Source organism: Pinus tabuliformis, chromosome J (assembly GCF_031772625.1).
Source record: "Pinus tabuliformis cultivar Carrire ecotype Pingquan chromosome J, CPIR1, whole genome shotgun sequence".
Classification (NCBI taxonomy): Eukaryota; Viridiplantae; Streptophyta; class Pinopsida; order Pinales; family Pinaceae; genus Pinus; species Pinus tabuliformis.
This window is the reverse complement of record NC_142295.1, coordinates 894,580,402-894,652,490: the sequence shown is the minus strand read 5'-3', so window position 1 is coordinate 894,652,490 and position 72,089 is coordinate 894,580,402. Positions and strand designations below refer to the sequence as shown.

Here is a 72,089-nt window from a genome sequence, read left to right as displayed (position 1 = left end):
AGACTGTGGAAGTTTTATCAGAAAGTCGTTCATGATGGGAGGAGAAACACCTATACCATAGAGAAGGATGGGACTAAGCACACTTTGTTGCCATTGAAGAATGATGCTGATAAAGGAACACCTAGAAATAGTATTATGTTGATAAGTGAAAATTAATTGCTACAGGAGGTAGTGAAAAGCGAGGAGTTTCATTTTACTATCGTAGCAAGGCCAAAGGTACTCTTAACCTCCAAAAATTTATATGATCTACCTGAAGAAGTTATATTTTTGTTAGATTAATTTGCTGATATCATTGTGGATGAATTACTGAATGCCTTACCACCGATTAGAAGTATTAGCCATCACATCGATTTAATACCAGGGGCAAGTTTACCAAATAAGGCAGCATATAGACTAACTCCTCAAGGGAATGCAGAAGCTAGAAGGAAATTACAGGAGCTAATGGATAAGGGGTTGATTAGAGAAAGTCCCAGTACATGTGTTGTACCAACAATACTGAGTCCAAAGAAAGGAGGAGAATGGTGCATGTGCACAGATTCCAGAGCTATCAACAAGATCACAATCAGGTACAGATTTCCTTTGCCATGCATGGATGATTTAATGGACTGTTTAAGTGGATCAGATAATTTACTAAGATATATTTGAAGATCAGGTATCATCAGATAAGGATTCGGAAAGGCGATGAATGGAAAAATGCCTTCAAAAGAAATAGTGGACCGTATGAGTGGTTAGTGATTCCCTTTGGTCTCACTAATGCACCCAGCACATTCATGATGTTAATGAATGAAGTCTTGAAGGATTGTGCAAGTAAATTTGTCATTTTTTACCTTGATGATATTCTGGTTTTTAGCATAAGTAAAGAGGAGCATTTAGAACATCTTAATTTGGTCCTGAGAACTCTGCAGAAGGAGAAACTACTAATAAATTTGAAGAAGTGTAGTTTCATGAAGGAAGAGCTAGTGTATTTGGGGTTTGTACTTTCTAAAGCAGGCTTAAAGATGGATCCAGAGAAGGTCCAAGCAATTTTGAACTGGCCTACTCCCAGAAGCTTATTTTAGGTAAGAAGCTTCCATTGACTGGCAAGTTTTTACAGAAAATTTATAAGAGCGTTTAATCAAATTTGTGCACCAATCCTTGAGACAATCAAGGAGATCAATCAACCATTTCGATGGAAAAAGGCAACAGATAGAAACTTTAATTTCCTGAAGAAGGAGATAACAGAAGACCCAATTTTAGCATTGCCTAATTTTGAGAATGTCTTTCAAGTAGAAACAGATGCGAGTGGGGTAGCAGTTGGCACGGTTCTAAGTCAAGAGCAAAGGATAATAGCATATTTCACCAAGAAAATGAATGATGCAAAGAAGAAATATTCTTCTTATGACAAGGAGTTTTATGCTATTGTGCAGACTTTGAAAAAGTGGAGACAATACTTGTTGGCAAAAGAATTCATCTTATATTCAGAAAATGGTGCTTTACAGTTTATCAATAAGTAGCCAAAGCTGAATCAGAAGCATGCCAAGTGGGTAGAATTTCTGTAGCATTTTACTTTTGTAATAAAGCATAAGAGTGGTAAGTCTAATAAAGTAGTAGATGCATTGATCAAGGTAAGTTTTTTTATGTAAGAGTTCAAAGTGGGTGTTGTAGGGTTTGAGGAAATGATAGAAATGTATAAGGAAGATGAAGATTTTAGAGATATCTACACAAAAATTCATAATCCAATGAGCCATAACAGAAGTTAGTGGATGGACTACCTCATTCAAGGAGACCTATTATTTAAAAGCAACAAGTTACATATTCCCAAATGTTCCATGAGGGAAAACATTATAAAGGAGAAACATAGTAGAGGGTTATTTGGCCATTTTGGACAAGATAAAACCTTCACTCAGGTGAATGCCTTTTATTATTGGCCCAAAATGCAAACTGATATTAAAAAGTTCGTTGAGAAATGTAGGATATGTCAGCATGCCAAAGGAAGGAGTCAGAATACAAGACTGTATCAGCCATTTCCCATACCAGATCAACCGTGGGATATAGTCAACATGGATTTTGTTCTGTGATTACCAAAAACTCAAAGGGGAAATGATTTTATTTATGTTGTAGAAGATATATTTTCTAAAATGGCACATTTTATTTCTTATAAGAAAACTACTGATGCAACACACATAGCTAATTTATTCTTTTCAGAGATTGTAAGATTTCATGGTTTACTTGTAAGTATTGTATCAGATCAAGATACCAAGTTTGTATGGCATTTATAGAGGAAACCTTGGAAGAAACTAGGATCTAACCTCAGTTTTAGTTCAGCATACCATCCTCAAATAGATGGACAAATTGAAGTAGTGAATAGAATCTTGGGAAACATATTAAGGAGTTTACTATATCAGAATCCCAAACAGTGGGATTTGGCACTAGCACAAGCTGAGTTTGAATATAATGATACAGCACACTGAAGCACTGGAATGAGTCCATTTTAGATTATCTTTGGAATGCATCTGAGAGGTGTGTATGAGCTGAGAGATTTGGGAAAACAGGAAGTCGGGGGTGCAAGCACTGAAGAATTTGCAGAACAGATGCAAAGGTTACAAGAAGAAGTCAAAGGTAAATTGCAAGAAAGTAGAAACAAATACATGCAGAGGGTAGATCTAAAAAGAAGAGAGAAGGAATTCCAAGTGGGAGACTTAGTGATGGTGCATTTGAGGAAATAGAGATTTCCTACTAAAACTTACAACAAACTGAAAATGAAAAAGGTAAGACCTTGTAAAATTATAAGAAAATTTTCAACCAATGCATATGAGATTGAGTTTCCAAAAAGGATTGGAATATCCCCCATTTTTAATGTTGCAAATCTATATCCATACAGAGAGGCAGAGATAGAGTTGCAGGAAGAAGCTACAGGGGATAAAGTTCAGATCGTGAACTAGGAGGAACAGGTACCAAAGTCAGTAAAGGAAGAAGTTGAAGCTATTTTGGATCAAAGAGTATCTAAGAAAACCAGAGGATAGACTTATTTCCAATATCTAATCGAGTGGAAAGAATATCTAGTGGAAGATTCCAGTTGGTTGACAGTAGAAAAACTACAAAAGTATGGACTAAGTCCTGAAATCTTGAAGGGAAAATCTTTTCTTCCATGGGATTCTAGTGCAAGAGCATCAAGACTTAGCCAAAAATGTGAAAACTTGTTCACATGTTGTAGCTAAACAGGCTGAAATTCATGGACTAATTGGTCAAAACTAGTTTTTATTGAGTGGGTTGGATCTCTCAAGAAATTAGTTATAATTAATTATTGTAATAAGTTAGAGACTATCTTATTTTAGATTTAGAGATAGAGTTGTTAGCATAGGTGTGAAGAAGAGCTAGTAATTAGAAGATTTCTATTAGACCTATTAAAAATAGAGATTTATTGTTAGATATGGTGTTGTGGGGAAAAATACCTATGCAGGACGATCCTATCCACCTAAGGTGTGACAGTTCCTTAGCAACAAACAGAGACAGCTATTCTAGCATTCTTCCTTTATGAATTAAGAATGAAGAGAGATGGATGGACTAACTGGTGTCTTCCGTTTGTCCCTCGATCCGGTTTCTCTTCTCTTTGGGAGTTCACAGCTACTTGTCTTCTCGCTCGCCCAGCTTCAACAGGTCTCTGCAAGATTACAAGAGAAGAACACTACACAAAGACATAGATTCATAATCATAACTAGTTCAGGATTAGAAGTAAACTAAACATACTAATGCAATCATACATCAAAGATACATCAGTATATAGGAGAAACCAAGATAGCTTTATTGATGAATAACAAGGTTCAGGAAGAGATACAACCCAGAGGGCTCCAATCCAGCATCTCCTTCCCAGCAAAATGGAATTCCTATCTTCACCTCCCTTCAAAGCATTAAGCACCCAATGATTCCAATCTCAAACCAACAGTAATTCTTTGCAATAACAAAATTCCAGCCTCTAGATCTCATGGAGGAGAGATCCATATATAGATGTTTGGAGAGAGGATGAGTCAGCTTGAGATCTGACTAGTGTCCTCTCCCTCTGTCAGTTCTTGATTCCACTTGGAGGTTCTTGCTTCCACTTGGAGATTTGGAACCTCTTACTCATCATAGTCGAATTCCCTGAGGCAAGTGTCATTGAGGAAGATTTTGGAAGCTTCCTGGGTTTTGACACCTTGTGGAATGAACTTGCCACATGTCAACTCTCGCTCAGCGCAGGTAGCCAGTGTTGGCTTTGACATTCAGCGCAGGTAGCAGTGTTGGCTTTGACATTCAGCGCAGACAGCTAGTGGAGCCACTGAATTGATCCTGAATTGACTTGTTTTTGAGCAGTTTCTGGTGGAGAACTTCTGTGAATTGCTGTGGTTTGTTAGCCTTGTTCCTCTAGGGGTAGGAGCAACATGTTTAGGGACTTTGGATCCCTTAGATTATGTACATTTCATGCTCAATGCTGTAAGGCACAAAAATGTCTATAACAGTTGCCCCCTAAAGTATGAGGTCGTTTATCGGGTGAAATGCTTTATCCAGGAGGGTCCGAAGTTCATCCAATGCTGGGAGGAGACCTGTAATAAGATACAATACAATACATTATTTTTCATACTGCTTTCATGATCTAGCTGAGGCGGGTATTCCCATGCTCAACTTTATAAATTCATTTTTCTGTACATAGAACAGACAATTGTCTGATGGTAGACTGATAATTTTGATGAAATTATCATCCTTTGAGTAGGATGATTATCTGCTGCAATGATGTACATGTCAATGTCTTTATCTTTCCTGAATATATATCGCAGCCCGAATGGATGAAACTAGATCTGGGGTTTTCAAACTCGTTCGATCTTCACTCTAAGTACAAGTCGATCCATGTGAGAAATGTTCTAAAGTCGAACATGGAAAGACATCGCTTGATTACCGGTCAATGAGGTAAACCGTTAACAAGCGCGAGAGGAATCACCGATAATGATAATGACCCTCAAGGTACTACAGTACAATTCACGTGGTGTGAATAAAGGACTTGGCGTCGAACACCATGCAAAATCTTTCGGTCGAAGGTCATTGATGTATACCTGTCGCCGAAAGTGAGAAACTTGCCATTGAGGCATGCAAGCTTCAAAGTACTGAAGGGGTTGTTCCTAAATCAACTTCTTGGATAATGAGCTGATGTCAACAAGAAGCGATCTGTCAAAGGAGGGCCTTAATGTATCCCACATCAGTGACATGGAACGGAGCTAATGATTTTGATGGAGGTGAAAATGATATGTGACATATGATTCAGGGTGGCGGTCATGAAAGGATGAAGGATAATGTATGGCAGTGGATGGGACACGGTTGACTTTTCTGAACGACGTCTCTTGAACATATGGCGACACTGATGCGATGGATCGGTAGCATTACCCCAAATATGGATGGTATGGCGAGACCCTGGTGATGTGACCGGTGAATGAAACAGCCCAACCCAATTGTGGTACGGAGGAAAAGTGTCATGTTCAAGAGTGACTTGCTACCATCAAAGTTTTCTTGAGTTTCTCCCAATTTTTCCCCAGTCATTGCTGACCAGTACCTCTTTATTTTTGTCAAGCTTGAGGAGGATAACATATGCTTGTTCTATAACCTGCCCTTTGGGCAAACCCATCGCTATGTTTTAACGAGCCTAGCGATAGTGAAACTCGTTCTTGTCTAAAGACAAGTTTGTAGCTATTTAATGATTTTAACGAGTCTAACGACAAAGATAACTCGGTCCTTTTCATTTTTAGAGAGTCTGAAAAGGTACATAAAGTCAACTCCAAAAGTCCTTTTTCGTCATCTAATCCCTTTAGTCCGAAAAAGTATAAAACAATACAGAAGGGATGAGTTTTCGATAGTTTTAACGAGCCGAACAAAACAAGCGCTCGATCTTTTTGTGCAATAATCCCTCAAGTCCAAAAAAGATTAAAATCTAGACGAGGGATAGCACTTCCTGTCCCTTTAACGAGCTGGAAGGCCAAGGACTCGGCAATCTTTTCATATTTTACGAGTCAGTTGAAAAGAGCTTAAAGAAGACTCATCTTTTGAGGAACGAGTGATAAACAGGGTTAGCGGTTGATTCCAGGTACAGGTTGGAATTTTACAATCACGGCAGTGTCACAAGGATGGCTAGGTGAAATCACTCTTCGCAGCTGTTCCTCAAAATGGGTAAACAATCATATGGAGGTGAACGATCGGCCAAATGAAAAGTGGAAGTGATGGTGCAAACACGACCAAGGCTTTAATGGCTGATAAGGTTACATTCACAGTGGTTATTTACTGGGTAGTGGTTCATTTTTTATTTTAAAATGAGCTTAAATGCTGGTGGAAACACTTGCTCATTGCTTATGTTTATTTTTTAACGAGCATGAAGTCCGCGTTAAAACTGCTCGGATCTTGTGTTTATTTTTTAACGAGCATGAACTGTGTGCCAAAACTGCTCGAATATACCAGTCATATGATAAGAGTGTCTCATTGAGATTCTATTTTTTATGGAGCTTCATCTCACAAAGCTTTGCCCCGGATCCTTTCGTTATGCAAGTTCGGAAACGACTAATCCTACGAGTTTAAAGGGTTAGACCTACAGGTTTAAAGGGAGGACCTAAAAATTTAAAAAATAAATAGGCGCCCCTTGCTTGCACTCCAAAAGGTTTGCATGCCCCCAGGCATAAAGTAAGATTTCAAGGATACCTCTACTTCATTTCCATCAAAACATTCGTTTCACCGAGAAAGGCCTACCTCTTTCAGGTTACCCAAATATTGTCTCGTTAATCTTTCAAACAAAACACTTCTTCGGCAATGCCTACCGAAATAGACAAAGGTGAGTGACGTAGCCCGCCAACTCACATAACTTTGACAAAAGAATCTTATTCTAGAATAACCCTCTTCCTAGACGGACGGAGTACAGACTAGTCATATTCTCCCGCGGAAACCTACTCTATACCCAAAGTTTCCCTGCCGAAGCAGACCAGGACGCATGCCCCCTGGGTTCCAGCCGTATCCTCCCGGATTACTCGTGCTCATCAAGAGGACGGACCGTGGGTTGAGACACTTCTTGCGTGAAGAGACCATTTAGGGATGGCACATGACTATTTGCGATGTGTGATCCGAGAAACGAAAGTTGGTCCACGAGCTTGACCATTCTTCCTTCATGCGGAAAACACATTACTCTAAAGAGTGAGGAGACGAGGGCTCCGATGCAATATATATAGTCTCGTCCAAGGAGTAGGTTATAATCCAAGGGTCCTTGAATGACCATCACGTTCATTTGAACGGTCTTCCCTTTCAATTGTGATAGGCACATTGGGGAGGATCCCTAAAGGTCGACTGGTTCCTTTATCAAAGCCTGATAGATTTCTCATTTCAGGCAAAAGCACTGGCGAAGCAAGCGCTTTCCAAGCAATAGAGGAAAGGATACTCACAGATTCCCCCTCATCAATGATAGTGCCAGCCATTACCATTCTATATATTTGAACGATAATTCTGAATGGTATACTGGCTGGCAACCGGGGTCTGCCTAGTTGGTTCCAGTTGAACGAGACAACTAGGTTGCTTGGTGGTGGGACCGAATAGACGGCCGGATATCGCTCTGACGAACTTCCTTCCTGCGATAAAGGAATGGGGGCATTACCCCCTTGTTCATCGGAGTCAGTGTTGATGAAGAGAATTTGGACGGTGTCTTCTTTATTCTCCTCTGTGATGGTATCATTCGAAGATAGAGCCTCTGAAGGAAAAACCGGGTCAACTCCCGCCTCAACCTTTAGACTTTCGTCAGGTATGGATTCAGACGGTTCATATTCAATGATAGGTGCTTCGGCTGACGACCTGAGCGGGCCAGCCGGGTTCTCAACTAGCGAAGGACTTGGTAGGAGTTTTTGATATCCAGGAGGAAGTTGAGCTCGTAAAATCGGGCGATCTTCCAAAACTCTTTTGGCCTCGTCTAAGAAGGGACAACGGTGGATGGCATGGTTGCCTTCACACAGTTTTCATGGAAATCTAGCTTTCCCTCTCTGTCCTGGGGCTTCACTTCCACTAGTTGACGGTGAGCAATCAACATGGCTATTAGAGGTCGACGCTACCGAATTGTGCAAACGGGGAGACCAGTCCCTTAGTATCCAAGGGATGCAGGGACAATCTCTGTGGAAGTGGTCTCCCTTGCATATGACACATGGAGATTTAGGCCTAGTGAGTGCTGTGTGTGGATTTTTGTCAAATGATGCTTGTTTGCCCCCAGTCGCTTTTGGCTCCTTCTTCTTCTTCTCTTTCTTCTTCTTTTCCTTCTTCTCCTTAGGAACTTGGTTTTTTGTTTTACCAGTTCCGTCAAGCGAAGAGGAAGGAGAAGAGGAAGAATTATATGAAGTCGAAGGCTGGTGGGCAACTCTGGTCTGGTCTAACTGTTGACTCGACTGTTCAGGAATAGTGGTGTTCTGAACGACATTGGTTGAAAAGAGCCAAACCGGCAGGCCAATTGTCAATCCTGGAAGTGACAAAGTGGCCATGTGGGGCGCACCAACATCTCCCCAAGAGGAGAAGGGACTAGGATTTCCACAAAGGAGAATTCCTTGGTTGGTGGGCTCCATATTTTCAACCTAAAGATCAACGCAGGAATAAAGGGTGATTGTTCCGTTTAAAATAAATTTTTTAACGACGCTTTAGACACAACTTGGTTTTTCACTTTTAAAGAGTCGAGAAAAAGCTAAAGATGACTCTAGTCTCCTTCGATGTTTTAACGATCCCGAAGTGACAAATGCTCGGATGGACTTTTTCCGTTATAGAGTCTAAAAAAGGCCAAAAGGAACTGCTCTGGAGTTCTAGGCAGAGGGTGTGCCAAACTTTTCGCAAAACCGCAGAATACTTTTTAGGGTATGGGCGGTCAATCTTCCTGAATGTTGTGTTCAGTGCATTGCGATCAGTAGGGCGGCCGACACGGCTTCCTAAGGATAAAGGTTCTATTCCTATAGGGGTCTCCCAATATATACGCGACGGTACGTGGGAGCACAATCCGTACTGGCACTATCGTCCCTCAGGAGGAATCACCCACCTTCAACGAGATCGACAGTCACCAGGCTTTACGACGTCAGAACACGTCTCTAGCCTAGACCTCTATGTTGTGCGTTATGTTGCAAAGCGTTGTTAAGTTCATTCAGTTTATTTTAAGTTGATATTTTTAAAATTTTGCCTTTCTGGATCACCACGAGATGTATGATACAATTCCTAAATGCAGTCTAAAGATGATAAGCAAGATTTATATCTTTTCAACTTTGAAAATCCTAGCTACTAAGGGAAAAGAAAGACACCAACTTTTCTCAAAGAGCAATCAGCACACTCTAATGCACTTTTCCTAAATCAAGCATGCAAACTATCAAAATGAAAATGCACAATGCAGGTGTTTATTTTCTGCTTTCTTAGTATTGATGCCTACAAAGAAAGCTTTTTGTACAACTTTGAATTTGCTTTTAAATGACAAGTACAAACAAATTTACTTTTTCGAAATCAGAAAGGGTAGAAGAGAATACAACACTTTACGACTTTCGAAATGAACACTTGTTTCGACACTTAAAAGAGACAAACTCAAACCAATAGGCAAAAGCAAATGTATAATCAACTGTAAACAGCCAATGAACTCTCTCCTAAGATCACAATCAACAGATCTGAATCAAGGGCTACAGGATGATTATTTCACTCATGCAAAGGAAAACTGTAAATGATGCCACAAACACATAAAAACACTCACAGTCTTTTTGTACAAAAGGAGGCGGAATTTAAGCAGAGAAAAGGAGTTATCAGACTAGTACCTATGCTGGTTACAGGCTGCAAAAATCAGAGATCAAAACAGGGCAACACAGAGCAGAGAACCCCAGCTGCACAAGGCCAAACTGGATCAGCGCAACCTCAACATAGAGGTTTTGACATTCAGCGCGGGTGGCCTTCACGGGACCTGCGTTGAAATGCAGAATCCCCTCACAGGGGTCGCGCTGAAGGAGAAACGAGAGTTTCTCACTGGGTTCTGGGTCACAGATTGCTGATTAATCAACGGTTTCAGGCCAAATAAAAGCAACAAGCAAGGTACAATCAAAGGGATGCTTTGAGGGGGTACTAAGATCTATCACAAAGGATCATCAAATCATTTGTGAGTCCATTGTTCAGATCATAGACAAATCCAGTGATTGGATCAAGGCAGCAACTGTCTACTTTGCATCTGAGAAGAGAATATGCAGTTCGATTGCTGCTGTTGAGTCTATGAAACAAACAATGATAGAAACACAAATAAAATGACTAAACAGATCTCCCCAACGGAGTCGCCAATTTGTTGTGGGGAAAAATGCCTATGCAGGATGATCCTATCCACCTAAGGTGTGACAGTGCCTTAGCAACAAACAGAGACAACTATTCTAGTATTCTTCCTTTATGAATTAAGAATGAAGAGAGATGGATGGACTAACCGGTGTCTTCCATTTGTCCCTCGATCCAGTTTCTCTTCTCTTTGGGAGTTCACAGCTACTTGTCTTCTCGCTCGCCCAGCTTCAACAGGTCTCTGCAAGATTACAAGAGAAGAACACTACACAAAGACATAGATTCATAATCATAACTAGTTCAGGATTAGAAGTAAACTAAACATACTAATGCAATCATACATCAAAGATACATCAGTATATAGGAGAAACCAAGATAGCTTTATTGATGAATAACAAGGTTCAGGAAGAGATACAACCTAGAGGGCTCCAATTCAGCATCTCCTTCCCAGCAAAATGGAATTCCTATCTTCACCTCTCTTCAAAGCATTAAGCACCCAATGATTCCAATCTCAAACCAACAGCAATTCTTTGCAATAACAAAATTCCAGCCTCTAGATCTCATGGAGGAGAGATCCATATATAGATGTTTGGAGAGAGGATGAGTCAGCTTGAGATCTGACTAGTGTCCTCTCCCTCTGTCAGTTCTTGATTCCACTTGGAGGTTCTTGCTTCCACTTGGAGATTTGGAACCTCTTACTCATCATAGTCGAATTCCCTGAGGCAAGTGTCATTGAGGAAGATTTTGGAAGCTTCCTGGGTTTTGACACCTTGTGGAATGAACTTGCCACATGTCAACTCTCGCTCAGCGCAGGTAGCCAGTGTTGGCTTTGACATTCAGCGCAGGTAGCCAGTGTTGGCTTTGACATTCAGCGCAGACAGCTAGTGGAGCCACTGAATTGATCCTGAATTGACTTGTTTTTGAGCAGTTTCTGGTGGAGAACTTCTGTGAATTGCTGTGGTTTGTTAGCCTTGTTCCTCTAGGGGTAGGAACAACATGTTTAGGGACTTTGGATCCCTTAGATTATGGACATTTCATGCTCAATGCTGTAAGGCACAAAAATGTCTATAACATATGGTTAGAGTGTTTATCTATTTTTAAAAGGAAGGAAAATGTAATGAGTGAGATGAGTAGAGCGAGAACATAAAGCGAGTGCTTGGAATGTATTTTTGGAGACAGAGGTCTTTTTCTGCGTGTAATCTGGCCTAAGGCTGAGACTCTATTATTGATTATTGTGAATAAAACAGTATTGTGTTCATCATTCTATAACCAGCCCGTGGAGGCCTTAAAATGCTTGCTTTTCTTGAATTCAGATAATATTGATGTTGGCCTGGGTTTTTCATATGTTTTAATGGAGATCTGGGGTTAAAATATCAATTGGTAAGTGCATTCCATCGTTCTGGTTCTGCAGGTAGAAAAACCCAAATACATTAAGTATCGGGTGTAAAACATATTCAGATTGAAAATTTAGACTTCAAACCCTTTAGATGGAGGTTTTGAATGCTATCAGGTCCACAAAACCCAAATCGCATCTCCCTTGCGTATTTACTTGTTCTATCACCAAAAGTCGTTTACAAAGAGAAATCACATTAAATACTTAGTGATTCAGGAAATCGGATTTGAAAACTTATGCACAGGAGTTTTGGGCCTTATCGGGTTCGGCATATATGTCCCATCAGCAATTTGGAGCGAGAGTGGTAAAGTGTTAAGAGGTCATTGTAATGGCCAATAGCAATTAGCGATATTGCATCAGACCTTTGTCGAGGACTAGCACCGATAGTGTGGACCACTAGAACCCTGATTGTTGATATTGCGATTGGATCTTGACCGTCTAATCGGTTAGATCTAGATGCACAGCGCTAATGCATATAATTGGTGGAAAAGGCATTAAAGCAAAATTTTAACATTATTGAAGGCTTTTGGGTCTTGGAAGGGAAAAACCTCATTTTTAAGCTTTTCAAAGGATTTTTGGTTCCAATACGAAAAGAGCCTATATGTTGTGGAAAAGGGGTGTTCAGTGGGGTGATTGTTGGGTTTTATAAATCCATTTGTGGGTTTCATTGAACCATTGTTTATGTTGCACCAGTAAAGATCCAAAATAGGCTTGAAATTAGCTACGAGTTGGTTATGATGTTGCATCATTGCCGAACAACTACTGTGAACGCGGGACTATTACTGCAAGATGTGAAGGCGATACCCATTCACCAAAATATGCAGAAATATCAAGGTTTAGTAGTTCGCATAGCAAAATTCCCCGTGACCTTACTTCATCAATTAAACATTCCAAGAGACATTAGAAATAAGGGGTACCTTATAGATTTATCACAATAAATGCATATCATTTGGTGAAAAAAAGATGAAAGGATAGGTAATATAAGGAAAAGATAGGCAGATTTGGTGCCCAACGTCTCCCCCCAACTAGCCTTTCACATGCCCTCATGGATCTCATCACTTCCGCAGGTCTTTGTTAGAATGGTTGTACTCAAAGTGGAGTTGGACAAGATCATACGCATCTTCCATGTTTGTTCCTACGAGTTTGTATTCTTCTCTGAGAAGAACATCCTTCCACCAATCTCCTGGTACATTGTAATATGGGGTATAATGCTCTGTTGGCAACCAAATGATGGGGAACTTGAACTAAAGTCCCATCCACCAGACCCCGCATGCTTGGATGCATGCTACATATCTTAGTACACGATTTAGTGCCTGTGCAAAATTTGGCGCTCTAAAAGGTTACCTATTCCAGACAGGTGTAGGTGGCATCATCCACCTCTTCAGAGAAATATCAAGGGCCTCATCTTGAAACATGACTATTTGTTTGACACAAAGGTCAATACACCACTTTGGTTTCCTCAGCATCCATTCTCTATTTCCCTCAATCTCTAAAAAGGTTTTGTGCTTATTATAAATAGTCACAGACCGTTCATGCTCCCCTCTCATCATAAGGGACTTCATGTTTGATTTGACTCAAATGTAATAGAAGCATTCTGCCATTTTATGTGGTTGATAGTATAGGAGGTGAGAGCCCTTAAATGAATTTTCCCCATATATGGGACTGGGTTAAAGTCTTTGTCATTATGCAGGAAGTCTCCATGCAGATAAAGCTTACACATCAAATGTTAGGTCACCAAGTCATGGATTCTCAGTATATGGAGGAAATGTACAAAGTCCTCGATCTCATGACTAACCTTCTTCTTAATACTTTTCAAACAGAGGCAAAGAAATTCCTCATGTAGGAACAAGGCATAACTAGAAGCAGTAGGGCGACATGCCATTACCTATTGTGCTAAGCTGAACATTTGTTCTTTGTCAGTTTTCAATTCCAACACTTCCCTTTCCAGCCTTTCTACTTTGACCTGTTGATTTGCATACCTCAACCATAATATCTCCACTCGTTCTTTATAATCAAAGATATCCTTGGGTGACTATTATTTGATCCTTTTCACCTCATTCTAGTAATGGGCCATGGTAGATATCCAAGTTTGAATCTCAGTTGGTAAAGCAAATTCACAGCCTTCGAACAAATGCTCGATAGGATCCATTTGAGTAGTAGTAGAGGTCGTAGGCACATCATCTACCTATGTTTCCACTTCAACCACTATAGCCTTAGGCTTCTTAGCCTATTGTTTATACTTTATTACCCACTTCTTAATTTGATGCACCTGTATTCTCAACCTTCAAACCTTTGTTTTCAACCACATCATGTCTCTGAATTGTAGCTAATATTTATTTTTAAAGGGCGGCCTCCTCTAGCCACACAATTCTATCCACTCCTGCTTAACAATCACTTCATCTAGCCCTACAACTGGTTTAGTAGGTGGTGGATTACTCGGAGGAGTATCCACTGGTCCCTCTATCGGGTTCTCCTTAATTAGTTCCTCTCGAGAGAGAGAAATTGCCTCTTCTTTCACAACCAACTCAACCAGCCTTGAAGTTGTTTCAACAAGTGGTGGATTACTCAGAAGAGTATCCATTGGACCATCTATCGGGTTCTCCTTACCTGGTTCCCTTCTTCGGGAGAAATTTCTTCCTTTTTGACAATTAACTCAACTGGCCCTACAGTTGGTTTAGTAGGTGGTGGATTACTCAAAGGAGTATCCATCGACACTTCTACCTGGCTTCCCTTACTTGGTTCCCCTATTTTAGAAGCATTCTCTTCTTCCTCCCTTCTATGCTCCAAAACATCTATTGCATGAACAACACCTTCTTCATCTATTCATTGTTGTCATTCCTCTAGAAGGTGTTCCTCCTCGCTCTGTTCTTCAGAATGGCCCTACTGAGAATCAATACCCAGTAATCTAATAGCGGCCGAACATTTTACCAAACCATCAAACTTTAAAATGGGAGGGACAACAACCTCCTTTTCTAAGTTTCTGGATGAATGAGACACTCTCACTCCTCTTAGTATGTTGGCACAAAAATGAGACTGGAAGATGTCCTCTCCTTGGTCTATATTGGCTCTCTCTGTGACCTTGAGTTCCTTTCCTTCACTTGCGACAATTATGCTCTATTCCGAGGTTCCCTCCTGTGTTACCTCATGTCCCGCAGTCGACACTAGTTCTTGTGGGGCAATGTAAACCTTAAGACTCATTCTTTCCACATTTTCTTGGATGATATGGGTTGGTGGTGGTTCTTGTGTGGCACCACCACCTGTATCCGACACTTTCTAAGAAGATGGTGTTGGCAATGCTTTCTCTTGTACTTCATTAGTAAATGTGGATTCTTGTATCACCGTGTCAATGCCATCCATCATTTCCATAATTCCTTCCTCCATTGGCTCCACAGTTGAGGTTGGTTCTTGTGTAACAACCTTCGCTGTGCTACTGATTGTCTCTTCTGTCTCAAGACTTTCCTATTCTATTTCTTCCTTTTCCATTGCTTCCACAGTCGAGGCTAGTTCTTGTGCAACATCCTCACCTGTATCACTGACTGTTTCTTCCACTTCAAGCCTTTCCTGCTATGGTTCCTCTTCTTCCATCGGCTCAACAGTCGAGGCTGGTTCTTATGTAATAGCCTCAGCTATAGCACCGACTCTTTCTTCAAGTTCAATCTCCCTTCCTTGCTCTGGTTCCTTTTCCTAAAATTCCATCTCCTCGCGCTCTTCTTGGTCTACATACTCATCCTTTACTGGTTCTTCCTCCATTCTTTCTGGCTCCTCTTCCCTAGCAGCTATAGTAGCTGCTACTTCTTCTTCTATTGATTCCTAAAACACCATCCAAGGAATTTGAAATTGGGTCAATGCATGCATGATCAGTAATTGAACCAACCTATGATTAGTGATGATTGCTACAACCTGTCGTGAATGTTGGGCCGACTATGCCATCAATTCGAGGCTTTTCAGTAAAAAGAAAGGTATGTTCAATGAGAAGACTTCTAATTATGGAAATCGAGGATGAGTTAACACCCTGAGATGGTATTTGAACACAGTGGTGAACCATTGTTCGCAAGTTATGTATTTCATAAAAAAACCTCCTACATTGCCTCACTGGTGTGGCAAAGAGTTCTGGTCATACCCCTGATGTTTTTGAACAACGCTCTCACCAACCTACAGGAATACTTCTGAGAACTCCAGGAGGGAATTTCTTCATCAAAACAAGCTTTCTCCTTGCTGAGGAAATCCAGTGACTTCTGCAATAACTTCCTCTGTAACAGGGATTTCTATCCTTCTGAGCCGAGAGAAATTCTCATTCAAATTGAGTGCGAACTCAAATATAATCCCCTCATCAAATCCCTGCATTATATTAAAATAGATGTCCCAGCCTGCATTGAAAAAAACCTGCCACACTTCTCTATTGTTATGCACCAAGGTGGTATCCTTCGGCTTGTGACACACAAACAACCCGCTCATTGCTGTAGAAAGAGTAACAACACTTGGATGTAGTCAGGTGTTGGCGAGAGCATAGCAGCAACAAAGTTAACAATGATAGGTAACGATAGGGTGGGATGCAGGATATAAAAGGGTGAAAGTGGTTGGAAATTTTTGAAAAATGCAAAGAATTATAGAAAATCATGGTAAGTGTGGTGGAATGATTGCGGTAATTAATTTGTATGAATTGAATACACTGATTGGTTAAGGGTTATACATAATGCAAATTCCAAGGCATCAAAATAGTTATTACGAAATCACAGAATGTATGGGTGTACCATTCACACAAGATTTAATAATGATAAGTGATATGTCATTATTTTGGTTTTAAATACGTCATTATCTACTTATGATGAGATCCCCCCAACTTAAATGTAGTTGTCCACAGCACGTATATGTCTCATTGATGGAATAATTTAATTGAATCTGTAAAAGTCGACCGAAACGTACCTGGTGACCTACCTGGTAACAAAGTAAGAAAAGAGTAACTTGTAGAGTAACAACAATGACGGAGTAACAATAGCGACGAAATAACACCACCGGTAGAGTAACAACATCAACTATTACTTGGTAGCTTTTTGTTAGCTCCTCATCATCAGATTTCAATCGTTATTCCTAGAAAAGACAAACAAGTGAGTAGTAATAGCATCTATATATATATATATATTAAAAAGAGAATGCAAAGGAAACATTTTATGCACCAGCAACCACAAATCTAGATTTATCAAAGAGATGTTTGATGAAGGAATCCTTAGAAGTTGGACGGTGGTATAATTTCACACGGTGTCCATTTGCTAAGAAGGAAGCACAAGTATCATATATTGTAATCAATGTAACTGTTCCATTGTCAAAGACAACATCCACTTCATAGGGTCCCATCCAGCGAGTGTGAAGCTTTCTTTTAAAATCTTTAAAACGGGAGTCATAGAGTAGTGCCCAATCTCCTTTACGAAACAACTTATTCTAGATAAATTTATCATTCCATTTCATTCTTTGCTATTGAATAGAAATATTTTTTTGGACAACCATTTAATGGATTTCATCTAACTCATTTAGTTTCTCTAGCTAGTGTTTTTTGGCCTCTGATAGGTCCAATCCTACTTCCAAAGCTATTTTGAGTGTGCTCATCTCAAATTATACTGGAAACAATGGGGATTTCCCATAGACTAACTCAAATGGTGAAAACCCAGTTATATTCTGCCATGTTGTCTTGTATGCCTAGAGAGCTTCAGGAAGTTTCTGACACCAATCCCAACGATGGCTTGCTACAATCTTTGTCAACATATTTTCCAACACCTTGTTTGTACTTTCTACCTGTCGATTTGCCCGGGGATGGTATGGAGTATCACCTTGTGTTTGTATCCATATTTCTTCATAACCCTTGCTATCATGCGGGATGTGAATTGTGCCCCTCCATCTAAGAAAATATCCATTGGAGTACCATATAGAGAAAAAAAATCTTCAAAAATAAAATCTGAAACCACTTGTTCTGTTGCTTTCACAATAGCTCTGGCTTCCACCCACTTTGTCACATAATCAGTGCGGACTAGAATGTGAACCTTTTGATGAGAAGGTGGGTTAAAATTCCCAACGAAGTCAATTTCTCACTTCTCAAAATGCTTGAGAACTACCTGGGGTTGCAATGACATCTCATCCCATTTTCTAGGCTTCCCCATGCATTGACAATTATCTCATCTTCGGACATAGTCTCAATCATCCTAAAAGATAGAAGGCCAATAATATCCCATTTGCAACACCTTGAGGCCTGCTCTTTTATTTACAAAATTTCCTCCACAAGGGCCATCATGGGTAGCCTTCAATATCTCGTAAATTTCATCCTCAGATACATAGTGTCGAATCTGGTGATCAATCCCTGTGTGAAAAAGGTACCCTACCATCCATGAATATCAGGTATTATGAGGAATACTTTTCCGTCATTCCCTATATGACAAGTGATGAAGTACTTTCCCTATAGCAAGATAGTTAGCAAAATCTGCACCCCACAAAGTGTTAACAGAAATTTTTAAAAGGTGCTCATTTGGAAAACTATCTTCTATGGGTGTACTTTCAACATTATTATCTAGTCCAGATAGAAAATTAGCAACCAAATTATCATTTCTTGGTTTATTTACTATGATGATGTCAAATTCTTGAAGTAATAGTAGCCATCTTGTAATACGACCAGGAGTAATGGGTATATTCTTCAGATACCTGACAGTTGCATGATCAGTGTGTACAAAGGTAGGATACTCGGTAATATAATTCCAGAACTTGTTGATGTTGTAGATAACAGCAAGGAATTCTTTCTCAATCACTGTGTAGTTTAACTCAGTAGGAGCCAAGTTTTTACTAACATATTAAATTGCATATGGTACCTTGTCTTGTTGCTATCCCAAAACTACCCCAACTGTTGTCTAAGAGGCATCAGCATGGATATGAAACGGTAATGTCCAGTCTGACCCTTGAAGGATTGGAGCTCTACAAACAAGTTCATTGATCTTCACAAAGGCTGCATCACAGTCACTTGTCCACACAAGATATGCATCTTTTGTCAGCAATTGAAAAAGTGGATGTGCTATATTAGAAAAAATTTCTATAAAGCACATGGAACAACCAATGCAACTAATAAATCTACGTACCTATGTGTGTTTTCGGTATTGGAAAGTGTAGTATTACCTTTATCTTAGTTGGATCCATCTCAATTCCAGCAACTAAAAGAAAATGTCCCAATACTATTCATTCCTCCATCATCATGTGACACTTTATTATACTCAAAGATACGTGTCCGTTTACATATTTCAAGATTTTTTTCCAGATTTCCCAGCGCTTCTTCGAATTAGTCCTTGTATGGAGTAAAATCATCCGTATAAATTTCAACGCTATCATCTACTAGATCAAAGAAAATCCCTAAGATTTCCTTTTGGAATGTTTCAGGCGCATTACATAGACCAAATGGAAGGACTCAATATGTGAAAGTTCCCTAAGGGCACGTGAAAGTGGTTTTATCTTGATCCTCAGGAGCTATCTGGATCTGGTCGTACCCAATAAATTCGTCTAGGAATGAGAAGAACTTCTTCCTAGCCAAAGTATCCAAGACTTGATCAATGAATGGTAAAGGGAAATGATCTTTTTGTGTTGCCTTATTTAATTCTCTGCAATCTACACATGTCTACCATTTACTATATTTCTTGGGAATAATCACCAATGGGGAATCTCATTGGTTGTATGAAATGGGGTAAATAAATCCTACATCCAACAACTTTTGAAGCTCTTCCTTGACAATGTTTTTCAGAGAGGGGTTCATTCTCCTATGGGGCTATCTCACAGGACAAAAATCCTCCTTGATGTATATATGATGGGCACATATATTAGAAGCAATCCCCTTCATGTCTATATAGTCGTAGGCGAAGCATTCTTTGTGATTTTAGAGAACATATAGAAGTCATTTTGTCTGGGATTATGATAGATTAAGATTAATATTCAACGTCTTTCCTGGCTCTATCTCTATAGAAATGTTGTCATGGGACATAGTTGTGGGAAATTCTTCAAGTACATCTATTGTTCCACTACAACAAAACCAGCGATTTGCGCCAGATTTAGCGCCAGATTTTAGTGCATTTTTTTTGTAATTGTGATGAGCAACCTGGCGCTAAATCTGGCTCTATTGTACAATTTTTAAAGCGTCCTTTTTTGCACCTGATTTTGCATCCCTTTTCACGCTAGATTTTGCATCATTTTTTACACCAAACTATGCATCATTTTTTGCGTCAAATTTTGAACCAAGATTTGCATCTTATTTTATGACAGGTTTTGCTTCTAGTTTTGTGTCATTTTTTGCATCTATTTTTCATTCTCTTTTGCTTCCTATTTTGTGTCATTCTTTGCTTCCATTTTTGCACCATCATTTGCATCAAATTTACACTGTATTTTGAATCCAATTTAACGTCTTTTTATGCATCCATTTTGTGTCAGTTTTTGCATCTAGTCGTACGCCAGGTTTTGTATCTAGTCTTACACTAGTTTTTGCTTCTATTTTTGCACCAGCTTTGGTGCCTATCTTTGCACCATGTGTTGAATTTGATTTAACACCAAATTTTGCATCCATTTTTGTGCCCATTTTTGCATCTTTTTTTAGACCATTTTTTACATCCACATTTACGTTTGATTTGTCTCCATTTTTCCCATCTCATTTTGCACCATATTTTGCGTCATTTGTTTCATCCAATTTTGCATCATTTTTAACACCATCTCTTGCATCTAATGTTACATCATTTTGAGCATCGAAATTTGCATTTATATTTGCATCTTATGTTGAGTCATGTGTTGTGTCCACCTTTGCATCTTATTTTGTGTCTAATGGTACATTCAATTTAGAGCCATTTTTTACGTCTACTTTTGTATTTGTTTTTGCACCAAGTTTTGCATCCAATTTTAAGCTATTTTATGCCCCTTTTTGCACCATTTTTTTGTGTCTACTTGTGTCCAATGTTGCACCATTATTTACACCGAATTTTTCATCCAATTTTGCATTTTTTTGGTGTCTAGTTTTACATCGTTTTCACCATCCAAATTTGCATCTTTTTTTGCCTCATTTTGTGTCCACATTTGCATATAATTTTGTGTCTGAGTTCGAGCCTTAATTTGCATGTGATTAGGAATCATTTTTTACATCCAATATGGCATCCTTGGTTTCACCTTTTTTCAGCCCCATTTTGCATCTTGTTTTATGTCTTTTCTTACATCTTTTTTTTTTTTCCTTTTTTGCACCCAAGTTTGCATCCCAAATTTACACCATTATTTGCATCATCATTTGGCATATTAATTTGTAACGTTTTTTGTTTCTTTTTAACGCTCAACTTTTCATCTTATTTTACATCTAGTTGTTGTCTTTTTTTGCATCTAATTTGGTGCCCATTTATGTGTCCTTGTTTTTGCCCAATTTGATATCCTTTTGTATGCCATGTTTTGTTCCCTTCTTTGTGTCAACTATTGCACAATTTTTCACTTCTAATTTAAAACACTTTGTATGTCAATTGTTTGCATTTTGTATTAATTCCTAGTTTAACATCCAATTTTACTTTCAATTTTGCATCCATGGTTACATCCGCATTTGACTTCTTATATAGAGTATATTTTTCTTTACATATATGACCCCCTTTATAGATTCATAGTGAAATATATGATAGTTTCTAAATATCATTAAAGCAGATATCACAATTCAAAATCATTTGTAAAGAAATTTAAGAGAAATTGACAACATCCATCCAAAAAAATAACAATGTGTCATTAACAATTTTCAAAACATGTATAAAATAGCAACATAATACTAATAAAATCAGTATTATTTTTAATCAAAACAACTAAAATTCAAATATGATTAAAAAATCAAAATATTTCATGAATATCGTTACGATAAATTAACAACATACATAAATCAAACTCATCGTATGATTACAAAATCAAAATGTCTCATTGATATAGGGTAAATTCACAACACCCATCTAAACATAACAATGTCATTCTACACAATAATTTCTTCATAAAAAACAATGCATGTGCATGCCTAGCTACCACCACCAAGATCATCCTCATGATCATCTTGACCATCCTCATTACTCTGATCCACATCATCACCAACACCGCAACTATCATCATCATCTCCTCCTTCACCACCATCATCCTCATCCTCATCCTCATCATCTCCTGATATATGTTGAACATAATTTGGATCATCGTCTTGGCAATCATTACCTATAGCATTCTGACAAAAAAAATCAATATTACATGTTAGTATTAATTACATAACACAACGCATGTTTTTTTTATACAATGTTAACCATAAAATTAGGTAAGATATAATATCTAATAGTACTAAAAAATAAAATGAAAATATGGTTTAAAAGTATATTGGAAATCCAACTAAGATTACATACCATAGAGTCCATCCAAACAACAAATTCAACCCATCTCTTTTGTTGCAGCACCTCCTTTTCCAAATGATTTGGAGGTCTTCAGGGTAAAAATATATATCCCATGGTTTATATTTGGCCTTAAAAAACAGTAGAAAAAAAAATTTGAGAACACAGGAGCAAGATGAAAAAGGAATTGCATGTCTAAACATTTTGAAGTCTCAAAAAGCATTCATCAGCATAGAGAAGACTACAACACTACTCTTCACTACCAAGTTTTCAACTAATGGATTTAACTGACCAGCAATGTTTTTTGCATGAACCATGCTCAAATGCTCAAGATGAGGTAATGAATGGATGTTATGCGCCTATCTGTGAATTGCAACCACAGGCATACATGTAAGTGCAAATTTGTAAATCTCATACCCAGATTTACCCATCATCAAGCACACAACTTTTGCGGGATCCATTTGACATATCTTATGTTTAAGAAGGAATAACATCCTTGAAGAGACTCATGGCTTTTCTTAGGGAAGGATCTTTGCATCCAGAATCTAGATTAACTCTGAACATTTCAATCAAACTAAGGTAAATGAAAGGCAACAATCCATCGGTCAAACCTCACAGGTTAAAAGCACCCGCTGAGTTTCACACAAATGAGAAAGCCTAAGGGAAAAGATTTGAGACATGCATGCTACATGATTTCATGTAGGATAAGTACCTAAGCTTAAGGCAAAAGATTTGAGACATGCAAATGTATGAAGTACAAGATTCAGATAAAGAGAAAGAAGCTCCTTCATGCCATATTCTCACTGACAGTGAATCTCAGATTAGGTACTTATCAAGCATGAAATCATGTTGCATGTCAAGCATGAAATCATGAAGCACACACCATGATAAGATTATCTGACTCCAACTACTGCATCAAGATGAAAAATTCAGCACTCTAGACAGTCACATAAGAATAAAAAAACATTGAAAAGATATGAATGCATATTAGCCACTATAGAGGACCAAAACATAAACTTACGCCATAAACAATGTGGCTGAACCTTTCCCTGCTTTTGCTTCAACAACTTCAGTTCCTCCATCCTGTGTGCGCTTTGTCAAGGCTTTAATGTCCTCCTCAGACAATACAGAGTTTGGCTTTGGTGTTGCCTAAAAAAATTTATCAAAACAAAAAAGTGTATGTTCCCTTTTTAACTGTATTGAAGGGTAGGTAATTATGATCTCATTTTATCTTTGATAAATTAATCTTCTAATATCCAAGAGTAAAGAACAAACTCAAGATGAGGATCCAACAAAGTCATATACATGTGAAAAAAGTGGAAGAATTGTAACACCCACATGTCCACCTACAACAGGAACATCAACTTCTGCAGACAGCATAGGATGACATCAACAACAAACATAAAACTGAGAATTGTATCTAATGTTAAAAAAAGCATGATGTTGGTAAGATCCTGCAGCATATCATGTATTGGGTCTAGCCCAGATGGTTGTGTGCAAAGACTGTTATCCTTCCCACCCGGGTTCAATTCCCTCAAGTGACATCTTGAGCTGATTATATTTCTGATGGCCTTGAGCCCTATGATACCATCCTTGAAATGAGGAGAAGTGCCTGGCATGTTTGCCCAGGATGCATATTTCATGATTAAATTATAAAAAATAAAAATATTTTACAGAATACTAAATATTTGAGAGTAGCTAAGCATAACAAGCCAGAATTTTAAATACCTTCAACAGGAACTCCTGCTTTTGAAGCATAGAACGTCTTTGCGCGGACAACATCAAGAGTAGTAACACCAAAGAGTTTCTTTTCATTATAGGTCCCTGCCTTCTTAAAAACCTCAGCAGCTATTGGTACAGTAGAATTTACAGGATTGCTGATCATATTTACAATTGCCTGCCATGGATATCAAGTCGTCAGCAATGCCATAAAAACCAATTCTAGATGATTTCTTGAATCCAAATATACCATTCCTGATAGAAGGAAAACACTATCCAGTACACTCTCCCCCCTCTCCATATCTCTATCTATATAATATGTAACAATATACTATACATACTGTACACACACACCAGTACATGAACAAAACAAATAATTGTGAAACATACTTCTTTATCTATTAACTTGCCACACTAATGGTAGTACATACTGATTGTATGTACTATATAATGTTATAGAGGATACCTCGTGATCAAGTGGATTTGTGCACGGTTAAATAGAAGACCAAGAATATTTTTTATATTGATATTCATATGCCAATTTTCTCAAAAGTCCAAAAGCTAAGTTACTAACAACAAGAGGAGAAACAAGAATAACAGGGCTTTAATAGTGGCTGCAAACTTGCATTGGACTACACAGCTAATTACTCTTAAGTTCATTTCAATTAGTATTTCCTTCTTATGGGCAAAAGTTAGCTGCAATTTGTCTAAATAAAGAGTCAATAATGAGTCAATCACCTATTCGTTTGACTCAAAGAAGTCTTCAAGCTTCGTTAACCTCTCCAGTAGAATTGATTATATACAAGAACAGTATGTAAATCAAGATCAACAACTTGCTTAAAGATTCTTGCAAATATGTATTTGTATATATTGCCATCTCTATAGATCTCAAACATACAAAGCCTTCGACAAAGCAACTTACAATGAACGTCATGCTTATTCCTATGAAATAGTCAATAAGAAAATCGCATGAAACAAAAACTTCAAAGAAGATCATAAATCATGACAACTTACCTCTGGGCAGTATTTTGCAATTGCAGAGCAAAGAGATTTAACAATCCCTGCATTGATGTTGAAGAGATCATCACGGGTCATGCCAGGTTTTCGAGGCACACCAGCAGGAATGATCACAACATCTGCATTCTCCAATGTCGTGCCAAGTTGTTCCTCTCCCATATATCCTGCAACCTGCACCCAGGTCACACTGCTATGAATTACTGACAAGGTCGTGACACAAGCATGATAAAATCAATATGGCAGTACCAAATTAAATGATAAATATGTAGACCAAAAAATAAGAAAAGAAATTATTATCGCAAAGTTCCAAAAGAAGTAAAACTTGTTATCCTTGTTCCATGACCCAGGCAATGGTATGTCCTCCTCATAGTGAACAAGAATAGGATTATTTGTATTCTATAGTAAAATCCACCTTTTGGCTTTTACCGAGGAGATAGAGCACCAAAAGCAATGATTATGCTCGTAGGAGATTGAAGACCTATACCAACCCACGTTTCAATCAGGGTATAATCTTGTCCAATCCAGGTATACGACATTTCAATCAGGGTATAGTCTTATCCAATCCAGGTATAAAAGTGATGTTGTGATAAATAATTAGCATTTCACAAGCCACTTTAGGGAGTTTATTCAACCTTAGTTTAATTTACGCTGCGAAGACTATTTTGATTTAATCTACTCATGGATAAAGAGGCAAATCTAAACGACCCCAAAAAGGTTGGATATAGAGGCAAATCCAATATGCAGAGGGTCATCAATTCAATCCTCACAAAATAACAAATTGACAATGCAATGAGACTATTCTAACTTCTAAGTAGTCATTAGGCCAAGTATGACTTAGATCCATCAAATCAAAAAGTCCTATTAAGCAGAGGCATATGATCCAGCCGTGGATTCTGCTAAAAATATAGATGCACTTTTCATCAAAAAAATATGAACTACCTCGTCCATTGGGCTGTGGTTTAGTGGCAAGTTGTAGGGTGCTTGTCATGAGGATGACCCAGGTTCAAAACCCAGGAGGCATATTCCCATGATAATGCGGCTGCCCATGTCATTCCAAAATATGAAGTCGGGTTAACGTGATAAACACCAGTTCAATTATAATGCAAAGGTGTTGTTAATGATGACCCCTGTGCTATTGAGGTTTGCACAAATGAGCCCATCTGCAAGTCATGCATGACTTTGATGAATAGATGCAATTAAGGTGTTTCACCCACGCCAGTCAAAAGGCCTTGACCAAACAAAAACAATAATAGTGAGCCCAACCTCAATTTCAACCTTCTCCTATCAATAGCAAATACTACTACTGCTAATAATAATAATAAGCACAGCCCAAATTTCAATCTAGTCATAAATGTTAGGCAGATTATTGTCAAGTAGTTAAATCATAGCACTTTCAGTGCCCTCTTAGAAGTATGTTGCGGCATTATTTCACCATCGGAGTTAACTACCATATTGAGATTCAACAGACAAGATCAGGTGCAAATCCTGCATGAAATTGGTGGAATAGAGATTCTATGTTTGTATCATCTACAATAAGGGCAAAACCCACTATGTTAACAGAAAGACATTTGCCAACAAGAAAACAATCAAAAATAATAATAATGTAGCCCTCAATATCTGCCTCTTTTGAAATGGCCCAAAGAATGTCAGGTATAGTCAAATCCAATATTCACGGTGTACAATACAATCGTTTTAGAATGACAATGCGATGGGCGTTGCTTCAATGGATTGTGGACCAAATGTCACCTAGATCCATAAAATTAAAAACCCTAATCGAGTAGGTGCACATGATGCAGCCATGGATTTCCACGAAATAAATATCTAGGTGCTTTTTTTCATCAATCAAAATATGCACAAACACATTTACAAACTGACCATGAAAGTGAATTGAGTTGACCATTAACGTGAATTGGGTTGTGTTTAAGAAATTAAATCATTGCGCTTTCAGGGCTCAAACCCACGTTCAAAAGCCCCGAAAGGCATATTTCCTGCAAAAATGTGGCCAAAAGAATAAATTCCACATTCGAAGAATCCGAGAGACCTTGACAGGTTATAGCAGTGGAGTCTAAGCCTGGTATAAGGCCTGGTTCCTTTAAAAAAATAGGCGCTTACCAAAACAGATAAATTATCTGACCATGGACAATATTAGAAACGTAAAATCAAAGAACTAATAACAGGTAAAACACTAACGAAAAGTAGATCCTACCAAGTGGGTCGTCGTACGATCGATCCCAATGGAGATCCCTTGAAACTAAGATCAAAACATCTCTATTGTTCACAGAGAGAACAGATCCAGCATACAGAGAACGAAAAAAACGCGGTAGGAAAAATATATATCCCATGGTTTATATTTGGCCTTAAAAAACAGTAGAAAAAAAAAATTTTGAGAACACAGGAGCAAGATGAAAAAGGAATTGCATGTCTAAACATTTTGAAGTCTCAAAAAGCATTCATCAACATAGAGAAGACTACAACACTACTCTTCACTTCCATGTTTTCAACTAATGGATTTAACTGACCAGCAATGTTTTTTGCATGAACCATGCTCAAATGCTCAAGATGAGGTAATGAATGGATGCTATGCGCCTATCTGTGAATTGCAACCACAGGCATACATGTAAGTGCAAATTTGTAAATCTCATACCCAGATTTACCCATCATCAAGCACACAACTTTTGCGGGATCCATTTGACATATCTTATGTTTAAGAAGGAATAACATCCTTGAAGAGACTCATGGATTTTCTTAGGGAAGGATCTTTGCATGCAGAATCTAGATTAACTCTGAACATTTCAATCAAACTAAGGTAAATGAAAGGCAACAATCCATCGGTCAAACCTCACAGGTTAAAAGCACCCGCTAAGTTTCACACAAATGAGAAAGCCTAAGGGAAAAGATTTGAGACATGCATGCTACATGATTTCATGTAGGATAAGTACCTAAGCTTAAGGCAAAAGATTTGAGACATGCAAATGTATGAAGTACAAGATTCAGATAAAGAGAAAGAAGCTCCTTCATGCCATATTCTCACTGACAGTGAATCTCAGATTAGGTACTTATCAAGCATGAAATCATGTTGCATGCCAAGCATGAAATCATGAAGCACACACCATGATAAGATTATCTGACTCCAACTACTGCATCAAGATGAAAAATTCAGCACTCTAGACAGTCACATAAGAATAAAAAAACATTCAAAAGATATGAATGCATATTAGCCACTATAGAGGACCAAAACATAAACTTACGCCATAGACAGTGTGGCTGAACCTTTCCCTGCTTTTGCTTCAACAACTTCAGTTCATCCATCCTGTGTGCACTTTGTCAAGGCTTTAATGTCCTCCTCAGACAATACAGAGTTTGGCTTTGGTGTTGCCTAAAAAAAATTATCAAAACAAAAAAGTGTTAGTTCCCTTTTTAACTGTATTGAAGGGTAGGTAATTATGATCTCATTTTATCTTTGATAAATTAATCTTCTAATATCCAAGAGTAAAGAACAAACTCAAGATGAGGATCCAACAAAGTCATATACATGTGAAAAAAGTGGAAGAATTGTAACACCCGCATGTCCACCTACAACAGGAACATCAACTTCTGCAGACATCATAGGATGACATCAACAACAAACATAAAACTGAGAATTGTATCTAATGTTAATAAAAGCATGATGTTGGTAAGATCCTGCAGCATATCATGTATTGGGTCTAGCCCAGATGGTTGTGTGCAAAGACTGTTATCCTTCCCACCCGGGTTCAATTCCCTCAAGTGACATCTTGAGCTGACTATATTTCTGATGGCCTTGAGCCCTATGATACCATCCTTGAAATGAGGAGAAGTGCCTGGCATGTTTGCCCAGGATGCATATTTCATGATTAAATTATAAAAAGTAAAAATATTTTACAGAATACTAAATATTTGAGAGTAGCTAAGCATAACAAGCCAGAATTTTAAACACCTTCAACAGGAACTCCTGCTTTTGAAGCATAGAACGTCTTTGCGCGGACAACATCAAGAGTAGTAACACCAAAGAGTTTCTTTTCATTATAGGTCCCTGCCTTCTTAAAAACCTCAGCAGCTATTGGTACAGTAGAATTTACAGGATTGCTGATCATATTTACAATTGCCTGCCATGGATATCAAGTCCTCAGCAATGCCATAAAAACCAATTCTAGATGATTTCTTGAATCCAAATATACCATTCCTGATAGAAGGAAAACATTATCCAGTACACTCTCCCCCCTCTCCATATCTCTATCTATATAATATGTAACAATATACTATACATACTTTACACACACACCAGTACATGAACAAAACAAATAATTGTGAAACATACTTCTTTATCTATTAACTTGCCACACTAATGGTAGTACATACTGATTGTATGTAATATATAATGTTATAGAGGATACCTCGTGATCAAGTGGATTTGTGCACAGTTAAATAGAAGACCAAGGATATTTTTTATATTGATATTCATATGCCAATTTTCTCAAAAGTCCAAAAGCTAAGTTACTAACTACAAGAGGAGAAACAAGAATAACAGGGCTTTAACAGTGGCTGCAAACTTGCATTGGACTACACAGCTAATTACTCTTAAGTTCATTTCAATTAGTATTTCCTTCTTATGGGCAAAAGTTAGCTGCAATTTGTCTAAATAAAGAGTCAATAATGAGTCAATCACCTATTCGTTTGACTCAAAGAAGTCTTCAAGCTTCGTTAACCTCTCCAGTAGAATTGATTATATACAAGAACAGTATGTAAATCTAGATCAACAACTTGCTTAAAGATTCTTGCAAATATGTATTTGTATATATTGCCATCTCTATAGATCTCAAACATACAAAGCCTTCGACAAAGCAACTTACAATGAACGTCATGCTTATTCCTATGAAATAGTCAATAAGAAAATCGCATGAAAACAAAAACTTCAAAGAAGATCATAAATCATGACAACTTACCTCTGGGCAGTATTTTGCAATTGCAGAGCAAAGAGATTTAACAATCCCTGCATTGATGTTGAAGAGATCATCACGGGTCATGCCAGGTTTTCGAGGCACACCAGCAGGAATGATCACAACATCTGCATTCTCCAATGCCGTGCCAAGTTGTTCCTCTCCCATATATCCTGCAACCTGCACCCAGGTCACACTGCTGTGAATTACTGACAAGGTCGTGACACAAGCATGATAAAATCAATATGGCAGTACCAAATTAAATGATAAATATGTAGACCAAAAAATAAGAAAAGAAATTATTATCGCAAAGTTCCAAAAGAAGTAAAACTTGTTATCCTTGTTCCATGACCCAAGCAATGGTATGTCCTCCTCATAGTGAACAAGAATAGGATTATTTGTATTCTATAGTAAAATCCACCTTTTGGCTTTTACCGAGGAGATAGAGCACCAAAAGCAATGATTATGCTCGTAGGAGATTGAAGACCTATACCAACCCACGTTTCAATAAGTCTTTGTTTTGAATACAAAGTGGCAGGAAGATAAAAATGTAAAAACATAAGCTAATTCACAGCAGAAACAAGACACAGGTAGAAAGAACAAATAATTTATGACAGGATCCCTGTTGATGAATCTAGTCAGCCATATGGTGATCAATTAGAGATCAATGCCTTTCATGATTTCATCGTCAAAAGAATGGACATTCTTATAACAAAACATTTTACCATCTCCCTAGCTTTATTCTTTGGCAGCCATGGCTTCCACCTCTACTCTTTGGTTTGTTCAGAATTTCAATTATTTCAGTGCTTATTGTGTGTCATCATGGTACTGTCATCATCTGCTGGCTGTTCTGTACAAGTCGTCACACTAGCAAATTATGAAGAGCCCTCTATCTACACCCTTTCCAACGTATCACATGCCCCAGAGTCCTCCGCTCTTCAATGAGGTTAGCAACTGTACTAGATGGCTTCATGGAAATAAGCTTCCTGCAGGTTTACATAGGACTGTGACAGCATTCTTGACATGACTTAATATGGCAAAGTTCCAACCACCTAATGCAGCGTTTCCAACTATGAGAACATGGAACTGTTAACTTCCCTTTGTGATGTTTCAAGTTTTACACTGTCAGAAAAGTAAATCTAGGCCAAAATTATAACATTTACCAGTCAAAATTTATATGAAATTCAATCTCAAAAGGTAGAGCCTTTTGTTTATTACCGTCCATATTACCTGAAAAAAGATAAACCATATTTGCATGCTGTAACTCTTTGTTCTGTGCAATAATATGTGAAGCAATTCTCCAACAACAAAAAAATCTGGAGGTCAATTTTCTGTCACATTAACAGTAGTGTCTCTATAATCTCTAATGGCAATGAGAGTTTAGCAACAGTAAACAGTATGGGAAGGAATGTCTCTTGGTCTAGATTTGAGGAAAATGATTACCAGCCCATCTGAACGAATACATTGATCAAGCATACACTTACCCTTCTTCAAGGGAGTATACATGCTGCATCACCACACTATTTGAAAGGCTTTAACCTTCTCTATTTGCCAACATTTTTACGATAGTCATACTGATAATCCTGTTAAACCATCACCAACACTGAAATTTGATAACAAGGAAAGAAACTGTTAAAACAGCAAACAGCAGAGAGATCCAGAAATAAAAGGATCCAGTCTTTTGAGAATCAATTTTGGTATGTAATTGTTTCACAGTAGAAGAAAAGACCAATAATCTTAAGGATAATCATATATTGTTCTCTATAGATGGAAACCCAGAATGCATCAAAGTGAGAAAAAATAAAAACATCCTCGTCACCTTTCAAAACTCATTTGGTAGATTGGAATATGTTAATGGATTTGGCTCACAACCGCTGGCCATCATCTCTTCAAAGATTGCATATGCACGATCCACTCTGCCTGCTATGCTAAACGTGCGAATTAGTGCATTGTAGGTAGCAACATTTGGTTCATAACCCCTAGAAAGGAGTTCTGCATATACCTCACCTGCTTCCTCCATCATACCAACCTTTCCAAGGTGACCTATCAAGGAATTGTAAGCAAACAAGTTTGGGATAGAACCACTGTTCTTCATTTCCTCAAAAACTTTAAATGCTTCCTCCAACTTTTCAGCTGTGCCCAGTCCATCAATGATGATATTATACACAATTGTATCAGGCTTCAAGCCACTAGACTTCAGTTCTACAAAGAAATGAAAAGCCTCATCTACCCTATCAACCATACAAAGACTGCCTATGAGAATAGTGTATGATTTTACATCAGGTTTTATGCCCTCTGCTACCATTCTCTCGAAAAGCTGACAAGCTTCATCTACATCCCCTACCTTCCCAAAGGCGTTCATGAGAATATTGTAAACTGCACAATTAGGCCTGCACCCGTTTTCAATCATTTCTTGAAAGAAGTGATTGGCCTCAGAATACTCTTCCTGCCTTACCAAGTCCATCAATAAGAGGACCATAAGTAGATGGGGAGAGAAGATATCCCCTCTTCACCATATGACCATACAAATCTATGGCTTCATCCACTCTACCGGCCATCACAAGACCTGATATGAGGGTGTTGTAGTTTACTGTATTCATCTTGCATCCTCTAGCACGCATCTCATCAAGAAGCTTGAAAGCATCATCCATCTTTCCAGCCTTTCCAAGAGCATCAAAGAAGGCGTTGTAAGTGTAAACATTTGGATTACAACCTGACTTCTTCATCTGTTTGAAAAGATCCCAGGCAATATGCATATGGTCGGCTTTACATAACCAATCAATAAGAGTATTGTAAGCAATAGTGTCAAGAGCAACGCCTCGATCTTTTGATTCTTCAAATACTCTGTGAGCGTCAAACACTCTTCCTGCTTTGCATAGGGATTTGATGAGAGAGCGTACCACATATATGTATTGACTACCACCCTTAGCCAACATTTCTTCATAGGTCAAGATTGCCTCATCCAACCTGCCCACTCTGCCCAGGCCATCAATTAGGGCTGCACAAGCAACATCATCGGGAAGCAGTCCCATCACATCATAGAACTCCTTGAACACTCTCAAAGCATAATCCATTTGCCCAGCTTTTGCAAGCCCTGGCAAAACAGTACCCATAGTTACAAGGTTTGGAGAAAATTTGTTTTTCATATCTTCAAAGAGCTGGCAAGCTTCATCAATTCTATTTGTTTTTATGAAACCATCAATTAGTATGTTGTAAGTTATCTCATCAGGGTAACACCCATTTTCTGTCATCTCTTGCATTATCTTGAAAGCCATATCTACTACTCTTTATTCTTACAGAGACCATTCAACATTGAATTGTGTGTAATAACATTTGGTGGGCATCCCTTTTCCCTCATTCGTTGAAATAGCTCTATTGCTTCCTTAACCTTGCCATCTTTGCCAAGCCCATCTACCAGAATATTATATGTTATAACAGTGGGGGGAAGATTCACCTGCTGCATTTTGTGAAACATCTCCCATGCCTCATCTGTTCTGTCTTCCTTGTAAAGAATATCAATCAAAGTATTGTTAGTGACAGTGTCTGGTTCACACCCACTTTCTATCATCTTCAAGGTCATCCCAATAGCTTCATCCACTTTTCCTGCCTTGGCATAGCAGCATATCATGATATTATACGTGATTACATCAGGGGACAGACCTGTCCGTTTCATTTCTTCAAAAAGTTCATTCACTTCTTTAATCCTTCCTACCCTCCCGAGGCTATCTATACAAACATTGAAGGAAACAACATTTGGAGAAATTCCTTTTTTCTTCATCTGCAGAAACACGTCATATGCTTCATCAGCCTCACCATTCTTTCCATGATAATCGATGAATAAGCTGTAGGTTAAAGATGTTGGATCACACCCTTTATTGTGCATAACCTGAAAAAACTTCTGTGCATCCTCCAACCTGTTATTCTTAAGAAGACCTCCAATCAACGAATTGTAAGTATACAGATTGGGAGAACTCCCTCTCTCCACCATTTCATCCAACACTGCAAGTGCCTCATCAGTATTTCCACCTGTGCATAGGGCGTTGATAATAGTAGTAAAGGTAACTACAGTTGGAGCACATCCATCAGCTATCATCTCCTTCCAAAGCTCCCATGCAGCATCGACAAGGCCACAATCCCCATATTTATCTATCAAAGTATTGTATGTGATAGAATCAGGACTACATTTGTTGCTTCTCATCTCTTTCAGTAATGCTGTCGCCTCATCCAATCTACCTGCATTACAGAGAGCATCCATTAATGTGGTGAACAACACAACATCCGGTTTGCAGCCCTCCTCCTTCATTTGTCTCCACAGGCCCCATGCTTCATCGACCTTGCCAGCTCTCCCGTGTATCTTTATGCAGAGTGTGAAGGTGTACACATTGGGTCTCAAGCCAAATTTTCGCATTTCAGCCAGAAGTCCCATCACTTGTCCTGTATCTCCCATTTCTCCGCAGGCACCCATTAGTACAGAATAACATTTTAGGCTTGGCAACAATCCTTCCGAAATCATCTTCCTGTACACCACCACGGCTTCTTTCCGAAATCCTGATTTGATTAGTAATCCTATAAGACCATTGTAAGCAAAGTCACTAAGCATAAGCCCAGATTTCTTCATCTTTTCCAGGGCTGAAGGAATTTGCTCCAAACCACCTGCTATTCCGAGGTTGCGGAGAATTATTAAATAGGTCTGGGAATTAAGCCTACAGCGTTGCTTTTGCATCAAATCTAAAACGCGTGCCATCTCCTTCACCATGCGGGCTCTTCCGAGGATTTCTAGCATGGTATTGTAGGAATATGTGGTATTGTAGGAACCTTGGCTATAATTGAAGCCCTCCTAATTTCTCCAATAGCAATTTTATGTTCTGCTAAAGCGATTTTGCCTAATTCCACATAAGAAATTTCACAGCCCCCATGCCCATCTTGAATCTTAGCATATATAGCTTGTCCTGTATTCTCTGAATAGGTGCAGATATTATTGTAGTTTATGAAGCTTAAATTTCCTTTTTAATTCAAGAACAAGTATGACCCTTCAGCGCACTACATCACCCATTAATCTGATAAAATATTCAAAACCTTCCTCTCTGTTTCTGCCACAGTATCTCCTCATTTGTCTTCAATAAAATTCATGAAGTTTTGGCATGAAGTAGAGACACTCTCATGCAGGGGTGATGTCTCCTTTGCAGCAGGGTAGTAGTCCACTGGTGTCACAAAAGGAACCAAATGGTGATAAATGTTTCTTTTATAATTTCTTAATTAAATATGAATTAAATATGAAAGGGGCGACATAAATCAGTTATAATTTTTTTTAATTGATGGTGACACCAACGTAAATGGTCTTTGCCCACTGGTTTAAAGGGCCTTGGAGAAGTCAAAGATACAGAGGTTGAGATACATGACTCAAGCAGAGCTCAGGTAGCAGTGATTGCAAACTTGACCAAACTTTTATGTAAATACAAACAAATGTTGTTTATATTATAACATTGGGAGGCTCCATATTTCTATCCTACAAAAATTTCCTCCAACAGCATGTAATATGAAACAGGTTTGGTTCAATTTCTAATATACCCAGTCTCATTATTCTCTGCCCTACCTTAATAGCATGCGGTTATGCCTCCCGGCCATTATACAGTCCAGCTAGACGGGAATGTTAATTACCTGTGGTCTTTTTACATCCTGGGTTAAGGTCAGAAAGCCAGATTCTGGAGCAAATCTGAAAACTGCAAATTAAACACTATGCATACAAAGTTCCAAGGAAGAAATTATGCACTGCTTGGGAGTGAAGCTTCTGGTGCGCCAAATCTGAAAACTGCAAATTAAACACTATGCATACGAAGTTCCAAGGGAGAAATTATGCACTGCCTGGGAGTGAAGCTTCGTGCGCCACGTGTCTTCAACAGAGGTGGGAGATATTGGCGCTGTGCTCAGCTGTTTGATGTTGGAAAGGTATCCTTCCTCTAATTCACCTGGACCATTTGAACTGCCAACACACAAATGTCTGATTTCCTCAAGCTCAGTAACAACTTGCTCCATGTGTGGTCTGTCATCTCTTTCTGACGCCAGGCATCTGAACGCTAATTCGGAAACGGCACATACCATGGCCTTCGCCTCATGGTTCTTTTCGATATTGAGCTGCGGATCCACAAGCTCATGCAAAGCCCCTTCTTGAATCTTAGCTATTGCCATGGTAGCAAGGTTGATTTCCCTGGTCTTCCGATTGGTGTCCACTGCTAATCTGGCAGAAATGATCTCCACCAAAACGACCCCGAAGCTGTACATATCGGATTTCTCTGTCAGCTGATAGCACTGATAATACACTGGATCAAGGTAGCCTGGTGTGCCCTGTGGAGAAGTGGTGACATGTGAGGCATCTACAGGCACAAGTCTGCAAAGCCCAAAATCAGCCACTTTGGCAATAAAATTTTCTCCCAAGAGAATGTTTGAGGATTTCACATCTCTGTGCAATATAGGCGGATGAACACTGTGAAGAAAAGCCAAGGCCTGCGCAGTTTGAACAGCAATATTAAAGCGAGTATTCCATGGTAATCCCTTGGGGTCTTTGCGATCGCCATGAAGATGATCAGCTAGGGTTCTGTTTGGGGAAAATTCGTATACGAGCAGCAGCTGTGGGCTGTGTGCAGGGGTGCAGCCATAAAGCCGGACAATGTGTGGATGATTCAAAGTCGAAAAAATCTTAACCTCATTGATGAACTGATCGAACTGATCGACCCTCTTGGAGTTATCATGAGAAAGTCTCTTTACCGCCACAGTTCTTCCGTCGCTAAGCTTACCCAGATAGACCGACCCGAGCCCTCCAACACCAATTTCGTTCTCCTCGTGGAAGCAATTTGTTGACTGGCGAAGTGCTTCGTAAGAGAATATTGGCAAATCGCCTGTCTCGCGCCCAAGCACACACGCTTCCATGTCCTTTCTCTCATATTTGCAGAAATTCCTAGAACTTTTTCTTTTTTTCAGACAATACCCTAATAACAGTACCGCTATTGCTACCAAAGCAATTCCTCCAGTGGAGCAACCTGTGGTGACACGAGCAGATAGATATGAATGTGATCCTGTGTCCAACGCCGAATAAAATAATGAAAAGAAAGATACAAATTCAGTACTAAATCACCGTGGAGATACCGAATACTAGGAAGAATTATATTTACCTATTACAATGGCGGGACGGTTTTATGACCTGCAACGCGGTCATAACAACTATTATGAGTAAAAGCAAAATCGAAGCAAAATCGATAGTTTTTGCAAAGAGGGGAAATACTTGACAATATAGGGAAACACATACACATATGTCCATGGGTTCAAGAGTGCAGAATGGAGGGAACATTTAAAACATTTTTATAGATTGTGATAATTTAAGCATTGGGTCTCGTAATCGAATTGGGAGAAGGGGTTCAGGAAAAGTAGCAATGCTATGGGTGGGCATATCTCTGTATGCGAGGTGCCATCGGGACAATAGCAAATAAACGTTTTAGTTGGTTCTGAAATGTTATAACCACATCTCCCGCCACTGTTCATACAAGCGCCACAGCTTCGGTTTCCCTTCGTGAGCAGTAATTTTGCTTGTATACCATTTTTATGGTCCCAAAGCTTTCTTTTAACGGTGTTGTTCTATTCACTGATCCACTAGAGAAATGATTACCATGAAATCAGGTAGGAGTTTTTTGTTCGTGAAGAACGGAGGCGGGAGATGGAATCACTAGAGAAGGTCTCATCTCTTATTCATTTCCCTTGAATTTACAGTCCATGCTTAGTGAGGGTTATTTGCTTTGCTGTAGCTTACATCTTGTTTTATTCTTTTCAAGAGGAAAATTTTCGGATTTCAAATTTGGAGAGACAAACTCTATTGGTTTCGGATTTCAAATTTGGAGAGACAAACTCTATTGGTTTTCTGTCTCCATCACCGATGGATCCACTGGCTGAGTAGTACCTAACAAGGTTTTCTTCAGGCTTATCACCTGCTTAGCTTTGTTTTTATTGTCTCTACGAATTTGCAAAATCTCTGCTTTTGTGATGGAGCACAACCAATACTTACTTACATAAACTCTTATGGTAGCCAATAAATCATTCAATGATACTTTGCAGTGAATCAAAAGGTAGCTTTTCTTTGAATGCCTTACCAATTGGAGATTTTGCCGAAAGCAATAGAAGACCTGGGACTTTTCTTGGCAACTAATTAAACGCAGCAGGCAATTTTGTTGGTGATACAGAAGTCGTGGATGATGAAAGAATCACATCATGTTGTGATGGGAAAGGACATGTTGCACAGGAAAGCAGACATCACAGCTGGATGGAAGTCGGATTCAAACACATTTAAAAGAATCAAAATACTTAGGGGGGGGGGGTGTACGCATGGGAGCTAAAGGCTATATGCAAGAAGAAATAGGCATAAATCAAATCGTTATACTGGACACTCCTCAATAAAGGATAATGTTAAAGTCATTATTAGTGATAGATCTCTAAATTTTCCCACTGGTTTAAAAGGCCTTGGAGAATTCAAAGATACAGAGGTTGAGATACATGCAGACAAAAATTGTAATATTTCATCAACCAATATTTCAAAGTCCACGCCCTTCAATAAGAATGGAATGCGAGAAGCACTTATGCATGAAAACCATTTGGGAACTGATTTAGGTGGGCTACAGAGGCAGGACACTCATAGGGATGCTACCATGTATCCACAATGAAGGAAATCATATTGGCATTAAGGTTGATATAAGTTTTGACAATATCCAAAGCCATCAGCATCCTAAAGAGGTCAATGTGGCTCAAGACGCAGTTCCAAGAAATGCTGCAGCATCGATGGTGGTTAGTGAAGAGACATATCAAACTTCATGCCAAGAAAATGATAAAGTGGGTATAGATAAATTTGTCCAGAATGCTATTGTATTGGAACCAAGTCTGAATAGGAGGTATGATGGTTGATTGAAGATGAGGAGAATGTACATGTTGAACAGGAAAATAGTCAACATCGTTCATCCACAACTGCAGTTGATGTTGGCAAACTGAACATATCAGGAACTAATTCATCTCATACACATGAGAAACCTGACTTTAATGAATGTGCCTGTAAGAAACATTCAATGTCTGAGAGGTTACTAGAAAGTACAAGTTTGGACAATACAAAGGAAACATCTTCATCACATTATAAGGATTTGCATACGAGGAGCAGAGCCAATTCTATGTATGAAGATAAAATTTTAGGGGTCACTGCTGTTAAGATAAAGACTGAAGAAGGATTACCCGCTAGCACCGAAGATCACAAATATTCAGGATGTAAAAGGAATGAAAATTCCTCTTTTGTACTAGAAAAGGAGGTTGAGAGTCAAGCGGGTGGCATATCTAGTTTCCAAAAAATGTCTATGCTTCCACAATCAAAAGTTACCATCTTATCTGGTATTATGAGTAGTAAATAGTAAATACCCAGGAGTTGCTCTTCCTTTGGAAATGGAGAAGAATTCAAACTTATCGGCTGCAGCAAAAAGAGCACATGAAGATATCATTTTGGAAGAGGCCAAATTGATCAAATTATTATAGAGGTTTATGGTTAAATGCTTTCAAAATTTTTAATAGATATTTAATATATTCGTTCTATAGGAGACTACTCTATCTCAGCATTGTTAGCTATGCCGTGAAATATTGTTTTAATGCCAAATTTGCCTGACATGCAGGCTATAGACTGAGAAAGAACACAGAATCTGCTAATTCAAAACCTTTTCTGGAGCCTCCACGAAGGAAATCTCATTGGGATTTTATTCTTGAGGAAACGTCTTGGATGGCTAATGATTTCATGCAGGTTCATGCAATGGCAATGATTTTGTGCTTTCTCTATTGATTTTTTGACTTTGTTTATAGCCAAATGTAAATACCTTCACAGTGTTGTGCAAATAACAACATTATTTATGTTTGTGTTATATTACTTTATATGTCTGCCTTTGTTCTATGCAGGAAAGGCTTTGGAATACCGCTGTAGCTTTTGAATTAAGTCGTTGGTAGCTTAAGGGACAGGTCATGGAAACTTTTTGGACAAAGGACCTGTACTAGAAGCAAAGAAAAAACAGCTGTTGTCATGAAGTTTTGGCATGAAGTAGAGACATTTCCACTGGTGTCACAAAAGGAACCAAATGGTGATAACTTTGTTCTGGATTGCATTATTCACTGAACTTTAGTGCAGGATCACATATATGGCTAAAGTTTTATCAATTATTTTATCCAGCTTTTGTTCAATCTAAATGTATGAAAAGGAAATCAAGATTGCAAACTTGACTGAACTTTTATGTAATTCACAATTTTTTTTCTATTAGCTTTTCTTCAATGAAAGGCATGAAAGGGAAATGAAGTAGGGTAGAGAAATAAATGTTGCTTTTATAATTTCTTAATTAAATATGAAGGGGCAGACATAAATCAGTTATATTTTTTTTTTAATTGATGGTGACACTTAATATGAACTTTTTCATCTAATTATAGGTCAAAAATATTGAGATTTTAATGCTACCAAAACTTTCACTGGACATGAGAAATAAGCATTTCTCTATGCATAACGCATACAAGGAAAATAATTCATTTACAATTGGGCTTACATAACTTACTGCAACAACGTTGGACATTTCTGAGAAATAAGCATTGCTCTATGCATAACACATACAGAGAAAATAATTGGTTTAGATTTGGGCTTACATAACTTACTGCAACAGTTTAGTTATTCATGCATTGATGTTGAATTGAAGTTGAATTGGGCCTTTTATTCCTGATTTAGTAGGTCACTACTTGGACCGTTCAGAAGTGATTTTTTGAAGTATGACTATTAATAGTTTAACCATATTACTGAACATTCACAAAAAAACCTTTCCAACTGCATAAAAAATAAAATCCTAAATTCCCAGAGTTTGATAACAGTAATTTACGTATCTTTGTCAAACTGTATGTAGCTTTCACACTAATGATCAAAAGACCTTTTGGGCCACCCCACAGACTGGGTAGTGATAGCTAAGGATGAAATCTGATCGTGGTGGGAGCTTAAGAGAGCCTGTAAAGGGAAAAGGAAAATCAGAAATCTGTGTGTGCCTATAATACCTTACTTGATATAACACACAAACACGATTGCAAGTTTTCTGCGTGGTGAGAATGATCAGCATGCTACACCGTCTTTTGGTACAAATTTGGTAAAATTTCTTCAAATATATGTAAGAATGATGTCATTGAGAATATTACAAACTGCAAATTCGGTATTCATGCATGATATGCAGAGGTAAGACTGTACTCTGAAGCTGAAAACCCACTTACCTGACCAAGAAGTAGCTCAACCAAGACACAACTCAACCCATGGACCAAATATCAATAGCAGAAGTATACTCAGTGGCTCCAAATATAAGCTCAAGAGCTCTATAATAAATGGAGAAAATGTATGATATATTTGCTTCACCTTTTACCTTATCAGAAGAGTATTAGCATATACATATATACATACATACAGAGAAATGAAGTTCTACATTAAATAGGCTCATGAATCAAACCTTAAATCCCAGGTCCCCTTAAAACATAACATAAAAATAAAAACTAATAAAGAAACAAAATTGCATAAAATTTTGACTTTTTCTTCTACGCAATTATTTATTATGCCATTGCCTTACGGCGTTTCCTTTGCAACATGTGGTGCAAATGCTAGTTATTGACAATCAGACAGCTCGTGATAGAAATCCCTCTTTTGGGGGGACGAGGTTCGGGAATGGAACATCATGTGATCGAAATTTTCAGTTGGTCAAATGTTAATTAAGTTATTATAAAATAGAGATATTTTTTATTTTATTTTTTTAAATAAATTTAATAATATTAGGAGATTTTTATCAAACTCTGGTTAGGGGTCAGACTAGTTTACAATGTATTTAAACATTGCAAATCTCGGTGTGTTTAAAAGGAAAGTGTTTTTTTTTTTTTTTTTTTTTTTCAGGGGTGTTAGTTATTTATGGAATATGTCATATTGTGGATATTTTGATTGATATTGGACCATTTTAGTTGTTTGTTATGTATGTCGAATAGTCCAATCCCAAGGAATCCTCGAAAGTGGTGAATCTTTGCAGAGAATCTTTAAAAGTGGTGAATATGATGTTAGGGTGTTTTTTAAAAGGGAGTGATAATTGAGATAGCTATATATTTTAAAAGAATATGTTTTTAGGGGTTATAAGAGTGCGAAGGACCATTTTCCATTCTAGGGAAAGGGAAGGGTTTATATTTAGGGATTAGGATAGTTTTTAATTTTTATTTCAAGGTAATAAGATCATTGAGGAAAGATATTATAAAAATATAATTGTTGATGGAGATTTATAATGATAATTAAATCTTTTTATAAAGGTATAAGGTAGGGTTAAAGAATGTTGTTATAAATAGTTTACAGGATAAATAAAGAGATAGAATTGTTTGAAAGAATGGAGTTATTTCATGCGCTTAGCGCAGTAAATAACAAGGTAGTTGGGTTAATGTAGCAAGTAAGTTAGATAAACGAGTATTTTAAAATAAAATCCGGTAAGTAAGGGTATTAATCCCATAAGAGTTCAGCCTTGAGCTAATAATGACATATTTTTGTAATATTAGAGGATTTAGATTATATTACTGCGAGAAAAAACGTGATTATAACATAGATGGATTGGTTTGGTCTATCGTTAGGGAGGTCAAAGCAATAGCACATAAACAAAATTTTCATATTGCTCGCATTCTTTCTGACCTGAGAGTCTGGGAATTTAAAGCAAAAACAAGGATATACATAGACAAAATTACATAAACTAAGAGACCAAAATACATTCTGAAACAAGTAGAAGAATAGAGACGGTATAGAGAGAGTTATCATTTTTCCTAGAGTTGCACTTGAGTTGTCATTCTACAGGGTGTTAAGTATGAGCTCGAGGGTGAGAGTCATCTCCTGTGGTTGATGGAGGCTGGGTAGTAGATAGAATTTGGTTGAGGTTGTCATCCATGTCATTCAGCATGTTCTCCATGTTGTTCATTTTGTCCAGGAGTTCTAACATCAAATAAGGAGCTCTTGTTAGGTGTCAACCCTGTCAGTAAGTACCCGGCCCATGAGTGTCTCAGTATGCCATTACAGGTTAATATTCTTAAGCGGAGGCCCTCGCCCTGGTGGAGTTTCTGTTATCATGAATATAATCTTGTGTTTCTCGCTCCACATGATGATTTGGCACGTATCTTCTAGCCTAGCGAACTTACCCTTTGATGTAAGCGATAGCTCACTACATGACCTCAAGAACGAGACGTTGATAATGGTCCACGATGGCTCCGGTGGAATCCTGAGCATGGGAGGCATGCAGGGAGGGAGGAGTAGGAGAGGGGAGTTGACTCGATCTGCCCCTATGTTCTGCCTCTGTGGAGATGGTGGTGCAACATCGAACCATGACTGAGTGAGAGGTAGGGGCGACAGAAAGTCGATTGAAAGGAGGAACAAGTCGATGGTGGGTAAAACTAAACTAGATAGAGGTTAACCTTTCTAACTGAAAGTGGGGGGGGGGTTAAAATTGTGAGGAGGCTCAGGTGAGGAAACCTGCAACAAAAATAAATCCAAGCATGGGGACAGAGAGACAAGATCCGAAATTCCAAATCGGAGCAAGAAGAGAGGTTGTGGAAAAGAACCAATCTTGAAGTGAGTTGCAAGGGGAGTAAAGGAGAAGACCAAACTTGATTGATAGAGATCCTTGTAAAGGAGAGGCATGGATGATAACCGAAAGTGGAGATCCTAAGGGGTTGATTGCAAGTGCAAACGTTGGGGATTACATGGCGCTTGCAAGCTAGAGTCATTGATAGAGTGTTGCAGGACCCCATGACCATATGCCCTATTTTAAAGGCTTCGAGAATTGGCTGTATTTTTCTCTTAATGATCCAACATGATATGCTTTGCTTCTTTAAATGACAGTGGTGTACTCACCTACACAAAACCATGAATGTGTGCTCGATTCGAAGAGTGTGAGATCTACGAAATGATAGTAGCCCACCTCCTTTCGTACAAATGCCTCTAATACCATAAATATCATCCTCTACTGAGAATTGTGATGGTGGTGGCAGATATGCCATGCAGGTCGCTAGGTGTGGGCATCTTTCCTCCCTCTCATATGATTACTATAGATCATGGTCAATCAGGAAAATTAATTTTGTGCACCCACCTTAGGGAACTTTGTCTTGTTCAACAATGTCCTAACATTCATGCTTCCATTGAGCAACAAAAATTTGTTCCCATAGAGATTCCATGACCTCTAAAGTGAAGTTGAGCCCTTCATTGGCAAGCATGTTTACCAACTTGTTGCCCTTTCTTAGTATGTGTTGGAAAGCGAGTGCATTGAAGTTTAGGAGTTGTTTTGTGATATTCTCTAGACTAGCCAAAAGTCTCCAACTCCTTTAGCTCGAGTAGCCCCGCCTACCACCATCTATTTGATCTCTGCAAAGAAATGTAGTAAGATCATTTCACAGACTAGGAAATTTGTTTTCCTTATGATTCACCCTCAGGACAAGAAGAAGATTGTGGCCACAAATTCCAAACATGGCTCCTCCGCACAGTAGTAGCAGATGGACAAGGTCATGGAGGAGTACAAGGACATTTTCACCTCACCTGCGGGGTTACCTCTCCATTGTCAGGTCAAGCACTCCATCGATCTGACCCCAAGCGCGTCATTCCCAATGGATCAATATATCGACATTGTGTTCTGGAGAAGAATGAGATCAAGAGACAAATTCAGGAGTTGTTGCAGAAAGGGCACATTAGGAAAAGCTCATCACCCTGTGGGAGTCTGATTGTATTGGTACATAAGAAGGATGGGACCTGGAGACTCTATATTGACTATCGGGTGCCAAACAAAATCATTGTCTATAATAGGTACCCAATCCCATGGATTGATGACCTTCTGGACCAGCTCAAGGGGGCCAAATATTCCAGCAATATTAAATTGAAGTTTGGTTAATTCTGATGTGTGGAAGACTGCCTTCAAATCCAAGGAGGGACTTTTCAAATGGTTGGTCATGCCTTTCAAGTTGACGAATGTTACTGCAACCTTCATGAAGTTGATGGATGACATCTTGTGACCCTTCACCAATGCATTTGTGGTGGTGTATTTAGATGACATCTTAATCTTCAACCAAAGTTGGGAATGAACAAGAGGTTAGTCATGATGATAATACATGGAATGAATACTTTGATACAATTGTTATACTTTGTGGGTGTTATAAATAAGTCCAGTTATAAATTAATGGACGATATAAGTACATCATATAGTCTAATCTCTAACCTTGGAAAAAATAATGCATGTATCAATTATTTTAGGTTGGCAATGGAATCAGAACAAATGAGGAGTTTAATCATTTTGATAGACCAATACAAATACCTGCATATGGACGTGGCCTATGCCGTACAATTAAATCATGCAAAAAGAAATGGGTGGAAGAGGATATGACAATGGAGTTTGTAAATGAAATAGAAAATCAACACAATGAACAAGAGGTTGGTCATGATGATACTACATGCATAGATGAATAATTTGAGACAATTGTTGTTTTTGGATGTTCCTAAGGTAGAAAATCTAAGAATATGAAATTAATGTGGCTTGTTTTTTAAACAATGTGTTCAAAAATAATATTTTTAATTTATTGTATACATGTATAATGTTGTTTTGTTGAGTAATTTATTGTGTATATCTTTGAAATGGATCCATGTTCTATACAGTAATTGCTATCTAACATTAAATAATGGTTGCATTTGATGATACACCTATTAATGATCAAGATCCAACTAGACCATTAAGAATTCAACGAGATGATCCAATTCATCCTTTAAACCATACTAGGAGAAGAAGAGAAGCATTGAAGAGAGCACTACCACGTGAAAAATTTGAGGAATTGATGAAATTAGCATACATTGATGACATGCCATCCACTACTCAGAGTAGAGATGTCGATGGAAGTGTAATGCATGAAGAATGATAGTAATACGTATCCAGAAGATGGTATTCAAACTAGTAATTGTTCACGAATCCATAAGATTGTAAGGTCATTCTCATTATCATAATCATTGTCATCATCATCACCATCATCCTTGTCATTGTTATTGCCATCATTACATTATCATCATAATCACCATTCATGCCATCATCATCATCATTATGGACATTGTTTGCAATTGTTCATAATTGTAGATGTTGTAAGAAATATCATCAACCCAAAAAATATGATCAGTGCTAGAAAAGGGTTGTTTAGGACACATTGATATACGTAAGAGAAATAACAACTCTATTTTTGACAGATGATCGATGATGATCATCATCACCACCATTATCATTGTCATTGTCATTTTTATCATCCCCATCATCATCATTAATGTAATTTCTATCGACATTGTTGTAATCATGCATCATCATCATTCATGCCATTATTGTTTTTGATGATGACCTAGATGAAAATGATGATCATGACACCAAAGATAATGCTTATGATTATGACAATGACAACATCTAAAATTGGGAAGATTCGCCAACGTAATTAGCATCGTCATCATCATAATCATTGCCATCATCATCATTGTCATTGTAACCACTATCGTCTTTATCATCATAATCACAATTCATGTCATCGCCATCATCTTCATTTTCATCATTGTCAATATTATTGACATTATCATCAATTGTTCATAATTGTCAATGCCATAAGGAATATCATCAATGCATAAAATATGATGAGTGTTGGAAAAGGGATGCAAAAGCGAAAATAGAAATGGGGGCAACAATAGAAGTAAAATTGAATGAAAAGTGGATACAACATAAGTAAATGCACAACAACATGAAAAACCTGACACAAAAGTGGATGCAAAAGTAGATGCAGTTGTCAATGAAAACTTGGATGCAACCATGAAGGCAAAAGTGGAAGTGAACATGGGTCCAATGGTAGGTGTAAAACTTGGCACAAATTGTGGCGAAACAAATGTGGATGCAACAACGGAAACAAAAGTATATGCAAAAATGGATGAAACAAAAGTGGATGCAAACGTGGAAGCAAATGTGGTTGCAATGGTAGGCGTAAGATATGGTGAAACAAAAGTGGATGTAACAATAGACAAAAAATATGCAAAATAAGATGCAAAAATGGATGTAAAAGTGGAAGCGGACATTGATGCAACAGGCAAAACAAAATTGGATGCAAAAAATGGATATAATGTAAGTAGATGCAAAAGTAGATACAAAATGAGATGCAAAACCCAATGCATAAACCTGATATAAAAGTGGATGCAAAAATAGATGCAATATTTGATGCAAAAGAGGATGTGAACATGGATGCAAAATTGGAAGCAAACGTGGATACAACAGTGAGTGCAAAACATGGTGCAAATTGTGGCATAACAAAAGTGGATGTAATGATAGATGCAAAAAAAAGAATCAAAGTATGATGCAAATGAAGATGTAAAAAGGGATGCAAAAAGTGAAATTTAAAATGGGTGCAACAGTGGATGTAAAATTGTGTGCAAAAGTGGATGCAATAGAAGTCGATGCAAAAGTAGATGCAAAACGAGACACAAAACCTGATGCAAATCCCGGTCCAAAATTGGATACAAAAAGGGATGCAAAAATAGATGTAGTAGTTGATGAAAACCTAGACGCAAATGAGGATGCAAACGTGGATGCAAAATTATAATCAAAAGTGGGTGCAAAAGGAGGTGCCAAACTAAGCGCTAATTGTGGCACAAAAATATTAGATGCAATAGTGGGTACAATAATAGATGCAAAAGAGGATGTAAATATGGATGCCAAACAAGAGGGAAAAGTGGATGCAACAAAAGTAGATGCAAAATTTTATGCAAAACTAGACACAAAACTCGATGTAAAACTTGGCGCAAAAGGGATGCACAAATGGATGAAAAAATGGATGCAAAAAATGATTTAAAAAAGGATGCAAAAGTCGATGCAAAAGTTGATGCAAGTGTAGGTGCAAAAAGTGGACGCAAATGAGGATGCAAAAGTATGTCAAACAAAATTAGGTGCCAAACTTGATGCAAAACTTGGAACAAAACCTGGTGTAAGGGATGACACAAAACTTGGCATAAAATTTGGTGCAAAACGTGGTGCAAAACCTATTGCAATACCTGGTGCTAAACTTGGTGTAAGATTTGGTGCAAAACTTGATGCAAATTTTGTGTCAAGTTTTGCACCATATTTGATAAATGGATGCAAATAGCACCAAAAATGGGCTCTAGATGCAAAAAAAGAAGTAAAAAGGGACGCTAATCGCTGGTTTTGTTGTAGTGTTCCAATGCTTTCCTACATTTCACATCTCAACACAGATTCTAGAATTTGTTGATTCAAATATGAAACATAATAGGGGTAACTAAAGAAGTTGGTAATTGTATCATGTTCTACTTTTATTTTAAGCTAAAGGGCCTATCCAATAGTAAGAACTCGTCTTAATTCCTCATCTTCAGATTCAAAATCTTCCTTTGGAAAAGGTTTCTTATGACCAGATGGCTTCAACGACAATCTAGGTTCTGTAGGAGGGTGTAAAAAAGGGTTTCTAGTAACCTACAAATTTGAGATAACCATATTCCCAGGACGACACACAATGTAAGTGTCTTCCGTTGCCAACCACAGTCTTCCTAGAATCAAGGGCTGGCCACTAGCTGGGGACTACATTTGCAGCACTAGGAAATCCACAAGGTAATGCCATGAATAAACTGAGATTGTAATATCTTCTAATTTCCCTACTGGTTTGACTGTAGGTCTATCTTTCAATTATAATGCAGTAGGTGTATGTTTCAGGTTTCGAAGACCCAATATATGCATAGCTTCAGCTGTAATGACATTTATAGCAGCACCCAAATCTACCAAGACATTGGGAATTTCCACTCCGTTAATTTACATAGTTAGAATTGGGTTCCCCGGGTCCCCATATTTCATAGGCATAGCCTTTCCCATCATAAAATCTAATAACTTTCCCATCACATGAATAGTGAGTGTGTCCCTTGATTTCTTTTTAGGATTTTTAGCACAATATTCCCTAAGTGTTTTTGCATATATAGCTAAATCCCTCATAGCTTGTAATAGGGGAACCTTAACAAACAAATTTTGTAACTCCACTAACAAGTCAAACTCAATTTAAGGGATATATTTACTCAAGGTCAATATTTCAAGATAAGGTGAGTCAACTCAGTGTTCTTAAGTAATTAGTAGTTGAGGAGATGTATGATTTTTACTAGCTTGGTTCGATTTCTCTTTAAGTGTTTCTAGTTCGTTAGCCTCACTACCAACTTGTTCAATAATAATAGGTGAGGGTTGAGCATCTACTACCTGTTGGATCCCAAGTTAATCTCATAAAGTTTTGTGGTATAGATATTATATGAAGGCAAGTTGAGGGTGTCAACTTGTTGAGCCTCTTTATTATTAGGATTCATATTGGGTTGTATAGGAAGTTGAGGGTGAATGGGCAGATTACTAGGAGGTATGTTAGAGGGAAACTGAAATTTTTGTCGTGGAATTGACTAGGGAAACTACCCAGGAGGAGAGGGTCCATGCCAGTTCGGGGCCCATGAAGAATTCAAACTAGTTTGAGGAGCCCATTATTGCCAGGGTGGAAGCTGATATTGGGGAAACATAGGTGGATAGGGCATGGACTGAGGACCCATATTAAAATTGTTAATATAATGAGATGGATCCTGAAACATAACTTGATTTCCTGTTGGTGTCTGAGATTTCAATGGATTTTTGGATCCCATAAAATACAATTAGTCCACCTCTTCGCTTGTCCCTTGAAAAACCGCTTTCAATCCTGGCAAAGATGGGCATGAACTTGTTGTGTGGCTCAGCTCACAAATTCCACATTCTTCCATGGAGTTGAATGGACATTCTCTAGGTGGATGCTTCTTTCTACACTTCGGGAAAAATATAGCCATAGTATTTTCCAATTCCATCTGTTTCTATTTTACCTATGTAAGTGTGTCCATTTGTGTATATAGGATACTCAAGATATAGGTCCTTAGTTATCTAGTAGGTTTGCAATTTCTACTTCCATGACACCTCCACTAGATAGTTTTGTTGACCGAATTCCTTATTTATTCCTTGTAGCTCCCCTCGAGCACTGGATGCACAATTCACAGATGGTATCAAAGTCCTCTTTTGATATATACCACTTTCCTACTATGTTTAACAGTACCAAAGAGTCTTCTCGAAAAGCCCATAGAAGGACAATTTTCAAAATGTCCTTATCCATGTTAGAATGACTTGATCTCTGTAGTGTGTACTTAAATCGTTCCCCACAATCCTCCATATTCTCATCTTCTTTCTACATGAACTTAAAAATGTATTCCTTAATATCTTGAGATTTGCAGTAATCACGATACTTCTCTAGAAAAGAGGTTTTCAAACCATCCCAAGTGGAGATAATATTTCCTCCTAGACCCATAAACCACCGCAGGGCTATCCCTTTCAATCTAGCAGGGAATATTTCCAGTTTCTAAGAATCGATTATGTAGTCATATCCCTGACACACAATATCAAATTCGAAAAGGAACATTTTTGGGTCTTCATAAGTTAGCCCATGAAAGCTTGGTAAAGTTGTCAGAGGAATCGGCTTCGTTGGTGTGATAATCCCAAGATCCTCAATTGGGAAGTCAATAGTAGAGGTTGTGCGTATCATGAATATCCTCCAATAATCACTGGGAATTTCAGCATGCTCTGCAGGGAATGATGGAGGGGGTCTTCTCACGAAATTTTGAGTTGCTTTAAAAACACTCCCCTTATCCCGTGGTGATATGAATACCCTTACAACTCCTTCCTCCTTGACACAATGGCTTGATCCCTCATACCCTTTTCCTACAACTCCTCCTTCCCTACTAGAATGGGTTGGTTCCTCAAATATTCTTCTTGCAACCTCTTCTTCCTCTGTTATCATCAATGATATTCCTTCATCAGATACACTGCTGCATACTTCTTTTACTGTTGGAAGTTTGTGTTGTATTAAATCAATAGGAGGTACCATGGATAACATTGGTTGTTCAACATATTGTCCCTCTGATTTCATTAGAGTCCCTACCCTCACAGCAGCATGATAAGATGCCTCTGATTTAGCTTTTGCGATGCTTTCTTGAATATAAGTATTCCTTCACAAATCTTGTCACCCTTTCTTCGGGGATTTTCCTCTACCCCTTTTAGTCGAATCTCTATTCATGCAAGTTGGTAAGAGGGAAATATCTAAATTAAATAACTACGCTTAGGACCTAGAGTAGGGTGTCAAAGGACCATTCCCTCCCTAAGACAAGAGGTAGGGATTTAACAAATAAGAGAATAAAATGACTAAAAAAAATAAGTCTAGGGTTCAGGACCTGGAGCATGACATCAAAATACCCTTCCCTCCCCAGGATGAGAAATTAGAAAAAAAAAGAAAAAAAAAAAAGAAAAAAGAAAAAAACGCATAAAAGGAAATCTAAATCTTAGGCCCTGGAGCATGGTGTCAAAACACCATTCCCTCCCTAGGACAAGAGATCATGTTTTAACAACTCAGAAAAATTCAGAACAAATAACTAAAGCAAACGACTCGACACGAAAACACCAAAAAGTGATAGAAATCAAAATACTAAGCTTGAGACTTACGGTAGGGTAGCACTTCCCTCACTAAGACAAGAGATTGATCCCCTGGTCAATACAGATCATGTTTTGTAGCTTGTTAGCTTTCCATGACAACGACGCCAAAATTTTGGTGTTCAAGTGAGAATAAACTATTCCAACGTTTTCCACATCCGTTTATCAATCTAGGTGCATACAATTTTCAATGTAACATGCAACGTATATGTAGGGGATAGGTTACAACCTCAAATTAACCAAGGATTCGTGACTAAAGAATAAAAGCATCACTGTAATAGTAATGAGAAATAAAATTGTATTACTTAAAAGGCATTCACAGCAATTGATAAAGACTTGTAACACCATCAAGGAATTAACACACCATAATAAAAACAACGTACATAAAGCAAATACACAACACCTGATCAAAAGAGAGGGCCCAAGTCTTTGATAAGGGTTGCATTAACTCACAAATAAGAAGAGAAGAACAACTTGCATGTAATTAATATATGAGAAATTGTTCCAATATTTGTCTCTACGTGGCTAACCCATCACACAGGAATGAAACCCATTTTATACAAATACATGGGAACGACATATTCCCCAAAGTCTGGCAACTAATGCCTAAAAATATACAACTGTTGGAACATCAACTAATTGTCGAGAGAGAAAGAACAATAAAGATCCAAAATAGGCTTGAAAGTAGCTGCGAGTTAGTTATGTTGTTGCAGTGTTGCCAAATAGCTATTGTGAATGTGGAACTCCTACTGCAAGTTGTGAAGGTGATACTTGTTTGCCGAAATCTACAGAAATAACAAGGTTTAGTATTTCGCATAGGAAAAACCCTCATCACCTTCATTAATTAAATATTCCAAGAGACATTAAAAAGAAGGGTTACCTTATATATTTATCACAATAAATGCATATCATTTCATGCAAAATGGATGAAAGGATAGGTGAAAATATAAGGAAAAGATAGGTAGATTTGGTGCCCAACAATCTGATCATAGATTCTATCTTAAGGGATAATGAATTTAACATGCAGATATAGAACATCCCTCAAGAATGAATCCACATCCCATGGGAGAATTCTAAGAATGGACTTTTGTCAGAAAACCTTGACCTAGAAAAATTCACAAGATTCTTCGATAGAGCGAGGGTCTGACCAAAGCATCAATTTCAACTGATGTTCCTCAACCTCCTGACAAGATTAAACTTTTAAATGATGAAAACTCAAAGTTTGAACACAGTTTGTTATATATCTAAACAAATTTGATCATTTCTATTAAGAAAAGGGACAAAATAAAAGTTTTTTGAACCAAAATGTTAATGGAATGATTGATTTCCATCAGAAAGATTAATAATACTTTTACAGAAATAATCAATAACTAATGTATCATCTTAGAGAAAACCTTGATTCCCTTATGACATATTTACTAATTCATGACCTACATCCTAACATAAGGTATGATGAGTGGGGTAGATACACCTGAAAGAACTCCAGGGGTTCAACGTGATTAAAGGATTCAAAATTAGAAGGATGGTTATAGGGACTATGATATGAATTATTGAAATAATATGGAGAATCATCATCAATTCCTCATCGATGGGTTCATCAACATTAGGAATAGTTTTTGAATCAAATTTGTGGATTTGTTTCTCATATTTCCTTATTTGAATAGGGATAACACATGCTATATAAAAAGGGTCAGGACAAGGAATAAAAGGATTCGAGGCTCCTCCTCCAAAGGTTGATACTCTTCTTGGAAAGGACCATTCGACATATCTAATTAAATAGAGTTGAAATCCTAACCAAGAACCAAAATTTCTCAATTATAGATTCCCAATCCACATTTTCATCAATAAAGTCATAAAAAATGTGAAGAAATCAAGCAACGAACTATTTTAAACACTCAATTGATTCAATCCTAAGCTGATCAATTCTATTATAAACATATTGATAATCATACTTGTTAAAAACATGACTAAGCTTATAATTAACTAATTTTTTCCAAGAATGGATAGAAGTAATAGGTAAAGACTAACAACATTGCTTGGAATGACCTTCCAATGTGAGGGTATACAGTTGAGAAAAAAATTATTTTAAATAGACTCTGCTTGGAAAACAAGTTTGAGAAAATTAAACCACATAATCAACGACGATTTCTGGACCCTTTCCATCTTACTTTAAATTTGACAAGTTATGTAAGAATTCTGTGGGGATTGAAACATCCAAAGCCTTTAGAAATAACACCGGGATGATGATTTGGCATGAAGCCATTTAGGATAATAGAGGTAAAATATGTGCCTCTAATAGGAAATTATTAGTACTATCCTAGAAGAGAGACATGAGAGATATTGAGAGGATTCGTTGACTAACATGCAAATTATTATACAAGATAATAATTATCATGTAAACAGGTAACAAAAAACATTCAATATGATTCAGAGTTAAAGCAATGAAATAATTCATCATTTAGTTATGGGGATTGAAGAGTCTTGAGGAAGCTCAAAGGTCATTGTATTTGTTATAAATCGCTCATCATAACTCAAGCTAAGGGCTTGCATTCTAGGAGCCTTGCCTTCGATTCTGTTGTAGTACATAGGTGATATATCATTTTCTGGAGAAGAAATTTGGGGCTTGATGTTCCACTACTGGATATAGTGTTTCATCTATGTAATAATTTACTTGGGATCTTTCATTCTTAATTAGAATCTCTATGAGTCAGCATTTTTTCATACATGTATCATAGATATATTAGGACTATTCTTGTTATGTTTATGGTACATATTTCTTTAATTACATACTAAGTTAATGAACTATTTCATTGCGTGGATATGGTTATTATTGGATGGGTGTTGTTGTTTATTATGTTAACTAATCCACAAGGTAATCAACTAGCCTCTCTTCCTTCCTGGGCTCCCCTTTAGGATAGTATTATTACTTTTCTGACTAGAGGCTCATTTTTCCTACCATCCATGGAAGTTCCCCCTTGTACATCTTACATTAGGTTCTCACAAAGCTTACATACTTACTACCCCAAATGGGTCTTGCGTTCTCTTTTGTGTAATCGTAACCAAGGCATATCTTGTAAACCTTTCGAACAGTTGTCAAATCGTATAGCCATATGAGACTCCTACACTAAATGGGTTGAATTCTAATTGAGACATCACATCAGAGAGATCCCTTACACGTTGGCAACATCCAACACCATCAACAAGTCTCTATAGCAAAGCACACCAACTCTTCATGCACTTCTTTATTCAAGCAACGCTTCTCCACTAGGTTAGGAATGATATCACTATAGTTAGATCCAAGAGCAATAAAAATGGAAAGAACTTGATCACAAGGCTTACATTCCATATCCATAATGATTGCCTAATGAGCAACCTTCCTATTATCCACTACTACATAAATCCAATGAATACTTTTTCAAACATCCCCAATAGTTTACGCCTCCTGAACACTATAAGTTTGAGGTCTGCCACCCTAATATTTTGCACAATATCTCTTGTGATGCTCTCCACCCCACGTCCAACACTTCAAAGGCTTACTCTCATCATTTTTATTCTACTTTTCTTCCTAAGACCCATGTCCTCTGTCAGCTACATTGAACTTGATGTATGATGCTACATTCTCCTTATCACTTGCACCATGAGGTGTTCCTCACTCCTCAACCCACTCTCCTTTAGTCTTATCATTCCCTTTCCAATCACGTTGAGGCTCAAAATTTGTCAGATCCCTATAATACTAGTGTATTCCCTTATTGTTATTGTTAGTGTAGCCCCCTTATTGCTGTTAGTGTGCCCATGTAGTCCCAATATTTTTATTGTTGTGCCCCATAGAAGCCCACTATTGTTATTGATGTGCCTTTACATTATTATTGTTATATTGGATCTAGTTATATTGTGATACTTTAGACTCAAATAAATAGAAAAGAGGCTTTTCCATTTGAATCATCCAAGAATTTTTCATTTATGTAATGTAAAAGAGGTTTCCCCCTTGAAGAGGTTAATTCTTAAGTCCTTGATCTATCTCTTCTTTTATTTTGTGAGGTGGTTGCATAACATTTGGTTTCAAAGCTTTAGATTCTAGGGGTTCTTTTGTGCAAACAGGTCATCATGGAAATATTTTATAATGTCTTTTCTACCAAGGTTCAGAAGCTGAAATTTTTATGCCGAGGATCCGAAATCATGATTAAATTTGCCTAAAACTTTCATATCTTGGTTCACTATATTTTCATATATATGATCTAAAGAAGTTAGGGTTTTTTCGGGGTCCATAATTATGTCTCAAATGGTGACCTAGGGAAAATATTCATAAATTTCGTTTCAGGCATCATATTTGAATTCTGTAAAAAGTGGTTCAAATCACATGGGTCGTAGTGTTTCGTGAAACAATTTTAGGGTCAAAGGTTGAAACAATGACACGTGGAATTCCATACAACTTCACTCGATTGAACCATTCCATAATCAGGTTACCATGGGAGATTTGGAAAAACTCTTTCTTGAAGAACCCACTATCAATCAGACTTGTGGATTTCAAAAGAATACATTGAGTGCTACTAGAAGACTTAATTTCAAACCTTGGGGATCCGAATTTAGAGAGATACAGTAGATTCAACATCAAGGTCCTACACAAAAATAAAAAGGTGTATATTTTTTTTAAATTGCATAAGTTTTTTTTTGAAAAATTAGTTCTAAGTGATTCGAGGGGCATTGTGAATCATAAATATCATTACTTGATTAAAAATGAATCAAAGAAATAAAATGGGAACACCTAGTAAGAAACTAGAAATCTCTACTATGACGCATGAAGAAAAGGAAGAAGTGTAGCATGATATACCAAAATTACAAGGCCAAGTGCAACAAATTTCACTCGCGTAAAGAGTAACCAAAAATTAAGTGGAGGCTAACATGGAATATAAGATGGATGGTTTGAACAATTGTTTAAAAGAATAGAAGGAAGGTTTGGAATATGGAATAGAAGCAAAAATGAGAGGCAACACCGAAGATTTGAAGAGTGGTTCAAAATAAGACATGGAAGGTTTGAAGGAAAGCTTGAAAAAGTTGCTAGAAGAAATGCTTCCTAATGGTGAAAGTGTATTATATTAAATTCATGATGAGAACAAAGGAATGTTAATCATTATTTCATAGACTCTATATTTGGATTGAAGACCTACCATATTCCCAAGATCAATAAGAGGAAGTTTGATGCCATGTTTATGGTAACATGGATACTACAGATGGAGCAATATTTCGATCTCCATAATATGAAACACGCAAAAAAGGTCCACATTGCAACTTTATATTTAGAACCCAATCAATTTGTATGGTATTGGTGGATTTTTTCATATAAACCTCTTGTAACTTGGTCTATTTTTAAGGATGATATGATAGCACATTATGAGGATACAAAGAGAAACACCTTCTTTAGCCAATTTATAAATATCAAACTAGAGGGTTCAATGGTGATAACATTGAAGAATTCCAAATGTTGAATATCAAGGTAAATGGTATTCTAGAAAAGCATATGATTGATGTCTTCATAGGAACCTTAAAGGATAACATACAACATGATTTTTACCTTTGGGAACCTGATTCGTTGGAGAAGGCATTCAAGGTGGAAAGAGAAGTTGAAAAAAAAGTTATGGCAATAAGGAATTCTATCACTCAAAACTATAAATATGGAAGTGTTATTTGTCCTAGCCTTCCACAATGTACAAGGCTCACACTACAACAATTGAAATAAAAAAGAGAAAAACGGATTTGTTATAGTTGTGATAGAAAATACACTAAAGTTGATAAGTGTGCTAAGAAGAAATTAATTTACATAGATTGTGAAGAGGAGGAAGAAAATGAACAATAAACATCAAAAGAAGAGAATATACATGAGGAACAAAACCTAGAGAAAGAATAAATGAATCCAACCATAACTTGTAATTCATTGGAAAGAATTACCAATCCTCGAACTTTGCTTAGGTTACAATTACGTAGGATTCACGTATATAACTGATGCGATGAATTATTGATCAATTACGGGGCTTTGGGATTGGCTATGGGATTCGCTATGGGATTACGTAGCTATAGGACTCACTATAGGATTGGCTTAGGTATCATTAGGTATCGACTTAGGGGGAAAGGTAATAGTGTTGATTGATTCAGGTAGTACCCACAATTTTATTCATTGTAAGATAGCCAAGGAATTGAATTGTTTCCTATATCTAGCACCACAGTGTCAAGTGGGTTGCAAATGGAGGAATCATAAATTTCTTTAGAAAGTGTCATAATATCAAACTATCCATGTCAGAATATGTATTGAATATTCCAATTCTTTCCAATCCAATCGGTGGTGCTGATGTTGTACTAGGAGTCCAATGGTTACAATCATTTTGTACGATAGATTTTAATATTCAAGAACTTTTCTTGAAATTTTTTTGCGAGAGAAAGGAATTTGAATTAAGGGGTATGATAGGAAAACAAGGGAAGATAAACATCTCTAATGGCATGAAAAATCTTCTAAAGAAATAACAATAAGGTGTAATCGCAAAATTATGTTCACTAGAGGTTCAAACATCGAAATCATCTATTTCTCCAGATCTCTAAGATGTCTTGAATAATCATTCTAAGCTTCAAGAAAGGGAATATCACATAGACCATCAACAACAAGCTTTCCAACTCTTAAAGGATAGCCTCACTTTCACACAAAATAGAATAAAACAATAGGCATATCAACATCGAAGCGAAATAAGTTTTGATGTAGGTGACTGAGTATTTATACGGATACAACCATATAAAAAAATGTCCCTCAAGCAACCTAATAGTGATAATAAATTATCACCAAAGTATTATGGCCCCTAGAAGGTACTATTGCAAAACATTTGTACTATGGAATAAAAATTGGAGCTTCCTACAGCTTCCCGAGTGCACCCAATTCTCAATGTTTCATGCTTAAACAAGGTTATAGGTGATAAGCTCCCAGTTCATAAAATATTTCCAGTATTTGATGAGGAAGGAAAAACCATATTGGAACCATAGAAATCATAGGAACAAGAACTCAATAGCTATGAAATTGATGAATTTTAGAGTATCTCATCAAGTGGAAGAACTTCCCCACTAAAGATTCCACATGAGAGGATGAGAATTTTATATAGAAGGGTCCATAACCACTCAAGCATTGATGACAACAAGTTTTGCAGACGGTCATGTTAGGTCCCTGTAATACTACTTTATTACCGTATTTTTATTGTTAGTGTAGCCCCCTTATTGTTATTGTTGTGCCCATGTAGCCCCCATATTGTTAATATTGTGCCCCATAGAAGCCCACTATTGTTATTGTGATGCTTTAGACTCCAACAAATAGAAAGGAGGATTTTTCATTTGAACCATCCAAGAATTATTCATTTATGTAATGTAAAGTAGGTTTCCCCCTCGAAGAGGATAATTTTAAAGTCACTAATCTATCTCTTCTTCTATTTTGTGAGATGTTTGCATAACAAAATTACAGTAAGAGTGGTCATAATAATGCTTCAACTTCCCAATGACTCCCTCTAATGATCGAGGCTCATCATACTCAATTTGATCTTTAAATGCTAAAGCCAACCCACTGATGAACCTTTGTACTCTGGTCCTTTAATCGTTAAGATATGGCACATACCTCAAAAGATCCAAGAAATTTTTCATGTACTCATAATATGTCATAGAACACCTTAGCCTTTCCATCATAATATCTCTCTAACATGTAATTCTTCCTAGACAGTATTTTAAACTCATGCCAATTCAACTCCTTCATCTGTATGCATCTAACACACTTCACATATTCCCACCAGATATATTCTCGTCCTTTGAGATTGAATATTTATACCTTATCTTTCATATTCTTTGAATAATCATGCATCTCGAAGAACTTCTCCATCCTAAGCAACCATGCTTCTGCATCTTTTGGTTTCTTCACATCCCCATTAAAAGTATGAGGAATGATTTTCTTGAACTCCTTTGGAATGTACTACTTCTAACATCTCCTATAAGGATGATGGCAATGATGACCATGATATTTCTCTAAACCAGAATTAGAATATAACAACCCATAACCATTACCTCTCTTGTCAGGTGTATCTGTCCATGTATTTCCTCTTACAATGCCATCGTTGTCCAACCTATATATTAATCAAGACCTAATACCATATGCCCCATCAGTCTTCTTCTCCTATCTATGATTGATTCTTGGTTGTCCCTCTCTTTGAAAATTTGAAAGACTCTAGAGGATGATTGCATTAACATTAGTTTGCTTTTCCTAATCTTCGACAAGTCTTTCCTATGAATTAATTAGCCTTTTATTATCTTCCTTGCAACTTTCGATTTCTTCCTTCAGACTTCTTAATATATCTTCTATATCAAGAGTGTACTCATTTTCTCGTTTCTCAGCTAATCTATAAGGAGATTCATATTGTAATCCACCATTCTTCTCTAAATATTTTATCTTCTATCTCCTGCAAACATACCATGTTCTATAAAACATATATAAACATAATCAAAATCATACCTTTGTGAATTTCAAAGGAGGCCATCTTGTTTGCACAATCAATATATATTAGAAAGATATGTGTATGCATAATGACATAAACATATCAAGACCATCATGATGAAACAATACTTCAACAATGACCATCACATGTATGTCTTACCTACTATACATGATAACTGTAACAGTCACAATGCATGCACACCAAAAGCATTGAAAACTAAAATGCATGCATAATAATCACATCTATCCCATCCAAACCAAGTGTTTGAACATGGAAGTTCTGATACCAATCAGTAAATGCCCCACCCCACATTTACCCAATTTCACAAGCTTTCCCAGGAAAACCTGAGATGAGTGTCACTATGACATGACACGACTTCCAAGTTCTATTTAAGGAAGTGGGGCTTGCAATTTGAAACTTATTGATATCCCACGAAGTCTATAGATAACTTCGGAGGCAGAAAACTACCCCAGGTGATTGATGCCTAAGTTAAAACCCTTTGTCTCTAACCTAGAACCCCAACCACACACACAACAAAGTAAGAGTGTGGTTATGAGGCCCCAACCACACACACAAGCCTTCTTCCATGCTATTATGGCCTAAATCCTCCTTTCTTGAGCATGTGTTTTGAGGATGTGTGCTTCCTTTTCAAGCGAGTCTAGACCACTACCCATAATTGTCTATAGCTTTTCAAAATGAAATCAAAGGTAATGAGAAAGAAATCCAGAAACAAATAGAGCAAGAAAAAGACCCAAATTTCCTTAATCCATATAGAAATTCCATCAAACATATGGAAAATGTGTAAGATACAAGTCATGAATGCATATATGATCATAAATTTATAGTCTTTATCTAATAAGCACGAAGAAGTCTCTAATCCCTCTCTATCTAGTTACAATAACAAGTGATAGTCCATACATTCATCAACCATTCAATATATTATCAAAACATTATACGAATCACAAATAGAATACCTCATGTAAACAAAAAATAGCATACATATAGATCATGGAAAATTAGCCATAATTCCAATATCATAACCAGTACAAGTTCTCATAAATAAGAATAGGAAAATAACTTTTACTAACCTATGCAAAATCCAACCAAGTTAGTGACTTCCACATACAAGCCAACCATAGATTGGGTTGAAACAAAACTCTCTTTCATCCAATCACCCCAACTCCATATTCCAAGCATGAATATGGGATCTCATGTGATAAATAGAAACAAAACCAACTCAGGGCTTCCAAAGGCCAAAGCACCTCAACCCTCAACTATAATGATTAGAACTCTATGGTCCATAAATGATGAAAATCAAGCAGATTAGTCTCTATCCAAGTTGTTTAGGGCTATAGGAACTAGTAACCCAATCCACAACCTTCCAAGGCTCTAGAGCATTTTTTCCAACCCTGATTCCAGGGACCAGTAATTCAAACCACCAAGGGCTTTAGATTGTTTGTCCCAAACAACAACTCTAGGAACTAGTAACTCAACCCAAGTTAGTTTAGGGCTTCTAGAGCATTTTGTCCAACCCACAACCATAAGGAACCTAAGCACCAATCATAAAAAAAAGTGGGAAAACCCAAAACACCATGGGTATCTAGGAAATGGCATGGAAAGGATGAAACCATTGTCAATCCAGGAAACAATCCATGCCAATAACAACACATAACCGGAGACTCACATGCATGTACCATGCATCCATAAATAAGCAAGGAAGTTAAACATACAACATGTTACCTGCAAACTATCCCTACTATATTTTTAATCCAACTATCTCCTTGCGCTTCACTTCTTTCCTTTTCTTTCTTAGTCCAATCCAGGTGAATATTGGAGTGCTCAATGAATGCTCCAATATTTCTCTAAGTGTGCGAGAGTATGAGAGAATGAGAGAGTGAAATGAGAGAGAAAAAAATGAACTGAAAAAGGTTATGAACTGGTTCTCTAAATCCTTAGCATGCAAATGTGTGTCCCTTCACCTTCCTTTTCTATTATTTTCCTCTATTTTCATAAATGAATTCCAATTATTATCTCCTTGTCCTTGCCAATTTTTATAACCATTATTAGTCCACAAGTGATGCCCACTAGTGTGATCTACAAGTAAGCCAATTGATGTACATCTTGCAAATCCATGGCTACACGTATATCACAATTTGCTTTCTATATATGCAAGTAGAGCGAAACAAACTATAACCTCACAACTTATGGCTTAGCTTAAATAATAGTTTATTTTTTGGTTTTCCTAATGTTTTGAATTTCCATCAACATATTTCAAATGGCACATACCATTGATCTTAATTGTTTTATTATTTCATCATCTACAGTTTAAATGGATCCAACAACTGAAAAGAGGTTTGGAAAGTAGATACAAAAAGTTTCCTTGAGGGAGTTATAAAAAGTCACCTAAAAAATCTACTTGTATATATCGAAACTCCCTGCTCTATAGACAAAATGGTGAATATAATTTAGGCACTAATATGTTGATTATTTACAAGAAAGGAGGTTCCATAGGTCGAAGAATATCATTAAGTTTACATAAATTTTAATAACTCATGGTTCCACAAGGTATCAACACATAATATTTCTGTACAGAGAAAATTTAGTGGATCATCCAACACATAGATGAAAATGACACGATAATCTGGTATGACCATGGTGAACTAGTAGCAACTTACATAACATGTGATATAGATGAGTATTACATACTCCCAAAACATAACTCAATCCTTAATACAAAACATTTTTATAGTTTTAAGAAACCAATTGAGGATATCTTGGAATCTTCATGGAAGGAACCAAGTAGGTGCAAGCATAAATTTTATGGCATTTACGAGGAAAACTAGATGCAAAGAAATTTGGGGAGAGTTCAGTTCCCATGATCTACACATTTACTATGGATGGATACCATTTTGAATTAGGCACACATCTTTAAATCATATATTCAATCAAATATTAGAAGGGAAATGAATAGCTTTGAGATTCTACATACACGATGATATTTGGTGTTTAAGAGGCCCTTCATAATTTACCTACATTTTGCAATGAAAAAGTGGTACTACAAGAAGTGGCATATAAACTTACTACAAGGGTGACAAGATCATTGGTGAAATACAAGAAATCTCCATGGCATGTGTCTCATTTGTATATTGGGGCCTATTTCATCAAACATTTCAAGGATGCAGAAGAGAATCCCAAGATTTACTACACTTTAGATTTGGTCAGCTGAGTTATCATAGGTATGATCTGAAAGTCATTACCAACATGCATTACAAACCAATCAATTATAGGTAGGAATATGCTTCACTTTTTGATGAGGATAAGGAGAACATAAAGAACCTTTTCAATGCTACCAACGCCTTATAATAGGCTTAAGGGAGGACCTCCTAAAATTTAGATAACCTTGAACACTCATATGGAGACTCACAAGAAAGCATGAATTTAGAGTAGAGGAGAGCTACATTAAAGAGAAAATGGGTGCAAGAAGCCAAGAAGGAAGGTTTGAATAAACAAAGGATTGAACAGGAATCCAAGAAAGAAGTTGAATAGGAGACTAAGAGAATTCAAGTTATGGAGGAAACCAAAAAGAAGCATGCTAAAGGAAAAGCATGGAAATGAGAAGAGGAAGACAAGATGAAAATAAATAAGAAGAAGATAGACATAACAAAGAATCATTGAAGAAGAAACAAAAATAAGTGGTAAAGTAGAAGAGAGAGGAAGAAGTCAAAAAGGAAAGAGAGAAAAGGAGAAGAAGAAGCAGGAAGTGGAAATTAAATGAAGAGTAGAAGAAAAACTGAAGAAGAGAGATGAAGAGTTATTCAAGCAACTAGAGGACGAGTTAATTTCTAAGGAACTAGGTGAGAAATTACAAGAATAGAAGAAGTTAAATTACTAAAAAATAGGAGGTGTACCCTCCATGGATGTCCAGCCTCACACACCTAACATTGGAGGACACTGTCCAATTGATGAAATGGGTGTTACATTTGAAGAAGAAGAATGAATATGGGATCTCTCAAACTTTGCAGTCTATCAATTCAATAAAAAGATGTATCAAGAGAGTAAAAAGTGCTTCATGAGAGATCTGAAGGAGCCCATATCAATTACCACAGATAAGGTCATAATGATTGAAACTACAGCCAATCTATTTTTCCTAGCTTCTGGAGGATCTATATTCTTTGTCTAAACTATAAACGTTGCATACATGGTAATCCTGGTCATGTTTTTATGTCCTCTTAGACTAAACCATAATGTCATCTATGAATACAATGAAAATACATTATTTATCAAGCACATGAAAGAGGTTGGTGCATTTGTAAGCACAAAGGGAGTACCACAAACTCATAATCTCCATTTCTTGTCCTCAATGTTTTTTTGTGGATATCCTCATCCTTGATCATGATTTGGTGGTACCCTAATCTTAAATCAATTTTTGAGAAAATCGAAGCTCCTTTGACTTGGTCAAACAACTCATAACTTTAGGGAAAAGGATATTTGTTTTTAATGGTCATTTAATTAAGCTAATTGTAATCTATACAAATTATAAAGGGTCCCATCCTTCTTCTAAATGAATAAGAGTGGTGCACCCCACTGTGATACATTGGGCCTTATATACTTCTTGTCCAACAATTCATGAAAATGAATGTTTAACTCCAGTAACTCATGAATGATAATTTTATATGGGGTTGCTGATACCACTACTGCTCGAGGAATGTGATCAATAAAGTCTATGTCGCTCCTAGAAGGAACTTCTGGTATTTTCATGAAGAAAAACATTATTTTACTATTTTAGTATAATATAAGCTTATAAAAATGGTTTCTAATTACTACTAGGAAGGTCTTCTCCTTGAAATTCAAACATATGGCATCCTTTCTAAGCACATTTCTTTAATTGTAAGGTAGAACATTTCCTCACTGAAATAGCTCTTGACACCTTTTTAACTATATAGTCTTCCCTTCATCATTAATGCAAGTAAAAGACTTTTCTATTCAATTTAAAATTAATTTGTGTGGTTCCAACCAGTCCACCTGAACAAGAACATCATATGGCCCCAAAGTAAAATTGTTCATATCTAAATGATTATTCATTCCATTTAAATTTATTGAGCAATTTTTACTGATTTCTGTAACTTTTTTCTTAGCTCTTGTGGCCAGCTATACTAAGTAGGTATAACTTCATTTTTCCCTTTTAAGGATGCACTTTTCAATTGCAACAAGGGAAATATAACTTCAAGTATGAATATGGTCGATTAGTGCTATGAAATTTTTCTCCAAAAAATTACCTTGGATGTCCACCATAGTGGACTGTTGATTTTCTTGTTTCCCATCTAGTGTTGCACTAATTCTTAGGCTATTTCAAGTAGTATCAGTAATTGTAGAGGCTTCTTATATGTTATTTACTATTGATTTATTTTTACAGGATTTTGTGGATAGACTCTCCATAAATGTTTTTGATTGCATCCTCAACACTTGATTGGCGGTCTAGTTGATTCACCAAAATTCCTATTTCCCGCTCCTTCTCCTTATCCACCAGTATTGCCCTAGATTTTTCTGCTAATTTACACTTCTCTAGTAATTTCCTCCGTTAGTTTTAAAACTTTTTGAAAACGTATTTTTCTTAAACCCCTTTTTCTTAGCATTGAACTTATCATATTTCTTGGTCATCCAACCCTTAGAATTGTCACTCTTCTAGTTTTTGGGTTAAAATATAAATTCTCCTTCCTTACAGTCTCATCCATGGTGTTTTTTTTATTGTCAAATTCAATCCTCACCCTCTACATAAAAGGTAGGAAACTAACAAAGATTTTTATTTATACCTTTCACTCTTTCAAGTAAGGGACATACTTCAAAAAGCTCATGAATTTGTTTACAAATTTGTCCATGGTAGATTGTGCCAAACTTAGTTTGTGGAATTCTCTGGCCTTTTCATCAAATTACCTTTCTTTATATATTTCCTTTTGAACTATTTTTTAAACAATTCCCATGCTATATTTTGGCTTTTGAACCTCTTTATTGATTTGTTATCCTCCCATTATAAGGTAGTTTTACCAATTAGTTGGTATGTATCCAATTTGGCCTACAAGCTGCTAGGATAATTGTAAGCCTTGAAATACTTCTGTATCTTTGGAAACTGAGATTCTCCTCCTTTACATTCTCCATCAAAGTTTGGAGGTATGGAATTTTCTAATTCTCCTTGCAATTGAGATATAGTCCTTTTATTTTTGGTTATAGAAGCACTACTATGATATTTTTGTTCTTCTCTTTCATCAATTTCATGTCTCCTACTTGCACTAGAAGTTATGGAATCGATCATTTATGTGTACTCACTTCTAGATATTTTCCTATAGGTTTCTTCAACTTTATTACTACCTCTTTTCTCTTCACTCTTTTAATTAAATAAAAATTAATCTCTTCTTATTCCTCCTTAGATTTGGATAATTTTTCTTGATTGGCTTGTATACTCTCTAAATATGCATTGAAGTTATGCATTACTTGTAATATTTTTGATACGTGACTATCTGCATTACCAGTTTCTCCACCCATCATTCCTAACTCAATATTATGCTCCTCAACATCCCTAGGTGTCCTTACAAAATTTTGTCCATTTTCATCTTTAGTCATTTTTCAACCTCTCCTAACAATTGTATGACTATCTTGTTATGACACAAAGAAAGTAATTTTTTCAATTTAGAACCCATAAAAGCTCCAATCCATTAACCTAGAACTTTGATACCACTTGTAACACATCCCTATTTACACCTTAAAAAAAAATATAAATAGAACAAGTACAAAGTTTTCCTCTTCTCTTATTCCTTTCTTTGAAATTTAGAAGCGATTTGTATTTCACAATAATTCTACAAGAATCATTCTGCAATTAACCACATCTTGGACTTTTATATTTGAGTACAATAGTTTTATTCTCAGTCTATTCTATTAGGTCCCTATACTACTAGTGTAACCCCTTATTTTTATTAGTACAACCCTCTTATTATATTATTGTGCCCATGTAGTCCCCATATTGTTATTATTGTGCCCCATAGAATCCCATTATTGCTATTATTGTTTCCTTACATTATTATTGTTATGTCAGCTTTGATTATATTATCACCCCTTAGACTCTTATATATAGAAAGGAGGTCTTGTCATTTTTATCATCTACGAATTGTTCATTTGTGTAATGTAAAGGAGGTTCCCCCTCGAAGAGGCTTATTTCTAAGGCATTGATCTATATTTTCTATCTTTTGTGAGTTGGTTTCATAACATTTGGTACAAGAGCTTTGGATTCTAGGGTTTCGCTGCTCCAAAAGAGTCATCGTGGAATTTTTTATATAACTTGTCTTCTGCGATGTTTTAGAGGCTAACAAAACAATCCATTTCAGAATAAATTTCACTGAGCCTGGAGTCCAAATTTCAAATCTTGTCTCACTATATTTTAGGAGATATGGTCTGAGGAAGTTAGAGTTTGTGCAAGTTCCAAAATTTCATCTAAAACAAGTCATCATGGAAGTTTCAAAAGCTAAAAAAAAACCCCATTTGAGCTAAAATCTTGGTGAATCTCGAGTCTGAATTGCAAATATTTTTTTTCTATATTTTTGGAGATATAATCTGAGAAAGTCAAGTCTTTTGGAGACTCCTAAATTACATTCTAAATGGGTGACCTTGGGAAGCTCGTCATAAATTTATCTCTAAGAAACAAATTGAAATTTCATGAGACGTTACAAAAAGAGGACAGACTTTAGTTTTCTGTGTATATTTTTCTGATCTAAAGGTCAAAATAGTGACATGTGGCACATCGTACAAGTTCACTCTACTGAAACATTATATAATCAAGTCATCTTAGGAGACTGGGCATAACCCTTTCTTGGAGAATAAAATTCTAATAATACTTGTGGGGTTGGAAAGAGGACTTAGAGGGCTATTGCAGTACGCAATTTTAGAACTTGGAGATCTAAAATTACCAAGTTATAGTCGTTTCAAGATCAAGTTCCTAAAATCAAGAAAAGGTGATATGGAGAAGTTTGATGGAAATGATACAGTAAATTGGATGCTACAGATGAAGCCATATTTTGATCTACATGAGGTTCAAATGTTACGAAAGGTACATATTGCATCTTTATATTTAGAACCAAATCAATTTTTATGGTATAAAGGGCTTTTTTCTCATAAATCACTTGTCACTTGGTCTATTTTCATGGAAGAAATGATAGCACATTATGAGGATACAAAGAGTAACACCTTCTTTAGCCAATTGATAAATCTCGAAAAAGAGGATTGAATGGAAAATAAAATTGAGGACTTTCAAAAATTTAATATAAGGGTAAATGATATTCTAGAGAAGCAAAGGATTGATGTCTTCATAGGGACTTTAAAGGATAACATTCAACATGAGGTTCGTCTTTGGGAGTTTGATTCATTAGAGAAAGTATTTAGGTTGGCAAGGAAAATTGAAAGAGAAATTATGGAAACAAGGAATCCTACCAATCACAACTATAAACATGGAATTTTTGTTTCTCCTAGCCTTCCACAACCTACAAGGTTGACACCACGACAATTGGAAGAAAAATGAGAAAAAGGGATATGTTACAATTGTGATAACAAATGCACTAAGGGTCATAAATGTGCTGAGAAGAAATTAGTTTACATAGACTATGAAGAGGAGGAAGAAAAGGATCAAGAAATATCAAAAGAAGAGGATATACATAAGGAACCAACCCTAGAGAAAGAAGAAATGAACCTGACCATATCTTTTAAAGAATTGGCAAGAAGCACCACTCCTCAAACTCTCAACGTAGAAGGGCATATCAAGAAGAAGAAGGTCCAAGAAGTAAAATATTGTTATATACCTAGGGGGGATAGTACGTCGTACAAAGGGGTGTACCCAAGGTAATAAAGTAATAATGGGATGGGCCATAATAATAAATAAGGTGGTTAACCCATATCATGTAAGGGACCAGAAGTAGTTAGTAATAATGTAATGGGCCCATGGTATTAATTCGATGGTATGAGGGAACCATGGTAATGACCCATGGTATTGTATGTATGAGGCCTATATAGAGGCTAGAGACTCCACATATAGAGGTGTCATGGATTATTATATGAACAGGCATATGGCTTGTGGAGTATTCTCCTTCGTTAAGGAGTGAATGTATGGTGTTTCCCTACCTTAAGGGTTTGATAATAAATAAGAAATTGTATCTATTTCTCTCTTATTATTCTTGGGTTTATTTCTATTATCATATATTTTTAGATAAGATCTATAACAAGTGGTATCAAAGCACTTTCTTGGGCAAAAAATGGGAGATTTTTTTTTTTTCAAGATTTCAGGGGCGGTGAGTTTGCAGATCAGATCTGTATGTTTCGGTGCAATATCTGCAAAATCTAATTGTAGATATGAATTCTATGTGAAAAAAATACCTGATTAAAAAAAAAATTGCTTGAATCGGAGTCTGGATGAAGGAGATATCGCTGATTTAAAAATCAGTGGGGTTGCAGATAATTTTTCAGGGCAGTGAGTTTGCGGCGCAGATTTTGACGTCCTGGTGCAAAATCTACAAAATCTAATTGTAGATTTGGATTCTTTGTGAAACAATACCCAATTTCAAAAAAACGGTCAGTCCAATTGGAGTCCAGATGAGGGAGATATCGCTGATTTAAAATCAGCTCTTTTTTGCAGAAATTTTGGTGACGACGGGAGTGTTGTAGCGCAGATCTGAAATTCCGGTGCCTAGATCAAGATTTCTAGCACATGGACAGATGCATAATGGTTGTTCCATTTCCAAAAACAGGTCATAATAGGGATTCTGAGCAATATTGACGGAATTGTGACCATTTCAAATTTTCACCAATTTTTTTTATGATGGCGGGCCTAAATCAGAATTTGAGGGACTTGTATAAATTTGATGGCTCTCATCCAGCAAAATGACTAGCACAAATGGAAAAATATTTCAAATTGAATTACATTTATGATGATGAGACTCAACTGAATGTGGGAAAAATGTACTTGGACCATGAAAGATGGCAATGGTGGTAGTGTCATCAAAAATGCCATCCAAGGGTAACTACTTGGGAGATGTTCACAGAAACTATTCGTGACCACTTTCACCATAAATCTAATCTTGTGGATAAGCTCACATAGATAGACACATAGCCTAGCAAATATTTTATCTTTACAGGAAAGAAGGAAACCAGGAAACCTAAAGGGTTATTTTCTGTTGGTATCTCCTTACTGCAAGTTCATGGATTGATTCAAAAAGAGATGATCATTGTTTTTATAAATCCTAGTTGCAAGCATAATTTTATCAATGTTAATTTGGCAAAAAAAATTCAAGTTCCAGTAAAACGCATTGAAAACGCACAGGTGGATGATGTAGATGTTCAAGTGTATAAGGATTTGAAGATTTCTATGGATAAGTATGTGTTGCATGGTGATTTTTGTACTTCAGAGATGGATAATATGGATGTTGTTTTGGGATATTCTTGGATGGAATCTGTGGGTACTATCAATATTAATTTGCAGAAGAAATTCTTGAAGCTCTGGTATAAAAAGAAGAAAATTACATTACAGGATATTTCCATCAATAAACAGGTAGAGTCCAAGGAGGCTGAAGCAGAAGATGTTCTAGGGACTAACATATCAGATGATGAGCGAGTGATGATCGACAATCAAACACAAACATAGGTTGAAGCAGAAAATGTTACAGGTGTTGGTACATCAGATGAGGGCTCAATGGTTGAAGCAATATTGGATGATAAGACACCACAACAAGCACCACAACATAACAATCATGCTCCAATAAGGGGTGAATTAAAGAAAAAGATGTGGGTTAAAACTTCAACATATCATCACCCATATCACCCTGCAAGACAACCATGAAGATGGCAACCAATTAGCCACAAGGACAACAACCCCCGGAGGACAAATAGAGAGGAGCGAAGATCCACCTACTACACATCAACACAGAAGAGCTACCATGGTCAACTACCATCTCAATCGAGCAAGGCACCAGCGAGATCGAGGGTTCACCTTTCTCTTGGATGGCTAGATGCACGTGCATGGTACCAGTGCACTACTCTTTTGAGTAGATCTTATTATTTGTGTTCTTCCCATGTTTCAGGGACAAAATATGCTAAGGGGGGTGGAATGTTATATACCTAGGGGGGATAATATGGGGTACAAAGGGAGGTACCCAAGGTAAAAATGTAATAATGGGATGGGCCATAGTAATAAATAATGTGGTTAACCCATATCATGTAAGGGACCACAAGTAGTTAGTGGTAATGTAATGGGCCTATGGATTAGTTCGATGGTATGAGGGAACCATGGTAATGACCCATGGTATTGTATGTATGAGGCCTATATAGAGGCTAGAGACTCCACATGGAGAGGTGTCAAGGATTATTGTATGAATAGGCATATGGCTTGTAGAGTATTCTCCTTCGTTAAGGAGTGAATGTATGGTGTTGCCCTACCTTAAGGGTTTGATAATAAATAAGAAATTATATCTATTTCTCTCTTATTATTCTTGGGTTTATTTCTATTAACATATATTTTTAGATCAAATCTCTAACAAGTGGTATCAGAGATATAACAAATATCACATCGAGAAAAAAGAAATGAATCCGACCATATATTGTAATACATTTGCTAGAATTACCACTCCTAAAACTATCAAGATAGAAGCACATATCAAGAATAAAAATGTTCAAGAAGTGAAAGATCACATCGAGCATCAAAAAATGAATCCGACCATATCTTGTAATGCCTTGGAAGAAATTACCACTCCTCAAACTCTCAAGATAGAAGGACATAACAAGAAGAAAAATATTCAAGCAATGAAATATCAGATCAAGCATCAACAACAAGTTCTCCAACTTTTAAGGTATAACACCACTTTGGTGCATAATCGAATGAAACAACAAGCAGATCATCATTGCAGTGAAAGAAGTTTTCATGTAGGTGATTCAGTATTTTTATGGCTACATCTCAAGCAAGCTATTTATGAGAAGGAAATGTTGGCAATACTACATGCACTTAAGAAATTGCAACCTTACCTAATGGGAAGACACTTCAAGGTAAAAATGGATCATGATAGTCTTAAATACCTTTTATAATAAAGATTATCTTTAGAAGAACATAAAAAATTGGTAACAAATATGTTGGGTTATGACTCTGAAATCAACTACATAAAAGGGAAGAAAAATGTTGT

General features: G+C 37.0%; 3 protein-coding genes across 5 annotated transcripts; all 3 read right to left on the bottom strand.

Moving 5' to 3' along the window:
- Window positions 1-21,555: 21,555 nt before the first annotated feature.
- On the bottom strand, window positions 21,556-28,176 carry LOC149229562 (malate dehydrogenase, mitochondrial-like). Of its 3 annotated transcripts, none has more exons than XM_089378672.1 (4): window positions 28,059-28,176; window positions 24,808-24,981; window positions 23,803-23,971; window positions 21,766-21,917 (listed from the first exon to the last, which is right to left on the bottom strand). In XM_089378672.1, exons 2-4 carry the CDS (start codon window positions 24,967-24,969, stop codon window positions 21,904-21,906), a joined length of 345 nt encoding a protein of 114 aa, XP_089234798.1. In that variant the 5' UTR covers window positions 24,970-24,981; window positions 28,059-28,176; the 3' UTR covers window positions 21,766-21,903. The 3 variants fall into 3 exon arrangements, with proteins under 3 accessions (XP_089234797.1, XP_089234798.1, XP_089234796.1); XM_089378670.1 differs by lacking the exon at window positions 21,766-21,917 and adding an exon at window positions 23,242-23,441; XM_089378671.1 differs by lacking the exon at window positions 23,803-23,971 and having other exon boundaries at window positions 21,556-21,917.
- Window positions 28,177-28,757: 581 nt separating this feature from the next.
- On the bottom strand, window positions 28,758-30,990 carry LOC149229561 (malate dehydrogenase, mitochondrial-like). The gene is made up of 4 exons (XM_089381069.1): window positions 30,929-30,990; window positions 30,682-30,751; window positions 29,772-29,945; window positions 28,758-28,934 (listed from the first exon to the last, which is right to left on the bottom strand). Exons 1-4 carry the CDS (start codon window positions 30,988-30,990, stop codon window positions 28,758-28,760), a joined length of 483 nt encoding a protein of 160 aa, XP_089237195.1.
- On the bottom strand, window positions 29,808-36,689 carry LOC149229560 (uncharacterized). The gene is given in 6 exon segments (XM_089381068.1): window positions 29,808-29,945; window positions 31,585-32,202; window positions 32,204-33,046; window positions 33,049-34,602; window positions 35,424-35,478; window positions 35,599-36,689. Coding segments are annotated over 5 exon segments (4,158 nt in total). The 3' UTR covers window positions 29,808-29,945; window positions 31,585-31,587.
- Between the last annotated feature and the right edge of the window lie 35,400 nt (window positions 36,690-72,089).

Excerpts from the sequence above, each read along its gene's own strand:
- LOC149229562 (XM_089378670.1), bottom strand. The coding sequence starts at position 24,969 with ATGGGAGAGGAACAACTTGGCACGACATTGGAGAATGCAGATGTTGTG. Across the intron at positions 23,972-24,807 it reads TTGCAAAATACTGCCCAGAG|GCAATTGTAAATATGATCAG; the intron begins GTAAGTTGTCAT and ends TATCCATGGCAG. Across the intron at positions 23,442-23,802 it reads AGCAGGAGTTCCTGTTGAAG|AAGTTGATGTTCCTGTTGTA; the intron begins GTATTTAAAATT and ends TGCTGTCTGCAG.
- LOC149229561 (XM_089381069.1), bottom strand. The coding sequence starts at position 30,990 with ATGGACGGTAATAAACAAAAGGCTCTACCTTTTGAGATTGAATTTCAT. Across the intron at positions 30,752-30,928 it reads TTTCATATAAATTTTGACTG|GAAGCTTATTTCCATGAAGC; the intron begins GTAAATGTTATA and ends GTAAACCTGCAG. Across the intron at positions 28,935-29,771 it reads TTGCAAAATACTGCCCAGAG|GCAATTGTAAATATGATCAG; the intron begins GTAAGTTGTCAT and ends TATCCATGGCAG.